Source organism: Cyanistes caeruleus, chromosome 1 (genome assembly GCF_971803275.1).
Source record: "Cyanistes caeruleus chromosome 1, bCyaCae1.hap1.1, whole genome shotgun sequence".
In the NCBI taxonomy this organism is placed as follows: Eukaryota; Metazoa; Chordata; class Aves; order Passeriformes; family Paridae; genus Cyanistes; species Cyanistes caeruleus.
Genome location: NC_141701.1, coordinates 71190946 through 71263034, shown reverse-complemented (window position 1 = coordinate 71263034; position 72089 = coordinate 71190946). Strand labels below are relative to the sequence as shown.

Here is a 72089-nt window from a genome sequence, read left to right as displayed (position 1 = left end):
AATTAATGGTGAGGGTTAGGTGTCCTCTTTTTAGTTTTGGCTCACCTGAGGAATTTTTACCCATTAGCTGCGGGGAAAACCTAACTGCGGTTATTTAGTGGGTGCCTGAGAAAATACGAAGAGTTTTGCTGGGCCCAGGGGGGGAAGGGGGGCAAAAAAAAAGGGAGGGCAGGGGCAGCTTGCTGGTTTCTTCAGCTTCAGAGAAAGACATTTGCTGGGAGCTGTAGTGGTAGAGAGAAGGAAATTTGCCATCACCCAGATGGAGCTGCTGCTTCTTCTTCTACTTCTTTTCTCTTCGTTGGTGGGCTCGCACCCCCTGTCCTGCTGGGACATGTAGCAGTGCCAGCCACTGCCGTGGAGCTGCTGATCCACCTCAGCCACCAGCCTGGGATCTCAGCTCATCCCTGCTGTTCCAGCTGAGTGTTCCTCAGAGCCCGGCAGGAGCACCGGGACTGCCCGCCCCAGGGGGTTTGTGAAACAAAGCCTCTCCTCCATCCCTTCCCGTCTCAGCCGAGAAGGCTGTCATGGGCTCCCTGGTTCTGTTTTCTTGCTGATGCTGTAGTTATTGTTGTTTGTTTGCCTTGTTATAAATACTAGTAAAGAACGGTTATTCCTATCCCCAGATCACTGTCTGTAAGCCCCTTGATTTCAGAATTATAATAATTCGGAGAGAGGGGGTCTACATTTTCATTCCTGGAGAGGCTTCTGCCCTCCCTAGCAGACACCTGTCTTCCAAAACTGAGACAATTTAGCAGAAGAAATTCTGTGTCAAGGACACATGAGGGATAAGGAGAATGGAGGCTCCCTTTCACAAACTCTCTTGGAACTAACCTCCCAGGAATTAAGTGCAGTTGAAGATAAAGAGTGCATGATACCAACTCGCATTTTGCTGGATATTTTTTTTTTTATGTCGTTGGTTATATGCTTTTTACTCATTGTACAGCTTGGGAGCTTGAACGATAATGCTAATGTACAGAGGAAACAAAGCTATTGATTCTGACAAGAAGAAATATGCTTTTTCAATATCTAAGCAGCCATATTATTGCAAGGTGCAAATATTGATTTGGTATATTGCTATCATTCTTTACTTGAGTGTTCGCTGAGATGGTGATGTCAGTGGACAGTGGTGTTACAATGGTTATTGCTGTAGCATGGACTGTAGCTGATCTGACACTGAGACAGCCATTAACATGCTTTGAAAAAAAAAATCATTAGATATAAGTCCAGAGGTAAAATCAGACAATAATGTTTATCAGCAAGCTTGAGTGTGGTAGAAGTGTGGTAGACGAACAGTTAAGTAGACTTTTCCCTGTGGTACAATGAACTGCTATTGCATTTTGCCAAAGAATGATATCTTGGAGCACAGTTATGTAAGTGAAGAAACCCTCACATATGTCAGGATCCAGTAGGTCTTTACCTCTTCTGATTTAGGTTTTACTTCTATTTTTTTCCATTTTTTCACCATGAAATGGGGAGTATGTTTATACTAGAAAATTAAGAACCCAATACTTGGATTCTTAATCCTCCAGCAGGAGGGAAGAATGTGGTTGTTCAGAAATATAACAGAGATAAGAGCTATATTTTTATGCTGGGGACATGGATGTTTAAGTTAGACTTATACTCTTCAATTTTCTTTACCATGTGGCACATTGTACCCAGTTACTTTTGAGATACCCTCATTTTTCCAGCGGTAAAATCTGCAATCATTGGAAATACATAAAGTGGGCTGCACAAATGAGCACAAAATTTTGTTCCACAAAATAGGTTCACTCCAGCATATCACAGGTAAATATTGTAACACTCAACACAGTTACCCCATGTTCACTTTAAAGTTTCTGATCATGGACTAAGGAACAGGTGAACGTGCAAGTAGATTTTAAACAATGAATATGACAAGATGGTGTCACGATCCACAAGGTGGGATTCGTGATGTGGTTCTTTTAGCCGGTCTTAGAGTACAAAAGATTATCAGCAAACCAAGGACTTAAACAAGAAAACACACTTTATTGAGTGCTCATCAGCACTAATATGCAATAGAGGGAAAGAAAAGAGAAAGCAAAGCATAAGGAAAAGAGAGTAAGGGGATTATAGCTACCAACGTCGAAGTCCACTCAGCCATCCAACGACGCAGAGTCTTCTGTCCGTTGGGGAGATCTCAAAGGAAGGTAAGTTTGGGGTATAATTTTATAGTCTTTTGCAAAACGAGGGGCGCAGGGCCAAAACCAGATGAGATTGATGATCATTGTGATGAATTCCATTGCGCAGGGAGCAGGTGTAGGGTACAGAGCGATCCATGTCTTGCAAGTCTTTGCTCACCAGCAGGAACAAGGACAAGGTGTTGTGGAAAACCTATTGCACAGGGTACCACACACAAGCCTCTGCTCACCAGCAGGAATGAAAGCCATGAGTCATGGAAAACCCGTTGTGCAGGTTACCAAGCCTCTGCTCACCAGCAGGAAGGAGAGCAGTGTACCGTGCAACCACCTGCAAACAATCACTGAGCAAACATCCATCTCAGCTAGGCTCAAACCCCCAAACCAAGTCCCTTGTGATATTCAGGGTCTCAGTCTCTGTCCTTGAGACGGTTGTGAGACAGATGAGGGAATCTTCAGACCGTCTCTTACAGATGGTATACTTTCAAAATACCTGCAAACACTCTGCTGGGAGAAACATAAACAAGCAACGCAAGTGATAACTTTATAGGATTGCTCATAACTAAATGTTCCCATGTGGTTTTACATCTCTACAATTAATTAACCACCTTTCCACAGTATTTAATGGTTAACAAAGAGCTCTTTGAGGTGCTTGACAATAGCTCCTGTCCTGGGGTGACTTTATGATACTGGTATCCCCAAATGCCTGGTTTATGTTATATATTAAGTTCTGCACCTTTAAGGCTGGCTTTGGGAGCTAGGGAAGTTGAAAGTGCTGGAGGCTGATGGGAGTTTTTTCTCCTAGCAATAACTAACCATTTCTGAGATGAATCTGACAGTGATTTTGACCACTGAAAAGTGAGATCAACCTGTGAACACCTACCTTAAGACGTAAGCCCAGGAATTTTTTGTTCTCTTTGGTTTCCGGCTTCTGAAGAGGTAAGAGGCCCCAGCTCAGCCTCCTCTGCTGCCCCCAACAAGGGCGGACAAGGATGCGGAGAGGTATGGGGGGGAGAAAAGCGGAGCCGGCCAGCCTGACTCGGTTTGCAGTTTCTGCCGCTGAACTGAAAACTGACACCATGAACATCTGCAGCTTGAGCAAGACTTCAACTCTTTTACTACCTGGATGAGGCTCACAGATTAGTCCTTTTTTCCCAGAGAGAGGGGAAGAGAGAGAGGGAGTGATCAACTCCCAGAGAGAGGGAGTGATAAGGAGACACCAGAAGCTATCAAAGACAGTGAAGAAAGGAATTAAGTTTTAGAGGGGGAAGAGAAAATAAAGAGATGCTTTAATAAGCTGAAATATTTTTCTGTTAAAGCTATGGAGATGGACAGTAGTGTTCTGGAAAAAAACTCCTTTAATTCATGACAGACTATATTGGGAGCAATGGAGTGTTTCAAAGTGTGGATTTTGAGCAAATGGTGAAGTGGAATGCTGGAATGTGGAATGCTGGAACAGTGGAGGGGAGAAGTAATAGTTGAAGGTTTGTGGCTTTTCAGAGGCAAAGAGAAGACTTCTGTTTCCAGATGGGGTCACAAAAACAGATGAAGAGAACTTTTGCCTTAGAATAACTCAGCCTTAAAAATGACATCCCTAGACTCATTGACCTATAACACACCTCAGAGTGATGTGAAATGGGAGGAGACAACTGATGGCAAATTTTTTCAGGCAGCTGGCATCAGAGAAATAGAAAGCTATGAAAAAAAAAGTTTTCTTGTGAGAAACTCTATAGGTTAGCAGAAGACTTCTTTTTCTCTACGAAGACTGATGAAAAGACTCTAGCAAGAATTGGGACTGTTTTAAACACCGAAGTTTTTTTTCTCTCTATGTTGTCATGTGAACAAGGGAATAGTTGGGTAGTTGGGGGAAAAAGGGTTTCTGGAGGTTTTATTTTGGTTTCTTATTCTTGTAGTTTTTGTCAATAAACCTTATTCCTTTTAAGTTTTAAGCCTGCTATGCTCTTGTTCTAACCCATATCTCACAGCAATAAATAAGTTTTCTAGTGATATTTTAGTTACTGCTTTAAAACCACAGCTCCCACTAGGTAAAACAGGGATAACCATTCAGTCTTTTTAAACCTCTGCTTTTCTAGACAAGCACACTGTAACAAAAGGGGGGAGTAAAGGTTGTCAGAAAGAGTTAGAAAGTGTCAGAAAGCTTCCATCAGCCTAATGGAACCCATAAGTTATAGCAAAACACAAGATAATGGTGTACTTGCAAGCCTCCTGCTTTAATGCTGAAATTTGAGATAATTTTGTTTGTATATTTGGAAACATGGTATAAGAATCCTCAGAGGCAGTACTGTCAATATGCTCTTCTTTAAACTAAAGGATTTTCTTCTTTGTTACACAGTTGTTACACAGTTGTTACACGGTGCTAAGCTGAATGAAAGGCATTTTTAAAGCAATTCATACAGGAACAAAGCAGGCAACTGTGCCATGGGGAGGACTCTCACTGCAGAGGCGTGAAGACTACAGGGCTGAGTTTCCATGAAGAGACTGGGACCTTCTGAGCAACCTGGAGGTGGATTTGTAAATCAGTGTGTAGACAGAGGAGATGTGTGGAAGGCAGTCAGCAAGAGAAGGCTGACTATGAAAGTGACTCATAGAGTGAAGGACATGGAATCAGAGAGAAACTATGGCTGAGCTCTGAATTGGGAAGGTTTGGAGAGGAAGAAAAGAATTAGGATCTCTCGAGAAGGACAAAAGAGGATGAGAGCATTTTTTAAGGATGTGAGCTGGGTGCATAATATAAAGTACTCTGGTATTTGGCCACAAAACCTCAGCTGGATGTGCAACACTGCTGAATACTTTCAAAAAGCAGAGTTTGTAACATTTGTACCTTTTCAACAATAGAAGAAAGGAAGGAAATATTTATTGTCTCATTTTCTTTCATCTTTGTGAAGTGTGCTGGTTTGGACTGGGATAGACTTGATTTTTTTCACAGCATCTAGTATGAGGCCACAGTTTGAATTTGTGCTGGAAATAGCACAAATTTTACCATGGGAATATTTTCATTATCACTGAGCAGCCCTTACACAGAGCCAAGGTCTTTTCTGCTCCTTATCCCTCTCCAACAAGTGAGGAAACTAGGGGTGCACAAGGAATTAGGAGGGGTCACAGTGGGACAGATGACCCTGACTGACCAAAGGGACATCTTATACCATTTGCTCAGCATTTAAACCTGTGAGAAGAAGAAGAAAGGGAGGGACATGCTTGGAGTAATGGCATTTGTCTTCCCAAGTCATGGTTACCTGTGATGGAGCCTTGTTTTCCTGGGAATGGCTGAGCACCTGTCTGCCCATGGGAAGTGGGGAATTAATTCCTTGTTCTGCTTTGTTTTCATGCACAGCTTTTGCTTTCCCTATTGAATTTCTGTCTTTATCTCAAACCACAAGTTCTCTCACTTTTACCCTTCTCATTCTCTCTCCCATCCCACTGTTGTAGGATAATGAGTGAATGGCTGTGGGGTGTTTAGCTGCCTGCCAGCTTAAAACAGGACATGCAGTATTATGTAAAAAGCTGAATAGAAGCATTTAGTTATGGCCTGTATACAGCTGGTAGAGGTATTCCTCTCCATCTAATACTCAAGGAGGGCTTAGGCAAAAATTGAATATGGGATTCATACTGTACTTACTGAGGACATAATTCTGTCCTTGAGAGGATAGGTGACCTTGTAACCTGCCTCCTTGATCTCTTCTCTGTCTCATTTAGGCAATATTAATGAATAACTGGAGGATCTTGTGCATGGAGTCCTCATATTCAATGCACATAGACACCATCACAAGTGGCTAGGTAGAAGTGGATGGGTAGGGGATGACTCTCTCAGGGGACAAGAGGTCTTGTAGAGAGATATTTGTAAATGAGCATTTGAAGAAAAAGACCTCCCTGAAGAGGTTGATTTTAATATCTAGAGTAAAAGTATTTTAAGTATTGGTTCAATAAAAATTCCCTTTCTTTCTCTTATGTCAGTTTTGAAGGCAAGTTATTTGGTTTCATGTAATCTTTACTTTTTATCCTTGCTCATATATATTTCCATTATGGTATAATTCTATCAGATTAAAAAAAAACCAAACATGTAGCATTCCACAGCTGCAGGATCATGTCCAGGGAGGCTACAGTTACTGGTGACTCAACAAGATGGGCTTCTGTGTGGTTAAGCTCAGGAAACCAATTATTCATCAACGGAACAAATTCAGTTTAATTAAATCCAGAGTAATCCAAACATAGGCAGGGTAGTGGGTTTTGTGGGACAGAACCAGCGTGGAGTTTAAGGTTGGGGTCTAATAGGGACATAGCAAGGAAGAAACCCCAGGGACACAGAACCAAGCAGAACACCCTGGACTACCACCCTATGAGGGTCTGGGGTGGGGCAACTCTTTCCAAGCTCACAGGGCTCATCCCCCAAGGCAGAGGGTGGAATTTACTCTTCCCAGGCTTTAAAGCCATGCCTCTCAATTTAGCAATGCTTATCTGAAACTAAATCTTTTCCTCCCCAGGCAGAGGCATCTCACACAATCAAACAAAAAAAACCCATGAAAAACTCCCAAGCCATCCCACATTACCACACACATGCACTTTGCCAGATTCTTGTGCTGCTGTTTTCAATGAAAGTCCCATTTATTTTTCAGTGACTCTAGTCTACTGTGGACAAATATGGAAGAAAATAAATGCCCTGGCTGAAGACAGATTGAAAAGGACTAGATGAGTGTGGCCACTCATCTGAGTGCAGTATATTCCTGAAAACATACTTATCCTTGGTACGAAAAGCTGCTAGTGAGAAGTCATTAAAAAAACTCATAAATATATAGGTGAGGAAAAGCAGCAGCAAGGGGATTAGGAGACTGGATTTAAAGCATAAGCTTGCAGCATGTAGACAATTACAATTCACACAGCTGTGCTGAGCTCAATGAATTTAGCACTGTAATCAACAGTATATACATTTGTCTCCTTTCCATCAGGTAAACTAGAAAAGGTTTAGTCAGATTTTCCATTCATCCTTCCAATTTTGTAAGATCAGTGTGACTCACACTTATTTTAGATGTAGCAATCCTGCCCTTCTGTCATTTTAAAGTAAGTTCCCAGTGACTGCATTCTGGGAACAGATTTTCTGCCTTGCTTGGGTTTCTGTGTGTAATTTTTAATTAAAATACAGTGTAGTCAGATAAAATCCTATACTCTCTCTATATCACTGTGTTGTTATTAATAGAAAAAATACAAATAATAGTACTGTGTGTTTTAATTCTAATTTCCTAAGGAATTTATTTAAGTGAACTGTCAGTTCTCCATTCGATCCTTCAAGCTTTTGATGCCTTTCTAAATTTGGCTTGACAGGATGATAGAGCTACCAAAGATAGACAGCTGCTTCAAGTGTTCTGAAACTTGAGGGCTGAGCAGAGAGGCACCAGTAGCAGATCTCGAGCATACCCCTCATGGCACAGGCATTGGGCACCTGTGTTTGCTGCTGAGTCTGAAGGGCACAGGAAGGACCAACAGCCACCTGTCAGGCTTTTCTGATGGCCAAGGTGGACAGAAGGGGCTGAGAGCACTGCCAGGGCAATGGGTGAGGTGAAGCAAGTAGAAACGGTGGGAATGTGATGATGAGGATGCCATCTGATGGGACATGGGAAGAACACAGCAATATTGTGGGGGATGTGATGCCTTTCCTCAGGAAAACAGGCTTCAGTTGATTTGCCAATTAAGGGACATATATGTTTGAAAACTTCTGTTGGAAAGGAAATAGGAAATTACATATTTTTAAATTAAATAATGGAAAAGTTATGCAACTCTATTTTATTTTTCTTTGTTTATATTGATTAGGGTTCTTCCTCTAGTCAAATCAAAACCTAACTAGGAGTTTGAATTTCTGTAAGTTAATTAATTTAGCATTTTTCCTGGAAAATTATTTCTAACCCTTTACATTTTCTTTTTTTTTATTTTCTTTATTTCTCCCCCCACTGTTTAGTTTATTGTCATGTCATTCATGGTATACTGGTGAAAAATTGCTACAGAATGCCTGCCTGCTTTATCAGTTATGACCAGGTAGCAGGGGCTAAATTCTAATTCCAAATTTGTTTCTAAATGTGAACATTAATAAAACATTTATATATGCAAATTGATCCACCACTCAGTATTAAACTTCATGCAGAGGCTCCTTACAAACAGTGTAAACATTTTAATATTGTAAACGTTACCTCTGATTTTTACTTGTTGCCTGTACGGGAATAGAGTCAGGAGGATTATTTGGATTCAGGTCAGTGCTTGCTAAGATGCATTAGATTTCAAATTAAATCACATTACGAACACAAATAACATATTTTTATGCTACAAGGCCTGAAGTAGGAACCAAATAGTACTTTGTGACCTCAGGTCACAAATACTTCACTATTTTGTGGTAATAGTTTAAATAAATAATTTTCAAACAATGAACACTCAAAATTAAGGCTCTAGGATGGTATTTAGAAGACTTGTTTCTGCTCTTGAATTTGCTATAGCTTCTGCATTTGACCCTTGGCCAAGATAATTAAGGCTTTGCTTTGTATGTTTAATTCACTGTCTGGGAAGTCATGATAATACTATATTTGGCTAGTAATAGGTAAAAGCATTCATGTTTGTAATGAATTGAAATACCATGGCAATAAAAGACCGTGGAGGATAAGCAGATGTGTAGAGCTGCTTTGCCCCTGTGAAAAATGATATTCACTGTTCTGGTAAATTTTCAAAGTTATTAAAATTAATAAAAAAGAGATTAGGAGAAAAAGACAAAGCAAAGGGTTAAAACAGCTGGTTGCTTGGCACTCTGCCAAGAGTACACCTGGTGTTTTGGAAACACCCTTTATATACCATTTCCATTGCATCAACTTGATGCATATTCATAGACTTTATGCATATTCAAACTTTTCTATTGACTAGTTTATATTTTCCAGGAACTATTTAGCATGGCCACTCCTTGGGCCCATCTTTTTAGAGCATGTGTGTTTCTTGGCTTGTGGTTTTAATTCTCTTCTTATCACCTTTTAATTTGGGCCTTGGCTCGCTCTTTCCACAGACGGTGAGTGTTGATAATTAGTAGGGCCCCCATCATCTGTTCATTGAATGTTATCCTAACTACACAGACAGCTCAAACATACTATATTGACTATTACACCAAAGCCATTTTAACATTATACATATAACATTCATCTTAATATGTGTGAAAAGCCAATATTATACTATGTATCTGTAACACCCCCAAAAGCACCTGTGTTTTCCCCAGGTTTTGCTGGAAATACAGCTATTTTTCTTCCCTACTTAGAGTTTAAGGTATTGGTGTGAACATTTTTCTGGCCAAAATCCCACAGTAAATAAACCCCACAGTAAACAAATAAAACTGGACTCTAGTTCTAGCTTCAGGCAGGATGGACTTCAAAGCTAGGTCTTGCTCAGGAATTTATTTAGGCATGTTTTGAAAAATCCTTAGGATGGAGATTGCCCTTTCTCTCTGGGCAGCCTGTGACTGTGCTCAGACACTCTTGTGGAGTTGAATTTTTCCTTCTGTCTGCTTGGAATTTCTCTTCTGAGTATTGTCTCCATGCATCTCTAAGAAAAGTCTGACTCTGTTGTCTCTTTAGCATCCATTTGGGTGGAAAAACACAGCAATTACATCATCACAAGGCTTTTCTTCTTGTCTAAAAGCTGTTTAGGCTTTTAGAGAAATTTGGGTGTGAAGGTGGTTTTAGATTTAGCATTTTTTTAGCTCTGATGAAACAGACTGCTTTGAAACTGAGAGGAATGATGGGTTTGTCTTTACAAACAAGTTGTGAGTCTGCTGATAAGATGCAGCTATCAGTGAGAGATGACAGAAACAATGGGATAGATTCCACTAAAAGATGAAAGAGGCACTGAAAGAGCACCATGAATTCCACAAAAGTTAAGAATTAAGAAGGGATTATGCACTGGTGGGGAGGAAAGGTATTGCAGGTATCAGGCGTTCCGGGAAGCCTGTATCTCTCAAGTACCTCAGCCTATGGGGAAAGAGAGAAGGGACTAGCAGCCGGGAATTAGGATAAAAGGAGGCTGTGCCCTCCAAAAATTTGAGAGACCCCAGGGGAATGCCCCATGGCCTCTCCCTTTATTCAAATAAAGAAAAAGGACTCCTCTGTCTCCTTTTTAGACATAAACCTCTGGTGTTCGTGGATTAATTTTCCTGACAAAACCGAACAGCAATTTAAAATTATCTGCAAACATGATTTTTTTTCCCCCTGAATTTTGAAAAGAAGTAACCCCATTGTGAATCTTTATTTTTAGAAAGTGATATGTCTTAATTTCACTCACAGGAGAATCACATAATTTTCTCAGAACCCAATTTAGTACTTGAGGTGGTTACATTAGAATTAGATTTTACATCCAAGAATGAAATAAGTAAGAAGGCAGTAAGGAGTGGTAGGACAGGCACCGTTTTGCATAAGAAAATTTAACTTTTTTTTCTTTAATTTCTTCAGGTGTGGCATTGTGCAATTACTTGAAATAAATCCTTTCAACCCCTTGTCTTGGTTTAGAAGACAGGTGTCTGCTAGGGAGGGAAGGACCCTCCCTTGGAATGAAAAATGTAAACCCCCTTCCTCCAAATTACTACAGTTTTGAACGCAAGGGCCTCTCAGGCAGAGATATGGGGATAGGAATAACAGTTCTTTATTAGTATGTATAACAAGGGAAACAAACAACAATAACTACGGCATTAACAACAAAACAGAAGCAGGAACCCTGTGACAGCCTTCTCAGCTGAGACAGGAAGGGATAGAGGAGAGGCTTTGCTTCACAAACCCCCTGTGGGCACTTGTTGAGGGTTAGGTGTCCTTTTTTTTTGTTTTGTTTTGTTTTGTTTTGTGTTCTGGCCTGCCCATGGAATTTTTACCCAATATGTGCTGGGACAACCTAACTACCGGTACTTAGGGGTGCTCGAAAAGAACAAAGAGTGGCCGGGCCCAGGAGGGGGAAGGGGGCAGAAACGGAGGGTGGGCACAGTTTTTGGGCTGTCTTTTTTTCAGCTTCGGGGAAGGACGTTCGTTTGCTGGGTCGCAGAGCTGCTGCGGTAGAGAGAAGAGAATTTCGCCATCACCCAGACAGAGCTGCTGCTTCTTCTCCTTCTCCCCTCTTTGTTGGTGGCCTCTCACCCCCTGCCCTGCCGGGACGTGTGGCAGTGCCAGGCACCGCCGCGGAGATGCTGATACATCTCTGCCACCAGCCCAGGATCTCAGCTCGTCCCTGCTGTTCCCAGCCGACTGTTCCTCGGAGCCCTGCAGGAGCACCGAGACTGACTGCCCGAGGGGGTTTGTGAAAACAAAGCCCCTCCTCCATCCCATCTCAGCCGAGAACGCCGTCCCGGGGTCCCTGGTTCTGTGTTCTTGTTATTGCTGTAGTTATTGTTTGTTTGTTTGCCTGGTTATACTAGTAAAGAACTGTTATTCCTGTAATAAAGAACTGAATGAATAAAAATTCGAAGAAAAAGTTTAAATAAAGTATATGTAATTGTAAATGATGAAAAATATGAAATGAGAAATCCTCCTCTGGGTCGAGGCAGGATTTCTCTACAAAAGTTACAGATTGCAAAATCCACCCAGATAACGAACCCCAGCAGGCACATCAACTTGGAGGAAAAGACAGGACAAAGGCCATCATAAGGACAAAGAGCTAGCCTGAAAGTCTACCTCCGGACCTGGGCAACGCCCGGCCGACTTCTGCCGGAGACAATCAAGTTAAACAAAAGAGACAAGTCCCAGGAAGATAGTCGTTGCTAAAATTGAACACCCCGCCCGCCAAACCTATGCTGGAGTAACTCAATCAAGAAAGACAAAAGGGGAACAACCCCGCCGAGATATCCATCGGCACCAGCCCGGATCCCCCGATTCTGCCGTGATGAAATATGTTAAAATACATACAGAATCACTTTGCATTTGAGGAGACTCTGCCCGGACACTTACTAACTCTATTTTCCAAGCCAGGAAATCCATTCACCTGACAATCAGAGACACTTGGTGAATGGAAACTGATTGGAATTGTAGCCTGGGGACACAAAATCTCTATAAAACCCCAGGTCGAAAAACCCTCGGACGTGGATTTGGGAGCACCTATACCTTGAGTATAGACCCCGTCCACCCAGCACTGCACTGTTCATTTATTGTGGTTTTTCCTCGCTGTTTTGCTGTTTATTAATTTATAATAAATTTCTCTTTTTTATCCTTAATCTGCTGTTGCATTTATAACAGATTGGTGCCGTGACTCGGATCGGAAGAAACTGGGAGAATCTCGCTGTCCAGGGGGGTACCCCCACTGATTTCGGCGGCCTGGGGAGCAGAGACCCTCCGCAGTTCGCTCCGATTTCCGAACCAAATTTAGGCTGAGGAAAAAACCATAATAAAAGAGAAACGGATCCAGAGAGCTCGGGAAGGCACGGAGCCTTTAGGAAAAAAAAAAGCCGCGGCTTGGTAGCTCATAAAAAGTCATACGTGCACGAAGACATCCTTGCAGGAAATAGCTGTAAGTACTGTGAGGTTGAGCGGGTGATCGGGCGAGTTTGTGAGAGACGTGACCTGGTCACGGAGCGAGTGTGGACTTCAAGGCCGCGTTTCCATCCTCCCGCGAGGGAATTGGCCGGCCGCGAAGGAAGCGATTCTGTGTAAAGGGTCTCTCTTTCCTTACTTGTAAAGCCTGAGACTAAAGGGAGTCTCAGGGGACCGATCAAAAAGGGGGCTGAGAGAGGAAGGAACGTCCATTCGAGCTCTGGAACTGGTAAACTCTCTCAGCCAAAAGATCTAGAAAGCCGGAGCACTGAGAAAACCCCGGTACAGCTGACCGAGAGGTAAGTATTAGCGCGACCTTGGACTTTCAAAAACAAGAAGAAAACGAACACAACGCAGAGCAGGTAAGAATCTTACAAAACATGGGGCAGAGAAAAAGTAGAATGCAAAAACTGAATAACGAAAAAGGCCCCTCGGAAGAACCAAAACAATTGTTAGACATCCCACCGGAGAGTCCTTTAGGGTGGATGTTAAGAAATTGGGAAAGCTGTCCCGAAAGACGAGAGAAATCCAAAACAAAGACGATTTATTACTGTGCCGAGGTTTGGGGAGGACAGGAATTAAGAAACTGTCTCACTTGGCCAGTATTGGGGACATTTGATAGATGGACGTGCAGAGAATTACTCGCACATGTAGAGAAAAAGGTCTCCTCAGACGCTGAGGAGGAGGAATATGCCAAACTCTGGTTAAATACCAGAGTGCGGCTGTTTCCAATGAAACAGAAAAACGAACCTAAGACAGAGGCCTGGGAACCCCTGGATCATTTACCCCCTCCATACCGCGGGCCAGTAGAGCCTTCGGTAATGGATCAAGTAGTACCGTCAGCCCCCGCGGGTTCCCTAGGGCAACCGGCAGGAGCACTCTCTCCTCAAATACCTGGAGTGGTGCCGGAAACCCTCACTACCCCCCCTCCACCTGCAGAAACCCAAGCCACCGCACCCTCTCCAGAGTCTGTGTTAGTACAAGGATGGGGCTCACCCCCTCCACAAATCCCGGTCCGGCCATCACAGCTGGGACCACCGAAGGTATCAGAAGAAAACCCTCTCAGTCACCTAGCAGCGGCAGACTTTCCGCAAGCAATGAGGGGGAAAACTCCCGTGAACCCCAGTTCCCCTCCTGCAAGCAGGACTCGGTACAAATCAAAAATAGGGAATGGAGAATGGGGAGAGACAGAAAATGTGCATCGAATGTTCCGTCTCAGGGAAGTGCCAACCGCCCCCGGAATAATTGGATTTGTGAACGTACCCCTTAACTCAGGGGATGTACGAGCATTCAAGAAAGAAATGGGGCGGTTGCTGGATGACCCATTTGGGGTGGCCGAAAGGTTAGACAATTTTCTAGGGAGTAGCATCTACACCTATGAAGATCTCATGGCCATCCTGAGATCCCTGTTTAGCCAGGAGGAGAGAGAGATGATTAAGCAGGCAGGCATCAGAGATTGGGAAAGGCACCACCCGCAGGGAACACCAGGCGACCAAAAGTGGCCGAGTGTGAGTCCGAGTTGGAATGCCCAGACCGAGGAAGGAAGAAGAAGCATGATAGACTTAAGGAATATTATTGTGCAAGGAATAAGAGAGGCGGTCCCCAGAGGACAAAACATAAGCAAAGTATTTGGGGAATGCCAAAGAAAGGAAGAATCCCCCACCGAATGGTTAGAAAGGCTGCGGAGAAGTCTGCAGATTTACTCCGGGACTGATCCCAGCTCTCCGATGGGGGAAGTCCTGCTTAAAACTCAATTTGTGGCTAAATCGTGGGAGGATATTCGGAAAAAGCTTGAAAAAATTGATGGGTGGCAGGAGAAGAATCTCCAAGAGCTTCTAAGGGAAGCTCAAAAGGTTTATATGAGAAGAGAAGATGAAAAACAGAAACTTCAAGCCAAAATATTAGTGGCTGCAGTAAAGGAAGTTCAAAAACAAGAACAGAAACAAGGTAAACCAATACCTAAGAAACAAAAAGGGTCTCAGAAGGAGGAAACTCCTTCTTGAAAGGATCCTCCAGAGTGTTTCTACTGTAAGAAAGTAGGACACATAAAAAGGGACTGCAGGAAACGAATGAAAGATGAACAAATATTTAAGGAAGATTAGGGAAGTCTTGGGCTCTTTCAAATGGGGACAGTAACAGCAAAAGAGCCCTTGATAAAACTGAAGGTAGGTCCCCACCGCCAGGAAATGAGTCTCCTGGTTGATACAGGGGCTGAAAGAAGCACCCTGCAGAAGTTACCTATGGGGTGTGAGACAAGTAAAGAAAAAGTAGTTGTAATTGGCGCAAAGGGAGATCCATTTAAGGTCTCTGTAATCAAGGATGTGGAAATCGAGTCAGAAAATAAGATATGTTTAGGGAATTTGTTGCTTGTGGAAGAAGCGGATTACAATTTATTAGGAAGAGATATGATTATAGCTTTAGGAATAAATATTGTTGTGAAAAATTCAGAATTGGTAGTAAAAATATTACATTTAACTTCAAAGGATGAAAAGGAAATCGATCCCCGAGTATGGCACTCAAAAGGGGAAGTGGGAAAATTAGATATTGCTCCCATCAAAATTGAAATTGAAAACCCAGAGAATCCGATAAGGATCCGACAATACCCCATCCCAGCAGAAGGGAGAAAGGGTTTGAAATTAATAATTGACGACCTTCTCAAAGGAGGTAGCCTCGAACCCTGCATGTCCCAACATAACACCCCCATCTTGGCGGTAAAGAAAGCCGATGGGAATTTCCGATTGGTTCAGGATCTGAGAGCGGTAAATGCTAGAACCCGAACCAGGTTTCCGGTGGTAGCAAATCCTTACACTCTATTAAACAGACTCTCACCAGAGGATGTATGGTATAGTGTAATAGATTTAAAGGATGCATTCTGGACATGTCCTTTGGATGAAGGGAGTAGGAACTTTTTCGCTTTCCAGTGGGAGGACCCAGATACCAATCGAAATCAGCAATTACGGTGGACCGTCCTCCCACAAGGATTTGTCAAATCTCCGAACTTGTTCGGACAAGCCTTAGAACAATTACTCAATTCACTCCAGAGGAAGGGACAAAACTACTACAATATGTAGACGATTTGCTAATCGCCGGAATCACGGAAGAACAGGTGAAAAAATGTACCATTTCCCTGTTGAATTTTCTGGGACAAAAAGGGTTGAAAGTATCTAAATCCAAGCTGCAATTCACAGAGCCCGAAGTAAAATATCTTGGACATTGGATATCGCAAGGGAAAAAGAAATTAGATCCCGAAAGGGTAGCGGGGATTCTTGAACTTCCTGCTCCACAAACCAAGAGACAAATTAGGCAATTTTTAGGGCTCATGGGATATTGCAGACAGTGGATTGAAGGATACAGCGAGAAGGTGAAATTCCTGTATGAGAGACTAAATACAGATCAATTGAAATGGACAGGGCAAGACGAAACTAAATTTCAGGAACTAAAGAATGCCCTCATCACTGCTCCAGTTCTGACATTACCCGACACAAATAAAGAATTTCAACTGTTTGTCGATGTGAGTGGACAAACAGCACAGGGAGTTCTAACCCAGGAATGGGCAGAAAAGAAAAAACCCATAGGGTTTTTGTCCAAAATACTAGATCCAGTCAGTCGGAGCTGGCCTACTTGCTTGCAAGCAATTGTGGCAGTAGCACTGTTGGTTGGGGAAGCAAAAAAGGTGACTTTTGGAGCTCCCCTGATAGTTTTCACCCCACATGATGTAAGAAACATCTTACAACAGAAAGCAGAGAAATGGTTGACTGATTCGAGGCTTCTGAAATATGAAGCCATGTTAATCAGCTCGCCAGGACTGGAATTAAAAACCACTGCTGCACAAAACCCGGCACAACTTTTGTATGGGGAACCGACAGGTAAGCTACTTCATAATTGCATTGAAGCAGTAGAATTACAGACTAAAGTAAGACCCGATCTGGAGGATCAGGAATTGGAAGGAGGAGAAAAATGGTTCATCGATGGCTCCTCAAGGATGGTAGAAGGAAAACGTAAATCAGGATATGCCATCATAAATGGCATGACAGGACGGACTATAGAATCGGGTCCCCTAAAGGCAAATTGGTCAGCACAGGCGTGTGAACTCTTTGCTCTCCTAAGAGCCCTCAAGGGCTTGAAGGGAAAAAGGGGAACCATCTATACAGATTCGAGGTATGCATTTGGGATAGTGCATACTTTTGGGAAAATTTGGGAAGAAAGGGGTCTGATCAACACCAAAGGAAAAGGATTGATACACGAAGAAATAATCAAACAAATTTTAGAAGCAGTCAGAGAGCCACAGGAGATATCTGTGGTTCATGTAAAAGGACACCAGACCGGACGACAATTCCATACAAGGGGAAACAATTTAGCGGATAAAGAGGCGAAAAGAGCGGCATTGTTAACCGTGAGTATTTCTGAGTTAGCCCCAAGGGAACCTCCAGAGGTTTCGGTGCTTCCTTCGGAAAAGGAGCAGGAAGACTTCAAAAAGGTAGGTGGCCACTTCAAAGAGGGTAAATGGTGGTTACCTGACGGGAGGGAGCTGGTCCCAAAAGGAATAGCAAAAGGAATACTCAAAAGACTACATGCACAAACCCATTGGGGGACCAGGGCATTGGCTGAACAATTTCTAAAGTTTTTTGGGTGTAAAGGAATCTTCGAGCTTGCAAAGCAAGAGGTACAAGGGTGTGTGATATGCCAAAAGGTAAATAGATCAAATTTGAGGCAAACTAATTGGGGAGGTTGGCCATTCTCATACCGACCATTTGAAAGAATTCAAGTGGATTTCACTGAATTACCAAAAATTGGTAGAAACAAATATTTGTTAGTCATAGTAGATAAATTGACACATTGGGTAGAGGCCTTTCCCAGAGCTAAGGCTACAGCCCAAACGGTGTCTAAAATTCTACTGGAAGAAATCATTCCTAGATATGGTATTGTAGACCATATTGACTCGGACCAGGGCACACATTTTACCTCAAAAATTATCAAACAATTATCAGATGCATTAGGAATCAGGTGGCAATATCATACTCCCTGGCACCCTCAGAGCTCGGGGCAAGTAGAAAGGATGAATCAGACATTAAAGTCGCAAATATCCAAATTGACAATCGAAACAAAAATGTCCTGGATCAAATGTCTTCCCTTGGCATTGCTGAATATCAGAACCATGCCGAACTCGGAAACAGGACTGTCCCCGTTTGAAATGCTGTATGGAATGCCATACAAGCATGGTATGCCGGTTGAACATCCTCAAACAGAGGATGTGCAACTCCAACCTTATCTCATTTCTATAAATAAAAACTTACAGGAGTTAAGGAGAAGAGGATTGATTCCTCAGAGCAGCACGTTGGGATTTCCGATCCACCAAATTCAACCAGGGGACAAAGTATTGATCAAAGTGTGGAAAGAGCAACCCCTCAGTCCTCACTGGGATGGTCCATTCCTCGTCCTCCTGACCACAGACACCGCGGTTCGTACGGCTGAAAAGGGCTGGACACACTCTTCTAGAGTAAAGAAAGTTTCGGTTTGCGACCCCCCCGAGTGGAAAATCACTACCCCTCCGGGAGAATTGAAAATCAGGCTTCAACGGAACAACAAATGAACAGCAAAGAAAGGATAAGTTGTATCAATTTTGACTGTTATTGTTTTCCTTTTGTACATTTTAAGTGCGCATATTGTAAACAAACTTGGGTGACTCATTGTTTAGGGGGACAAAAACCAAGGGGTTTATGTACCGTGTGCTACAAAAAAGAATTAGAACAGACCAACCTCTTTCTAGCACTAGCTACCCGGGTGGGCCTCTTGGAACTCGACTCTCCGGAGTGGTTCCGATTTTTCCAGAAGGGATTACGAGGTCAATTGGACTGTAAGGCGGAACCTCTACTAATTGAGTGCCGCCGAAACGTAAAGGTACCGTGCAGGAGCGGCACGATCAAGGCATCTCGGTGGGCAACCTTTAAAAGGAGGTTTGCCATCAGGACGTCAAGGGCCCCTGAAGACAGTCCTTGCTGCCGAGAAGATGGCTATCCCCGCCGTATGTTCTTGTACGGGCGGAGGGAATGGCAGAGGGATGCGATTGTGGGGAATCCTGACGATCCTGAACCTAGCCATGTGCTGGGCCGAGGGGATGGGCCCCGAGGCGCCTCCGGGGATGACCTCCCTGGGGAAGTGTGAGCAGTGTCAAACTGCCACAGGAACTGAGCGATTGATCGATTGCCCTCCAGAATTGCACGCAGGGGAATGCTGGGCAAATGATACCCAAATGGATCTGTGTAAATTAAAAGAGAAAATTTGGTGCTCCACCCCAGGGATAAGTACTAGAGAAAGGCAATTTCCTATCTCAGAGGGAAGAAAGGTCCAAGCGACCCACTTACGAAATAAAAGAGAAGTAGGAGGGGTTTCCTCAGTCTCGGTCTGCGGGCAGTGGAACAAAACTGTCTGGATTGGGGGAAAGAAACAATCAACGTTCATTGCGTATCACAGAGTCAACCCTTTGTGTTACAATAAAGCAAACTTAAAATATTGTACCATGGGAGGGAAATTGTACTGGGAAGGGAGGAACTTGAAACACGAAACGAAAGTATCATTCAGTAATGAACCTATAGTTTTAGATTTACTGAAAAATGACGATGACAGAGTGTGTCTACAGTTTGATCAGGTGATCTGTTTTGCAAAGGATGAGGATGGTTCAGATCCTGAAAATAAAATAAAACAATTGACTCTAGAACTAAAAAGACAGGAAATGGAAAATAAAAGAAAAAGGCTAGAGCAAGAGAGGTTAAACTCTCTCAGTGAACAATATGAACAATTAGAAAAACAATACGATAACTGGAAGTTACCTAGCCCCAACCAAAATCTATTTATAGATCTGATGCAAGAAATAGCCACCGAATTAGGATTATCCAATTGTTGGATATGTGGTGGCCTGAAATCAGCCGAAAGATGGCCATGGAAGGGAGAAGGATTAACTCCGGAACAATTACTTAAATGGACAGGATTGAAATTATCCAAAACAACCCGGAGACCAGAGGGGTGGGTGATTGACAAAATAATCATTGGAACATTTTGCATTAGTCGGGAAGGAAGAGAATTTACCGAGCTAGTTGGCTACACCCCGTGTGTAAAAACTCTCTCGGTAAATTCAGATAAAAAGACAAAAATCTGGCAACCAGAATCACCCGAGGGCTATTGGAGCCAATCTCGGGAAAATAATTGCGAATGGGTAGATTTAATTGGTTTATGCTGGAACAAACAGGACGGGGCGAATCCCTTCCATGCCTTTCTCGGCCTGAGGGAATATTGGGAGGACCCGGCAAAATTTAACAGAGATTGGAAGGCACCGGATGGGATTTACTGGATATGTGGAAAGAAAGCATACAGTGAATTACCCAAAAATTGGAAAGGATCATGCACACTCGGGATAATTCGGCCTTTTTTCTTTACATTACCTAAAGATGAAAGTAGGTCTTTAGGTGCTCCCCTCTTTGAAACTCTAGCCCGACAAAAGAGGGAATTGAAACGAGAGCTACCAATAGCCGGAGGTAACCACAAATGGAAGGGGGAGGAATGGCCCGCTGAAAGAATCATACAATATTATGGACCGGCAACATGGGCAAATGATGGCAGTTGGGGTTATAGGACCCCAATCTACCTCCTCAATCGGCTTATTAGGTTACAGGCTGTGGTAGAAGTTGTTTCAAATCACACTTCAGAAGCCCTAGAACTCCTAGCAAAGCAGCATTCCCAGATGAGAGCTTTTGTATACCAAAATAGATTAGCTCTCGATTATTTGCTAGCTGAGGAGGGAGGAGTGTGTGGTAGATATAACGAATCAGAGTGTTGCATGGAAATAGATGACTTCGGAGAAACTATAAAGGGTCTAGCTGCTGAAATAAAGAAAGTAGCCCATGTACCGGTCCAAAAATGGAATTCAATTTTACAAGCTTCCTGGTGGGATCAAATTTTTGGACAAGGAGCATGGTGGAAAAAGCTAGTGTTCTTTATAGGATGTTCAATTGCCGGAGTCATCTTCCTACCCTGCCTAATTCCTTGTCTGATCAGACTAATACATTCTGTCGTTCAAGGAATGCAGATTGCCTCTCTCCCAATAGACCCAGAAAAGGCACAAGGAAAGACTGCCCTTCTTTCTAAAATCATGAAGTTAGAAGAAGAGAAAGAGAATAGAAATGCAATCAAAGCATTGAGGGAATTCGAGAACAAACATATGTTGTCACAAGAAAATATAGAAGGGTCAGACAGAGAGGAAAACGAAATCATCTAACAATAAGTCCGTATTCCTCTGAAAATTTACACAAACACGAATTTTTAATGTGATGAAATTATTAGGTGGGGGACTGTAATAAAGAATTGAATGAATAAAAATTCGAAGAAAAAGTTTAAATAAATTATATGTAATTGTAAATGATGAAAAATATGAAATGAGAAATCCTCCTCCGGGTCGAGGCAGGATTTCTCTACAAAAGTTACAGATTGCAAAATCCACCCAGATAACGAACCCCGGCAGGCACATCAACTTGGAGGAAAAGACAGGACAAAGGCCATCATAAGGACAAAGAGCTAGCCTGAAAGTCTACCTCCGGACCTGGGCAACGCCCAGCTGACTTCTGCCGGAGACAATCAAGTGAAACAAAAGAGACAAGTCCCAGGAAGATAGTCGTCGCTAGAACTGAACACCCCACCCGCCAAACCTATGCTGGAGTAACTCAATCAAGAAAGACAAAAGGGGAACAACCCCGCCGAGATATCCATCAGCACCAGCCCGGATCCCTCGATTCTGCCATGATGAAATATGTTAAAATACATACAGAATCACTTTGCATTTGAGGAGACACTGCCCGGACACTTACTAACTCTATTTTCCAAGCCAGGAAATCCATTCACCTGACAATCAGAGACACTTGGTGAATGGAAACTGATTGGAATTCTAGCCTGGGGACACAAAATCTCTATAAAACCCCAGGTCGAAAAACCCTCGGACGTGGATTTGGGAGCACCTATACCTTGAGTATAGACCCCGTCCACCCAGCACTGCACTGTTCATTTTATTGTGGTTTTTCCTCGCTGTTTTGCTGTTTATTAATTTATAATAAATTTCTCTTTTTTATCCTTAATCTGCTGTTGCATTTATAACATTCCTATCCCCAGATCTCTGCCTAAAAGCCCCTTGATTTCAAATTTATAATAATTCGGAGGGAGGGGGTCTACATTCTTTCATCCCAAGGGAGGCTCCTGCTCTCCCTAGCGGACACCTGTCTTCTAGAACCAAGACAGCACTGGATGCTATTGCTGCTGCCAGACTATGCAGAAACACCCAGCTGTAATGGCAGAAATGTGTAGAAATCCTGGGCTGGTGGATGAGGCGTATCAAGCTCTGAGGTGGTGACTGGCACCGCAGCAAGTCCCGGTGGGACAGGGGGGATGCAGGGGGTCCACAGATGAAGAACATGTTGTGAATTCATGTTGTAAATATTGGCTTTTCACAATTATTCTGATAAATGTTATATGCTATATGCTTTTGCTATATTCTTTTCTCTCTTAGCAAGTTATAGGCTTAGATAGGAATTCTGAATGGTAAGGATATGTTTCATCCGGACAAGGCAAGATAACTTCAACAGGCAAGACAATGGGAGGACCAAGCTGTTTCCAACAGAAGGACAGTGGAAAACAGGCTATTACCAGCAGCAGGAAATGGAGAGCAAACTGTTATCAAAAAGCCGGTACCAGGATGTTGGCAGGGGGGAAAGATATGAAGCCCAGCTGCCCTCAAAGGAAGGATGAGGGGCCTGGACTGTTATCAACACTGACCATTTGCAGAAGAAAGGAAACCAAACTCCAAAATAATGCTGAGCAGCTAGAATAATGATGACCAGCAAAAAAAATGCTGACCAGCAGAAAACAAAACTGTACAAGAGCATGTTCTAAGAAGGCGGAACCAGGGAGGGGACATGCTTTGAATATGCATTAAACCCTCACAGCAGGATGGGATAAAAAGAGTGTTCCCAAGATACCAGGTGTGCTCTTGGCAGCGTGCCAAGGCACCTGGCAGTAACTCTTTGCTTTATTTTATGTCTTTTATTGTCTTTATTAAACCTTTTAAAAATTTTACAGGAGTGAACTTTGTTTTTCAGAAACAGAAGAAAAAGAAGCAGCTCTGCCTGGGTCACAGCTAACTCGCTTCTCCCAGTAACTGCAGCTCCGAGTGTGTCCTGCTCTGAAGCCCCAAGAAAAAAACAGCTAGCCCCCAGCTGCCCCCACCCTCATTTTTTCCTGCCCTCCCCTTCCCCCCTGGGCCCAGCTGAACTCTTTGTGTTTCTCAAGCACCCAATAAGTACCAGCAATCAGGTTTCCCTACAACTAATGGGTAAAAATTCTATAGGTGAGAAGGAACAAAAGGAAAGACATCTAACCTTCCTACTCTTCCCCTTCCTTTTAATGTTAATGTAGTTTGAACTGAACGGCCTTACAAGGTCAGTGGCTAACTTCGAACTATCCCCCATATAGGAATGATGGAGCTGACAGCTGCAGTTCCAGACAAGGAATGCTCAGAGGGCAGTAAGTGTGGACCAAACTTTTTGAGATGGTTGTGGATAGTATTTGCATATGGGAATAATATGCACTGCAATGACAAGAATCTTTATTGATAAAAGTATGATATAATTAGTGCAGTTACTGACTCACACATAGCACAACCAGAGAAATTGTTCTGTGCTTCTGTACAATAAATGTATATGTGTAACAAATAATGTCACTCTTTCTTTACAGACAAAGAGTTCCTAAACACAGAAAGCATCATAGTGGAAAAGCTGATGTGGTATTTTGTCATTCTGGTTTCATGTGTGCCTCAGTCACTTTTTATGGCTGTCAATAACAAAGCTGACACTCAGAGGAGCTTATTTGGACATTATACCTGTTGAAATCAGGAACTGAGACCAAGCATTCAATTCAAATGCTTAATTATGCTAATTGTGATGACATTAGACTTCTGTAATTGAAGAAAGAACCCTTGAAGCCTTTTGTCATAAATACATATTATAATATTGGCTTTTTGCAAGTATTAAGATGAATATTATATGTATAATGTTAAAATGGCTTTACTGTGTGAATGCAGGTTTTCTTCTCTTCCTATTAGCAAAAATTTAGACATAATTGGTAATAGTCAATTTAGTATATTTGGACTGCCTGCCCGGTTAGGATAACATCCAGTGAACAGATGATGAGGACATGGCTGCTATCAAAACTCACCACCTGCAGAAAGAAGGAGCCAAAGCCCAAATTGAATGATGATAAGAAGAGGATTAAAATCCCAAGCCAAGAAACACGCATGCCCTTAGAAGGCAGATCCAAGGAGTGGTCATGCTAAACAGTAAACCTGGAAAATGTAAACTAGTCAATAGAAAAGTTAGAATATGCATAAAGCCTATGAATATACATCAAGTTGATGCAATGGAAATGGTATATAAAGGGTGTTTCCAAAACACCAGGTGTACTCTTGGCAGAGTGCCAAGCACCCAGCTGTTTTAACCCTTTGCTTTATTGCCTTTGTCTCCTTTTGTCTTTTTATTTTATTAAACTGTTGGGAAAGATGAAAGTTTGGCAAGAAAGTTTCAGATACGTATGCTTGGCAGAAAGCTCTCTGCATAGAGAACCTGAAAGCAGAATAGAGATGGAAACAAGTTTTGATGTAGAAGAATAATAGATGTCTAAAGAATTGCTGAGCCAGTCATTACTGAACAACTAAGAAAGCAAAGGTTAAGTTGAGCTGGAAGGAGGTTTTACGGCTAGAGCAAAGGATATGTTGACCACAAACAAGAAGATGTTTTTACCAAGCAGAAATAGGTCTTAGGAAAAGCAGAAGATACCATAGGCAAAGAAACATGCTGACGTAGCAAGTAAAAAAAGGATCTAAGAATTTTCCACTGCAAGAAAACAGAAAAACAACTTTTAGCTTAAACTGTAACATACTAACTCATGTGATTGGATAGACCATAATACGGTAATGATGGTAGTTATCATAGGCTATAGGTAATAGTAAAGGTATCGTGTATGATGCTGATTGGTTATCATGTATTAAGATGCTCAGCAAAGAAATACATATAATGCATTGTAACCAGAACTAAAGGGGCTTCAGGTTTGCCTATAAACTGGAGCTGGCAGCTTTAGGTGTGGCTCTCTTACCCACAACCCATGATGTTGCGGCATGTGTTTATTTTAATGGTTTGTTAATTTACAATTGTATAGCTAATGGTTTGTTCCTATGTACCCCCCATGTTTCCCCAGAATTGGTGAGCCCCTAAATTGTATTCTCCCCTATGCTGCCTGTGAGGAAAAAGACACAACTTCAGGATTCAAATAAACTAGGGTGTTTATTAAGGGAAAAAAACAAAGGGGAGGAAGGGATAATGGGTGAGGGAGTAAAAAGAAAGGAAATAAAAAAAAGTCCCGGCTCTGAGGATTGAAGAATCCTCTGGCTGAACCAGCATTTTGGTCCCAATGCAAGAACTCAGTGGCACTGCAGTGAATGCAGCTAATCTGCACTCAGATTTTTATTAAAAAAAATCTCTGAAAGACATGTAGACTGTAGTCTGCAGTGTTGGGTCCTCTGCTGCAGCTAATCCACAGTTAAACGGCAGTTCTTATAGTCTCATACCTCCTTTTACAATCTCTGTCCCCTCAGCTTGTTGCTGGCAGTCCCACCCCTATAGTTTCTGTTGATTGTTGCTGGCAAAACCTTCTCCTCCAACAGTCTGCTGTTGTTGGGGTAACTGAGGTTTTTGGTGGGAAAGTTCCTCATTAGTATGCAGTGTTGCCCTGGTGTCAAGCTACAAGTCCTCTGGAGGAGGCTAAAAATTCTTTGTAAGATGCTGCATGCTGCTGGTGAGGGGATTTGCTTTGAAGCCCTCAAAAGTGACAAATGTAAAAGGGATTATTAAACTTACAAATAATGGATCAATAGCAACAAATAAATGAGTAAGGGACCACAAAAATAGGGATAACGCTTATGACAATCAAGCATTCAGTTGGAACACACAAAAAACAACCAGTACAATTCCACAATGACCAACTTCTAAACAACAACAACAACAAACAATCCTACATGCAAAAGCCCATCGAAGTGTTTTATAGATGACACTGCCCATCATTTTAACCCAACCCCTTGTTCTAGTGCCTTCCCTGTCAATCATTGTGAGCCCTGCCCCTTGTTCTCAACCCTTCCCTGTCAATCCTCAGCTGGGCCAATCCCACCCCTTTGGAAATCCCCTAAATCTCTAGGCCCCACTTTCTCATGTGACCTGTCCTCTCCTCCCCCTTTTCCTCACTGGTTCCCATGCTGTAAACCCTGCCTCATGCTCCTCCCCTGGTTGTCCTTGATTGGTTAAGAGTTTGTACCCACCCCTTGAAACCTCCCTGTATTTAATCCCCAGCACAGAGGAGCGAGGGGCTCTTTATCCCTGACCCCTTCAGCTTTAATAAACTGCACCTTGCTGGAACCTCATACAAAGAGCCTCCTCCTCTTCCTTCGCCTGATCCCCGATATCTGATCCCATAGAGCAAGCGGCTCTCAAGGTTCAGCCTCAGGAGTTGAATCTCTGAGGCTGTTCTGCACACCTAGCACAGTGTTGGTGTGTGCCAAGATCTAGCCAAGGCTCCAGTGACCATGTCACCATGAATGTTGTAAAATCATCTATACAATAAACAGCATTTTGAAGAGCCACATGGTGTCCCACATCTCTCATCTCAGGCTCTTACATTAAACCTTTTAAAATTTACCAGGGAAGTGAATGTAGGTTTTCACACTACCATAAAAGGTGTGTAATTAAAGAGTAACTTCTGAAATGATAGCCAAGTTCTAGATGGTACATTCAACATTATGTGATACGTGATTGCAATCCCATTGGAAGTCTGGAATTCTGGAAAACTCTATTCAAAATAGACTTCCATATCCAGTTGGAGAGATGATAAAGGAAGACTAGGTTTTGAGGTAGCAATTTAGTCACCTGGACTTTTGGTGTATTTGAAGCCTCAAAACTTTGTTCAAAACACATAATGCACAAAAGAAGGAACATTTCCTTCTTTTTTAGAGCTCTAGGCAGGCACTTCCAGATAACCAGCTATTTTGTTCAGGGAAATTATGATTGCTTTTATTTATCTACAGCAAGGGAGTGTGCATTACAGCCACTTGAGAATTGCATAGCACTACTCAGTGATTATCAAGTAATGGCTGATTCCTTTTGTTGATTGGTTCACTTTTGATGTTGCTTGTGTCATGTCAGCTCACATGCAGGATTCTGAAGTATTCTGCTGAACGGGAGAACAGTGTTAAAAAAACCTGTCCTAGAATTCCATTGTTTGTGAATATAGGGGTTGTAAGCTACAGGAGGGACACAGGCACTACATCTCTACCATCATCATCACATATAGAATGACAGAAAAATTATAAAAACATATACAGAGCTTAGAATGATACAGTTTTTCAAAGAACAAATAACTGCTCTCCTCTTCCCATCTTTTTCTTGCTATTTGATATCAAGTTATCAGTACTTCATTAGTTAGTTTTCATTTTTGAATGTTATCTTCCTGTACAAGTAATTTTCCAGTGAATACTCACAGTTATTGCTCATGTACTGAGGGTGGATTTTTATTTATGTAAAATACATAGTTTCCATCTGCTTTAAGGAATGATCTCTGAAACTGATTTAAGTATAGATTGTTTTACTTTCCTTTGTGTATTATGGCAAGTATTTTGCATAGAGTTTCTGAAAATGTTTATGTATTAAACTTTTATTTTTCTTTCTTAAAATCTTTGTTCTGTTTCAACATGATTGAAATTATTTCTGTCTGGACAGTTTCTTCACAGAAATCATCCCTGTTCTGGAACATTTTGGAAGATTTTTCATTAAAATAGCTAGTCACATGTGTTGGCCTATTCAGAACTGTTGGAGTTCATTGCACGTTTGAAGGCTCTGAGCAATGCTTCCACAGCATTGAGGCTTCCTCTGTTTCTTAGACTGTGAGTAGACTGGGATGCTAGGGTAGGGAAGAGCTTGGGAGGGGACACAGGCAGGACACCTGACCCTGACTGACCATATTCAACACATAACATTGTGCTCAAACTTTTTGTGTGTGAGAGTTTTTTCTGAACTAGCCACTGATCAGAGTATGACTGAGCATTGATGTGATACTGCTGAGATGCTGAGTGATTGACTGTGCAACACTTGTTTTCTTCTTTTTAATTCACTTACTAAACTGTCTTTATTTAAACTCACAAGTTTTTTCTTGCTTTTGCCCTTAAGATTTTCTCCCTGATCCCACTGGTGCAGTGTGAGCAAGCAACAGGATGGTGGCTTAGTTGCTGGTGGGAGTTAATCCACCATGTGCTTATATTTCTAACTGTTCTGAGAGACTGTGATCCCTCACTTGTGCAGACTTTCTATTGTTTTCAAAGAGAGACAAAGATTTGAGTATGAGGTAATATACTGTAAAAGAACTAGGATTTTAATGGAAGGTATTAAAATATGGGATTTTACTGAAATGTATTTGTGTTTTAGAATAAAGGTGAATAAAGTTATATTGACAAATCAAAGATCTGCCTTAGAAACTTGGGTATTTTTGTCCAGTCTCCTTTGTTTCAAGTTAGTTTTCCTGAACTCAGGCTTTAGAAATTAGCTTGAGTTTATTTGTACATTTTTATTTTCTTTTTCTATGTTGGGATTGCATTGGTGCTTAGAAATAATGGTTAAAATAAGTTCCAGAGATAAATTACTTGGGATGGAATTTAAAAAGTCTGAGACATCTAGTAAGAAAAATAATAAGTGGAGCAAAAAAGCAGCGCAAACGAAGAGCTGGTGTCTGCTGTCAGGTCAAGAATCAAAGCATTCACTAGAAGACCCATCTTCCAGTTTCATTATTTTAATGACATCCTTCTACTTCTGCAATGTCCCTAAAATATGTTTTAATGGCCTACATTTTATTCTGGGGAAGAATGGTGCTACCCATTTCTTTCAATGAACCTGATCCACCTTCTATAAAGTAACATTTCTGGAATAAGTACTGGCATCTGTATGTACACACTTATAAATGAATATCATAACTAATACGTTTGTAATATTTTCTCTTTAGTGCATGTATTTAATTAATGAACACTCAAGTTTGACATTTCAAGTAGAATTGCCTAGTATGAGACTTCAAGTTTTGCCTTCTTCTCCCAGTGTAGTTATAGGATCTTGGTAGGAAATGTTTTTTAGAGAGACATATATATGTGTTAAAATCCTCTCAAAAAACCCCCCAAAAACCTAAAAACCTAATCAAACAAACAAGCACAGAAATCCCAAAAACCAACTTTGCTGTTCCATCATTAAACATTAGATGTTGAACTGAATTTTATTTCCACCAGAATGCCTGTAAACACAAAACCAATTTTCCTTCTCTGCCGAATGTAATTAAAAATTGTGGACCATTCTTGGAGAACAGAAGCTACAGTATTTTGTAAAAATAGATTCACAGGAATTAATTGTAATAGCTTTTGTAATGCTGTTACTAAATGCGCATGGAGAAAGTAGTGAATATAGTTTGTTTTATATGGACCAAGTGTTACAAAGTTTCTGAAGCTAATTATACGGGGAAAAATTTTGTGCAAAAGGAAATTACTCATTTGCATAGTGTTAATAGCCATATTTAGAACAGTGCTAATATTGGAAAAAATACTTATTTGCACTTCTGCAAATTCAGTAAGGTTTCTAGGTTGATCATAGAACGATTGAAAAATTCTGGTCAAGAATCATCTCAGGTGATCCAGTCTTACCTATTATTTGAAAAAGCATCATTGTGTGGTCAAACCAGGTTGTCTACAACCTTTCCTAGACTAACCTTGAAAATATCTAAGAATGAAGACTATATAACCTTTCTAGGCAACTTGTTCTACTGCTTGACTGTCTTCATGCTGGAAAAGTATCTCCTTCTATCCAGTCTGAATCTCTGTTCTTTCAGCTTACACACCTTGTCTCAACCCACTGGCACACACAGGCGGAAAGCCTTCTTCCATCTTCCATTTTTTTGATGACATCTTTCCAGATTTTAGAAGGCTGCTTTAGGGCATGTGGCCCACCTCAAGCCTTCTTTTCTCCAGGCTGACAGGCTCTGTTCCCTCAGTCTCTCCTTCCAGAGCAGATGCTCAAGTCCCTTGACTGATCAGGTGGCCTTTGCACAGTGTTCCAGCTTGTCGAGTTTAACAAGCAGAAGTGGGGCCCAAGGCTGAGTGCAGGTTTTGAGATGCAGTCTGATGAAGGCTGAGCAGCAAGGAGCAGCAATTTTCCTCAATATGACAGCTACAATACTATTTATGCACTCCTTGGTAGAGTTGACCTGTTTGGCTGACAGAGCACACTGCTGGCTCATGTTCATCTTGCTGCTACCATGACTCCCATTCCAGCAAAGCTGTTCCCCCACCTGGAACATCACCAGCCTGTGCTGTGCTGTTGTGCTTCTTCCTCAGTACAGGACTTGTTGAATCTTTTAAGTTTCCTTCTAGACCCTCCCTGAACCCTGTCAAGTTCTACTGAATGGTAACTCCACCCTTAAGCATGTCCAGGAGGCTGGATTCTGCTACCCTTCTCACATACAGATCCATAGGCATTCAAGCTATTTCCCATCAATGTTATTTGTGGTAGAAGTGTGTAAAAATGGAAAAGAAGCAATATAACTTAAAAATAAACAAACAAACAAACAAAAAAAAAACAAAACGGAAAATGGTACATCTAAAATAACAAATGTGAAACCAACACGTGCTTAGCTAAAGTGAGCTTTCAGACCATCTCTTGGAACAACAAATGTGACAAGTGAATGCAAAACGAAGAATATAAAACTGTTCAGTTAAAAGCATATCTAAATACCCCATGCTTTTTCTGTGAAATAACTGCCCTTTTTATAAACTATTTTCATACTTCACACCTGAGTAGACAGGCTGTGAGATACCCTCATTTCTGTGACACACAAAAAAAAAAAGAATTCTAGGATATTTCTTATCCTGAAGCCATGCAGTACTAAAAAAAGAAGGTGAAAGAATCATAAAAATTACTATTTATGAAACTTAATAACTCAGGTTGTAATGTCTTCTGATAAATGTCATTAATGTTTTCATCAACATGGAAGTTTACAACCAATTTAACCTGAAGATAATTTTCTCCATGGAAAAGTCCTGGCAGTCTGATACAGAAGCTAAAAATGGATAAGAGGGGAACAAGTGGCAGGAAACTTACAAAATGAATGGTATATTGGATTGAGCTGGTTGAACAGGATTAATAAATTACAAATTCCTATTGGTATCTACCAGCCAGTCTGGTTGACTTCTTTTGCCAAAGTGTATAGATAATTGTACAGATAAGTGGACATAAATCAGCATCCAGTATTTTTAGTTCAATGTAGGCTTTCATTTTATGATAGGCTTTGCTCAAAATAATTTCAGTTTTAAAAAAAAAATTGTACATTGTGGCCCTCACCTGGTTGCTGGTTAAGTCTGACGTCCAAGAGAATTTTCAGACCTGCAGATGCTGAGTTGAGACTAAATACAATAAAATATCCATAGCAGGTAAGCTATCAAACAGTGCCTTGATAGTGTAGATCATTTCTCCTGGAAAAAAGAATCAACAGAAAATAGAAAATTTCTGGTCTGTAAGACAAAAGGAAACCTTGCTAAGGTACTTCCCATTCATGAAGAAAACATACCAATTGTGCTGATAATAGCGTCACTTTATCTTTTTCTTTATACTCAGCCATTCAGACTTACATTTCAGTCCTTTGGAATGAACCAGGAACTTTGGACTCAACTCCTTCCCATCCATACAACCACACACAGGACATGTTTTTGTTCTGTTCTTTTCTCATGCTCATTCACAAAGGGAATCACCAGCTACCTGGCAAAAGTCATGAGCAAGATTTGTTTATTATTATTTTCTTGAATGATTAAATCATGTATATTTCTACTTTGCAAGTAAATGCAAGTTTCCAGCACTGGTCAACTTAACACCCTTTTTGTTTCTTCCTATTCTCATTACACTTCTGGAATATTATTAAACCATAAATTGTAGTCTCTTTCACTCAATGAGTGCTAAATACTGTACAAAATTTGGAACCTGGTACTGTCTGAGGAACTTAGGAGTGCTGTTTCCATACGGTACTGGAACCAAAGTGCACCTGTTGCATCTGAACATCACTCTGCCTCCCCATCCTACCTTCATGTAATGTATCACCTCACACGATACACATAGAAGCCGAAATCAATTTGATGTTTTATATTTTAATTTATTTTATTCACTCTAGTTCAATGGTATAGAAAATTTATATTGTATAACACTCATTGGTATGGTTCATTTGAAATAACATAATTAAAAGTTTAAATTTCACCAGATGAACCATCATAAAAGGTAAACATGAAAAAGTACCATGGAATAGAAGATAGAAATTACATAATATGGTGCAAAATCCTTTCAGAAAATATGTCTGAGAAAATCTGAAGTTTATGAAGACTACAGGTAGACCGCATATGATGTGATCTACTGAGCTTTTAAAAATAAATTTATATTATAAAACACTGTTTGTATTTTTCTTATGAAGAAACCAGAGAGCATCCTTTTTGACTCCCTATTATTGGAATAATATTTAAATAAATATTTTATGCCTTCCACAGCTGTAAATATTGCTGTGTTAAAATGATTTAATAGCCTTTTCTGCTTGGAAGTGAGCCTGTCTCCATGTGGACATTACACACTCTGCATTCACCGTTTTGCAATCCACTCCTTAACCTTCTTATGACAGAAATTCTGGCTTCTGTACCATTCAAATTGTTAAGAATAATATGTTACAGTTGTTGTTTGTAAACTCCTTACTTACCTTGTACCCCTGTCCCAGGTTTACTTACCCTTGTACCCCTGTCGCAAATTGCTGTACCCCATATTTTTTGTTCCTTGTTCAGCCAGGCCCTGCCCCCTCTCCCAAGTTGCTGTACCCTGTGTTTCTTGTTCTGTGTTCAGCCAGGCACTGCCCCCACTGCTCCTAGACTCCCACATGGCAACATTGTATCCCTTTCCCAAGTTGCTGTACCGCTCTGAGGAGGAAGATGACATACTGACCTTTATGCAAACGAGAGAGACCAGAGACTTATGGGATGCACCCAGACTGGAAAAAACCCCAAAACAACGAGCCACGCAAAAGGGAAGGAATAGAACCAGCACCATCTAACAAGGAAGACCCAGAGGAGTCCCCTGACTTCTTTCCAGAGGCCGACATAACCTAGAGGAGGCTCGACTGGGATGACAGCCTAGACTACGAGTCTGAAAGAACAAGTCTTCCCGGGGACTCCCGTGAGGAAGGAAGGCCCAGCTCTGCCCTAGTGACAGAGCTGCACGGATCCTCCTCTTCTGCGGTGTCCAGTGGGAGCAGTGGCGGTGTGCGCGACCCCTTGGGCCCCCACCCCAGAGCTGTGCTGCTTAGTAAAGGCCTTTTTAAAAGGAGCTGGTCTCCTGGCCTGTTTATCACAAAATGAATTCTCAAATCTGAATTAGATAAGAGCTTAGCTATGTAATGTGTGGGCAGCATTGTGCACCTGAGAAGTGTTAACAGAAGCCGTAACACTAAGCCAGAAGTAACTTTCATGAGCTGGCAAGAAATGCCAAGAAGAGTGATGAGACCTTGGAGCCTAAATTGTGTGGTTTAATTTATGGTTTTTTTTCAGGAAGATGAGGAATGTTGTGTTTGACAAGTAGACTTGCAGAGGTGACTCCCAACCAGTATTATTCTATGAATCCGTGATTCTGTGACTCCAGGTGGAGGAAGTGACTATTACTTCAGTCTTTGTGTCACATTAATGACAAAAATCTGAATGCCAGGTTGTACCCATGGTGCTGGCCTGGGGTGATCAGCTATAGCTGTTACTCTGGCCAGGCCCCACGGAAGGCTGACTGAATTTCTGCTTGGCATGTGGAATATACACAGTGGTACCAGCACTTCTGAGAGCTCTTCATCAATCCGTAAAGACCAGTTTGAGCTTGGAAAGACCACTGTTAAGAATAATTAGAAGATTGTTAACATGTCACTGTTTGTAAACCCCTTACTTACCTTGTACCCCTGTCCCAGGTTTACTTACCTTGTACCCCTGTCCCAAATGGCTGTACTCTGTGTTTCTTGTTCTGTGTTCAGCCAGGCACTGCCCCCACTGCTCCTAGACTCCAACATGGCAACATTGTATCCATGCCCCGAGTTGCTGTACCTTGTTCAGTTGGGCCCTGAGGAGGAGAAGGACATAGGGACTTTTATGTAAACGAGAGAAACCAGAGACTCATGGGATGCACACAGACTGGAAAAAACCCCGAGACAATGAGCCACACAAAAAGGAAGGAATAAAAACAGTACCATCAAACGAGGAAGACCCAGAGGAGTCTCCTGACTTCCCTCCAGAGGCCGACATACTGGGAGGGCACTTGACTAGGATGACAACCTAGACTATGAGGCCAAGAAAACGAGTCTTCCTGGGGACTCTTGTGAGGAAGGAAGGCGTAGCTCTACCCTACTGACAAAGCTGCATGGATCGTCTTCTTCTGCAGTGTCCAGTGGGAGCAGTGGCGGTGTGCGTGACCCCTCAGACCCCCACCCCAGAGCTGTCCTGTTTAATAAAGGCCTTTTTTAAAAGGAGCTGGTCTCTTGGCCTGTTCATCACACCGCACAAAACGGGCATGATTACAATAAATGTCCTCCCTTCCCTTCACCCTTGCCTTTGCTTTCTTCCCAATGGCACCTGCAGTATCTGTAGTATCCTACTAAGGTGCTTCTAAGGCTCAGCTGCCCTGCTAAGACTGACAGCACAGACAGACAGACAGACAGCAGGGTCTTTTGGGGCAGCTGGCTTCTAAACAACACTTAGAGCAAGAGGATGAATTAGAGCTGCATAAATTCAGTGTGAAGAGAGACTGCATGGCTGGTACAAATCCATTAATAAAATGCGGAATACAGGGAAAGTCAAAATGTAATGAACTTGGCCAGGGCTAAAGGTTTGCCTTGGCAGTGGCTGGTAGAAGGCAGAGAAAGCCTGTTGCAGCATGTGTTTGTTTTAATAGCTTGTTAACTTATGCTTGTATAGTTAATGGTTTGTTCCTATGTTCCCCCCCATATTTTCCTCCAGAGTTGGTTTGATCCTAAGTTTTATCCTCCCCTATGCTGCCTATCATTGTGACCCAACCCCTTATTCCTGAACCTTCCCTGCCTGTCACTGCAACCCTGCCCATTCTTCCAGGTCCTTCCAAGTCAATCCCCAGTTGGGCCAATCCCTGATTGTACCACTCTGGAAATCCCCTAACCCTCAATGTCCCATTGGCCTGTGTGACTTGTCCTCTCCTCCCCCTTATCCTTATTGGTTCTATTGTAAATCCCACCTCATATTCCTCCCCTGTATGTTCCTGATTGGGTAAAATTTTGTACCCACCGCCTGAAATCTCCCTGTAGTTAATCCTGAGGTGCTCAGGGCTCTTTATCCGTGACCCCTTCAGATAATAAATGTGTTCCCATAATTCCTTACAGAGAGCCTCCTCCTTGTCCTTGGCCTCTTCCATGTGCTGAGAGCTTAACATGCTGTAAAGCAGCAGCTTTAAGGTTCAGCTCCTGCTGCTTAATTCAGCAGCTGTGCCCCACACTTGGCATGGTGCCCTGAACTGAGGGCTAGCTGAAACTCTGGCACTTTGTCAAAAACCCACAGATATGAGGAAAGACTGGAGATCATGGGTGCTTATGCAGGAAGTGGAGTTCTTTGGCCACTGCTACACAGGCATAGATGGCCTCATACCTCTGCCTTCCCTATCAGCAGCTCAGACACTTGGGGAAAGCATATACAAATATAGAAAACATAATGATAAATGCCTCAAACACTTTTCTAGTGTGAAGGAATTACAGCTTGGAAACTTGCCAATGCAGAAGTGAATTCTCTATATTTGCCACTCTGTGGATGTATCTCTTACACTATTCCTTCTCCCTTCAAAGCCAGGCAAACAATCAGTCCTCACCAGCATCTGGCAAGAGAATTCTGTAGTTTAACATCTGGTGAAGAACCTCTTCTGTTGATTATTTTGAAACTGCTACTAACTAGTCTTATTTGATGGCTCTTAGGATTTTTTGAAAGAAGCAATGTCCTGTATCCTCTCTCTCTCTCTGGGCAATTTTGATGTTGTAGGCTTTTTTTGGTACGTTTTCCATTGCCTTAGTCATCTTCAACCTAAATTGAAGAGTTACTGTCAAGTTGTTTTGATACAGATGCTTCCCATACCCTTTATCTTCATTGCTGACCATATCCATATGTTTTCCAATCCTGCTATAGCCTTATTTGCAGTTAAGTTGTATAGAGGAGGAAGTTGGCAAGGATCAGTGTGAGAAATGCATGGCAATAGTGCAGCAGTATCTTTTATTCTTTATTCTGTGTCTAGTAATTTAGCAGCACTTACCATGGATTTTGGCCCTCACTGAGCACTGATTTGACGTTTCCATGGAGCTATTCATTTCATGAAACAGGCAACTCTATCATATGCATACCAAAGAAGCATTAAAAGTTGCTAGTTTAAGAGAGACTGTGGTATGTTAATAGATTTTTTTAGAGCAATCTTGATAATTCCAAGGGAAAAAAATGATGTATGATTTTATTTATTTGTGGAAAGAAAAGCTGCAGACAATATCCAGACAATATCTTATGCAGACAGTAAAGAAAATTCTGTAAACAAAATTTTCAGATTACGAAAGTTAGGATTCCTGTAGCTTTTTGTAGCTCAAGAAACACAGTGAGGAATACAGTTGACCCAGAAACTCCACAGGTGATTTTTACCCTATTACGTGGAACCTTATAATCTAAAATATGCAAGCGCTGAATTGCATTTTCTGAGTTCAACCAAGAGAATCTCAACAGCAAATGAATTGGGAGGGGATTTTCTGTTTGGGTTTTATGTCTGTTTGGTTTTAGCAATTTGATCTTCAGTTTTGTTCTGGACAATTCCATTATTTTTTTCATGTATTCTAATCTACTGGTTTAAATATGTGTTAGCTTTATGAGAAAAAGTAAGACCTTGGGCTTTGAATTCCAACATGGAGAAATGAGTATTTTATTACCTGTATGACTTTATTCATTGAGACTGTCCAAACCTTTTATTTATGAAGCAGGAAAAAATGAAAGTGAACAAGCCTTTTTCTGCCAATTTAACGGTCTATTCCTGTGCATTTCCACTAAAGATTCTGCAACATTTTCTTTCCATTTTAACTCTGAAAAAATGAGAAATAAACAGCAGAATATGCTTCCAAAACTTCATTTAGAAACTGGAAATGAGAAAGTTTCCTTTAATACCTTTCAGAAAAAGAAAATTTTGGTAAAAAAGAATTGGGAGAAAAAGTTTGGCAACACCTAGCAATATTCTTTCGCTGTGCTTTGATTATGTACACTCAGAAATTGAGAAATTGAGAAATTGATTACTTCACTCAGAAATTTGAAATAAATATGCTTATAAAAATTCTAAATGACTAGAAAGGTAGGTAAAGTTGCACTTAGTAATAAAAGTTTGTTTACCCTTGAACGATACAGTGAGGAACATTAACCTCCACTTAATGGAACATTATATTCATTAGCTGGCCACCTGTTTACGTGAATGGTATTATCAATATCACTTGTGTAACAGCATGAATAATTACCCAGATATGCTGCCTGGACTTGAGAAACATTGGGTTTACTCTGCATTCAGTGAGTCAGCTGAAAAAAAGGAGAGGCCCTATTTTTCATAATGAGATTAAAAAAATCTGGCATCCCAGGAACCTTCTGAAAGACGCTTCATATCTATGGACTGATTTTGTCTTCAGCCATTATATTTACAACACAACACCAAAATTTCAGGTAAGATTGATTGTCGTAAAACCTGAGAGAGACTCTGGTGAAACATGTCCTGCAAAGAGCGCTCCAGGGTAAAGGAACTGGGAGATGTGATTCCCAAGATGTACATCTTTGTCCAGTGGCTGTGGAAGGTACAATGATGGCAGCTTCAAGCAGTGAAGCAAAAATGGGTGACTTTTCCAACTTCTATGGACTTCTGCTTTTGCTCTGTGAAATAACCATCTGAGCTCAATATAATATGATCATTCCTCATTTCTTACTTTGGCTTTTATTTATGGTTGAGTCATTTTCATTTTGGCTTATTGCAATATCTTACACCTTTGTGCTTACTGTGGATAAGTATTACTGCTTTTTCTTTTGTAGCAATGCCCAGAAGCCAACAGAGAACAGAATCCTGGTATATTTGGAACACATTTGGTACATACAAGTGGTAGGAGCAATTCCTACTTATAAACATTCACATCTCAAAAGGACATAGTGGCAAGAGACAAAGAAAAATTGTTGTGGTTTGGTCTTCTCAGAGTTCCACACCTGGATAGTGGATGAGGCATGAATAAATCCAAAGGCAATGGCTGCTATAGACTTTGCAGCACTACAGAACTGCAGTTAATCTAGCAGAGGGCCAGAATGAGATGTCTGAGGGGCTGGAGCACATGATATAAAGTGAGAAGCCAGGAATTTGAATTGTTTAGCTTAAAGAGAGGCTCGGGGAATCCAACTGTTGTGTTATTCTGCCCAGAGGGGTACAAAGAAAGGAGTCAAGACAATACTCAGGCTGGAAGAAGGAAAATTCCAAATGGATGGAAGGAAAAGTTTCTCTTCCGTTATGATTCTGTGTATTCACTAGAGAATTTCGTCCCCAAGCTCTTTCACAAAACACAAGATTGTCTGGTGGGGTAAGAAGTCTTCTGTGTTTCAAGCAGGGAAACAAGTGAGAAGAATAGATGGTTTTGAAGAAAAACATTTGTATATATTTGCTGGCTGTCCAGTAGTTCTTCTGAGATTTCATATTCATAGTGAGGTATTTTTACAGCCAGACCCAGATCCTTTTCTAATGTCCCACAAGAATATGATTCTGTGCTATCACATTGTCTTACTGGTTATAAAAAATTTACCTGACTTTGTATCCTTGAACTGAGTCTGGTTACATAAATAAGACAAATCATGGGCACTGCTGATAACTAAGGCAAGCACTGCAACAATTTGCTGGTGTCACCCTCTACTACAAAAAAAACATTTTTCTAAGATAGCAGTGGTTGTCTTTCTGTTGTGTTTTATGTGAAATTTACTATTTTTTTTCTCACAGCATTTCATAGAAGCTCTATCTGTAAACACTATTATGTTGCAGAACCGGCAAAATCTGATAGTGAATACTTGGGAGCTGAAGGTGAAGGATAATAAAAACAGAATCTTCTTGATTAAAGGAGAGAAAAACTTAAATATAAATTCTGTACTGAGTAAAAAAAAATCTCACTTTGATGTCTTTATTCTTCAGTGTTAGTCAGTTTGTTTTTGGAGAACACTGAGAAGCCCTTGAGGAAGTGTTGGTTTTCTCACTACAGCATCCATTTTATTTACAGCTTGCACTGAATAAGTAATGCATACTAATGTGGTATATTTGTACTGCTTTGAATAGGTATCCATTTATACATTAAGGTAATTATCAGCTTTTATCCCAACAAGCATGCCACAAGAAGTCTGTTGGTTTTGGGGAGTTTTTTGTTGGTACTGTGAGGGTTCTTTTGTTGTTTGTTTTAGTATATTCCTTTGAATATATTTGTTAATTTCCTTTAAATATACTTGTTCGTTTTTTGGATGTCTGAGTGAAGGTCTGTACACCTTAGATTTCAATAATTTAAGTCCACAATTAGTCTGAGAAATCAGCAACAGTAACCAAAATGTCTTTTAAAAAGGTCAGCTGTTCATTAGTTTCTTTAACTGAGAAGTTTGCCACAAAACAGCTTAGTTAATGTAAAATATGTAGCAGTTCTACTTGCTCTATTATGATGTGGATTATTCACTTTTAAATTGCTGATGTGGATTTCAGTAAATTTTACAACCCATCCGAGATCTCTTTAGGAAGAATCTATTTTAAATATATGTGACAGAGCAGGCTGTATATTCATGTCTATTAACTTCTGCTTTACTTTTAATCACCAGATAAAAGGGGGAAGGGGTGATACTTGAAGCTATCTGGAAAGCTCTTGCATTTCAGATTGTGGTTGCCTACTTCATATATTTGTATATAAATTGTACCTCAGAAAATTTTCTATAGAATTACAAAATGAACTTCAAGTAATTAGTGCAAATAAAACAGAATATTATCTGTCTGTATGTGTTTATTTCTGCACTGGGAACAAAGTGTCTTAATATATTTTTTCCCAAAGTAAAATGTTTCTTGGAGAATTTCTTTCTGCCTTTTGTCTGTGAAACACAATAAAATTTATTGATCTGAGAACTTCCATCAGGTGCTATAATTGCATCAAGTGAAACATCTGGTCCATAATATTGTTTAGTAGACCTAAGTCCTTAGCCAATATTTTGTGCTCTACACACTGTTTATGTTGGTTTAGACAGAGAAAATAATGATGGAAGGCAGCTTATCCATTTTAAAAAAAACAACCTTTCAGAATGGCACATAATTTTGTTTTCTTGTACTACAAAAGCTCTAATTTAACTTATTTTCTCTGGAGAGGCAGCTCTGGAGCTTCAGAGACAGTTGTATCTTAGAACCACACAGTTTCTGTGTTCCTAAGGCCATGGCTATTTTTTTGTTCTTCTCTAATGGTTCTTTCCATTGCCTTTTTTCTTTGGTTAATGGGAAATTTGGCTCTGGAAATGTCTGCCATAAGCAGTTAAAGCCCAGTTCTGACAGACTTTTCAGGAAGCCCTGCTATATACAGGACAGGAGGCTGAACTGCTGAGATACCTGAACTTCTTTATCAGCTTCATCCTAACTTTCTACAATATTTTGACAGTTACAGGAAGCATAAGTAGGAATCAGCACCCTTCCTGAGCAGATTTTCTCCTGTGCCACCTGGTAGGCATCAGGAATTGGTATAATCTAAGGGCTTATACCTTAGATTGGTATCATCTAAGGGCTGGAAAATTCTGTCTGAGCAAACTTGCGGTTTTTTATGAGGGAGTGACTGCACTAGTGAACAAGAGAAGTGCTACAGAAGTAATTTCTCTGGTCTTCTGTAAAGTTCCTGACATGATCCCTCACAAAATCCTTCTCTCCAGATCGGAGAGTCACATCCAGAAGGTAGTGGTCAATGGCTCAGAGTCCCAATGGTCATCATTGATAAGGGACATCCCTCAAGGGGGTCATACTGGGACAGACTTCCCAAGTCAATGGTTATGTCTGCCTTTTTCATTGTAATAACCTGTGATGGATGACTTTACCTGGATTTGTTTAATTGCTTTTATGAATTATATGTATTTTGGGTAAGTATGGCTTTCTGGGGGAAATAATTCTGTTGTTTAATTTTTAATTTTAATTATAGTTTTTGTGGAAGTAGTCCTTTGCTTGCTTCTGATCTACAGCTTGGTAATTTCTTTTCATGTTTACTATAGTTCTTGTCAAAAATAGTGAATTATTCCCTATTCACCATGTTTAGGGCATCATGGCTTTATAAACTTCTTCATAATGTCTCATGCAATTATTGATTTTCTATACTGAATTATTCTAAATTCACTTAATCTCTACTTGTGTAAAAATTCTTAGATGCATTTGCTTTTTTGTCCTGAGCCCAGCACTTCCATAAAATAGATCCTGGATAGGAAGCTGTACATACTGAAAACTAGAAAAGCATTTGTCAAAAATTTACCCTAAGTAGGCAGTGTGTTGAGGTCAGTGAGACAACCATGGATAACGTCTAGTTCTCCAGGCCTCAATGAAACTTCTTTTCTTACTACAAAGCTTTCTTTGCTGACTTGAGTAGCTGCAATGAATCAGAACACAGTCTTGACAATGCTGCCTTTTCTGCTGCACAGCCCTAAGTCAGCCCAATACCTAAATAAAACAGAAATCATGTGGCTGAAGTGTAAGGCTGCAACTGAAAAGGGTCTAAAAGAATTCTTGCTAGAAGCTATCAAACCAAGGTTGTGAAGATAAGAAATGCCAGGACTAAGACTTCTGTCTGCTTGATTGTGGTGCACGCAAGTTTTAGATTTTCTTCACTTCCAACAGAAACTCCCCGAAAAGCTCCCCAGAAAATGCATATTGCATTCATAGAATGATACAGATTGGAAGAGGCCCCTGCTGGTCTTCTGTTGCCTTAGCAAGGCAGACACCCTGGTTCAGGAACAGCACGGTGGCCTTCCCTGACCACTCAGTCCAAACTGCACACAAACATCAATGTGATGGATGGCAGAAATGGCGTTTATTGCTGGAGAATTTGACACTTTATAACCTAGGTTCACAGTGTTACTCCCATCTGCTTTCATCACAGCTAGGTGCTATTGGCTAATTGCAAGAGACATTACCATACTAAAGAGGGAGGTGGGGGGTTACTATCTTTCCATTACATTCCGATATCTTCCGACCGCTGGGCCCTAGCTTCCACAGTCTTCCATCAAGCCTTCTGCTTCATATAAGAGCACTGTTGAAGATGAAGCAGGTAGCTCACAACCATGTCCAAACAAGGACATCTTTGACATCTTTAGTGATGGAAATTTCACAGTCTCCTTTGGCAAGCTGCTCTGCTGCAAAAACAACTTCACTGTGAAATTTCTTTTCTAGTATCAGAACTGTGATATCTCTTTAGTAACTTGTGCGGTAACAAAATTAGATTTTTTTCAGAGGTCCCTTTTAATTGTCACAAAAGAGTGACTGGCAAGAAAAAAAGTTTTCCTCTTTTTTTAACTTAACCATTGAAAAGACAGGCTCAATCAGTGGACTTTACACCTATTTTGATAGAGTCAAGTTATACTTGTTAGACATCTTAAGTCTTGTTCAGTCTTCCACTTTTCTGTACCTTTGTCCTTTGGCATTATCATTCTCTGGGCCATGACCTCATCTTACTTAAGGCCCTCTTCTCATCTCTACCTGACTCTTTTTCATTTTATTCCCATTTCCCCACACCCTTTGGGTTTTTCCCAGGTTCAGTCTCCCTGATGAAGCAATTATTTCCAGTCTTCTCATGAAATTTGGCCACTGCACCATCATTCTGGCCCAGTCTGTGCCTAGGACTGTGTTCTGCTCAAGTGGTTTCTCACCAGCCGGAGGAGTGCTGTGATCGCAAGAGAGGCATCACCTTTTTTCACATCCAGGTGCTGCAGCACTGGAGCAGAAACCACAGGTGCATTTCCACTCACTTGCTCAACTTCAAACTCGCTTCAGGTGGACTACTGAAAAAATTACCTGTCCTGGCATTTCAAGAGGAAAACAAAAGATTTTCGTCTGAAAAACAAACAAAAAGATGTGTATAACTCATATTTGTATGGTTTGATTTAACTAGAAATTCCTCAAAAAACTGTTACACCGCTTTCTTGTATTCACATATAATATTTATGTATTTATGTCCTAATATTATACTTAGACATTTTTTCTTACTTCAATAGTAATTTTGAAACCTATCATGTCTTAAAATGGCATCAGGATTTTCCAGAATAACTAGAGGGCAGGGGATGTGTGAACCATACATCAGATACTTTATTTCTACCAAGGTCGTCATCCTAGAGAACATAAGTACTAAAGCATTAGCTTTGTAATATGCATAGTATTTTGTATTATAAAATGACATCACACTAAAACAAATACTGTGTGAAAATAACAATCTCTAACTGGTTTCTAAGAACCTGTTGTGTATCAATTTGATACATGAAAATCTATTAATTCGATAGCATTATTATGCAACTTACCCTGTGTGTTGAAAAGGAGCAGATCTCTGTTAGATAATGCAGGTGTGTGGACTCCTTCCTGCCCATGAGTCTGTTTGAACCACCCAAATCCTAACAACAGCACAAGATTTCAGAGAACAAATTGTTTAGTGCACTTATGAAGAACCTAAAGGAAAACTGTCCTGGCTGGTGGTACCTGGGAGACTAGCTGTAGTGCACCCCTGCAGCAGCTTGTTTCACCCACTACCCTTCTAGGTTATATGAAGCTTGTTCTAAACTGTTTCAACATTTAGTTCTCCCTGACCAGCTTTCTTACACAGTTATGGAAATGACTGTTTTGTCACCAGCAGTCACTAGTAATGGAACTTAACTCTTCGTTTTTGATAATTTTCCATTTTCTTATGTATTTGAAAATCAATAGCTGAATTAGAAGTTCTAGTCAATTTTAACTTCCTATAGTAGAATTTCAGAATAGTTTTCAAAGCTCTGAATTAAAATTTATATGTTGATGAAAGCAGTTGATCAAGGAGTGTTGCTAAATTTAGACTGGCAGGATTTCCCTTTATTTTTTTTTTTTTTTTATTATTTATTTCTGTCTCCTATTTTGGCCTGAAAACCTCAAAGTAGTTTTTGTAGCATATTTCAACCTGAAGAGTTACCCAGAGAACAACAAACATAAAGCTCTTTTTCAGCTAGCATTGAAATTTAATCAGCAATATACTAATTGAAATAGAGGTACCATAACATAAAGTCTTAAAGTAATTTACAGAAGAAAATATTCCAAACAGAAGTGTCCTGGGGTGACTTTACCTTTAAGACAGATTTGAGAGCTAGGGAAGTTGAAACTGCTGGAGGCTGAGGGGAGTTTTTTCTCTTGACGAATGACTGGCTATTTCTGAGAATTGGCGATGGTTTTAACCATTGAGAAGTGAGATTAACCTGATCAACCTATGAACACCACCTTAAGATGTAAAGCCGGGAGTTTTTTGTTCTCTTTGGTTTACGGCTTTTGAACAGGTAACAAGGTTCCGGCTCAGCCAGCCTCCCCCCCCGCCCCCCACCCCCGACAAGGCCAGGGGTGGGGGGTGGAAGGAAGGTGAGGGAGCCCAGGCCGTGTCAGGCCATTTCCCCCAGCTCGGCTGCAGTTTCTGCCACTACTGAGTTTTATCAGAGACTGCCAAGTAAGGAGAGGCCATCACAGCTCCAGCCGCCACACTGGCAGAGATCACAGAACCATCTACAAAGCTTGGGCAAAATTTTAACCCTTTCATTACCCAGATGAGACCTGCAGATTAATCCTTCTTTCCAGAGAGAGAAAGAGAGAGTAATCAACATGTAAAGAGACCTTATAAACTATCAGAGACAGTAAAGAAAGGAATTAAGCCTCAGAAGAGGCAGAGAATAAGAAGATGCTTTAATAAGCTGAAATATTTTTCTGTTAAAGCTATGGAGATGGACAATAGTGTTCTGAAAAAAACTCTTTTAATTCATGACAGACTATATTGGGAGCAATGGAGTGTTTCAAAGTGTGGATTTTGAGCAAATGGTGAAGTGGTTATGGTATTGTGAAATGCTGGAACAGAGGGAGAGAAGTAATAGCTTAAGATTTGTAGCTTTGTAGAGGCAAAGAGAAAACTTATGTTTCCAGATAGGCTCACAAAAACAGATGAAGAGAACTTTTGCCTTAGAATAACTCATCCTTAAAAATGACATCCCTAGACTCATTGACCCATAACACACCTCAGAGTGATGTGAAATGGGAGGAGTGAACTGATGGCAGATTTTTTCGGGCAGCTGGCATCAGAGAAATAGAAAGCTATGAAGAAAATTAGTTTTCTTGTGAGAAACTCCATAGATTAGCAGAAGAAGACTTCTGTTTCTCTACAAAGACTGATGAAAAGACTCTAGCAAGAATTGGGACTGTTTTAAACACCAAAGTTCCAAAGATTTTTTGTCTCTATGTTGTCATGTAAACAAGGGAATGGTTGGGTAGTGCGGGAGAAAAAGGTTGTTCTGGAGGTTTTATTCCAGTGTTCTTATTCTTGTAGTTTTTGTTAATTAACTTTCTTTATTCCTTTTAAGTTTTAAGCCTGCTTTGCTCTTGTTCTAATCCATATCTCACAGCAAGAAGTAAGTAAGTTTTCTAGTGATTTTTTTTTTTAGTTGCTGCTTTAAAACCACAACAAGAAGATACTATTAGAGTGTGTTTATCATTAAATCATTGTGATTTGCTCGCACTTTGCCTTCAGAGTCATAGTCATAAAATTATGAAATCATTGAGTGGTTTATGTTGGAAGAGACCTTAAAGATCATATAGTTGCAACCTCTCTGCCATGGGAAGGGAAACCTTTCACTAGAACAGGCTGATCAAAGACCCATCCACAGCCTGACCCCAAACACTTCCAGGAACAGGACATCCACAACTTGTCTGGGCATTTGTTCCAGTGCCTCACCACACTCAGAGTGAAGAATTTCTTTTAATATCCAATCCAAACCTACTCTCATTTTGTTTGAAACCATTTCCCCTTACTTCCCATAACTCCATGCCCTTGTAAAATTCCCTCTTTCTTTTAAGATCCCTTCAGGTACTGTAAGGCTGCTATAAGGTCTCCCTGAAGCCTTTTCTTTTCTAGGTTAAACAGCCTCAACTCTCTCAGCCTGTGTACATAGGAGGAGGTGCTTCAGGCCTCTGATCATCTTTGTGGCCCTGATCTTGACTCAATCCAGCAGGTCCATGTACTTATGTTGGGGTCCCCAGAGCTGGACACAGGACTCCAGGTGGGGTCTCCAAAGAGCAGAGGGCTGGAATCACTTTTGCTGATTATGCTTTTTTTTTTATGCAGCCCAGAATAGGGTTGTCAGCAAACCAAAATGCAGTTGGCATACTTAATGCTATGGCGTAAGTCCACATAATAGTATATCACTCCTGAGGTGTTTCCTTTAGTGAACCAATTGGTTCCTTTGGTGTATAGCCACAGGTGTAGTAGACTGTAAATCATCTTTCTTAATACCCAACTCATCTGTCACTTTATGGAAAAAAATAGTACAGGGCCCCAGGGGCTGCCTGGGACATGAACAAATCAGTGAGGGGCCTTATGTATGTCCATATTGTTTTCTTGTGGCTCCCCTGCAAGCAGCCTCTCCAGGCACAACCAGAAAAGAATGCACAGAATTCTGGTTCTGCCAAGAAAAACCCCTCTCAGTGATACAGTTTAATAAGAAAAGCTGGAAGCTGCTTATGCAAAAGATTGGGATACATACCACAGTTCAGTGTGCTGAGCTGCATTGGCTCTCTGACTGCTGTGTTGGATTAACCGTGGCCAGCAGCTGAACACCCACCCAGTCCCTCACCCACTCCCCGCTCGCATGAGGCAGAAAGCAAGGAAGGAAGGAAGGAATGAAGACTCATAGATCAAGACACTATAATTTAATTGCTGAAGCAAAAGCTACATACATGAGCAGAATAGAATGAGGAATTAATTCTCTATTTTTTTTTTTCTTCATATCACTAGTAATGTACTTGTTTCTAACCAGAAAACTTGCAGAACATTTCTGTTTTGAAGGGTTTGGGTTTACAGATGCATACACTGATACGTTCAATTTCATCCAAAATGCATGAATTGACAAAGACAGTTGCTATACTCATAACTGTTTTCTCAAGTGAATACTAAGCTTAAGAGATCAAATAGCTCATATGAGAAACATACCAGCTTTGTGATTCCTGCTTTGGGCATGGAACTGCTTTTCATTACTTTCAACATTGAAAGATTTATCTAAAATTTTCTATGTTGAACATAATGATTGAGTTTGAAATGTTGCAATGCAGAAGAATTTTTGAATGATAAAATTTTTACTTGTTAATAGGCATAACTGGTGTTTTTCAACGTAATTAGTGTTACATGAGGGCATGAAGGTTAGCTTTATTTTTATAATTCCTTCCTTGACTATTCCAGATTAGATTTTTATACTAAATTAATCAGTACATTGGAATACTTCCAGATGAGAGGAAATACATGCATGCAAATAAAGCAACTTAAAATCCTAATTATTACCAGAATTGGCTTTTGCAGCATGTGAATGAATTTCATCTGACTTCTCTGCTCATTAAAAGTTAAAAAAAGATAATTTATTTTTATTTTAAAAAGTCACATGATCTTTTAATAATTCTGACAGTGATGTTTGTCATGGCTGGTTTGCTGTGACAATAATCTAATTAAGCATATTTTATGTTTATGTATATATTTTAAGAATGCATAGAAATAATATAAGGGATGAAGAAGCTAGGTGAGAGGGATGAAATATCAAAAAGCAATTATGAAAATCTACCTGTCTTTGGCTAGGATTAAAAGAAAGTCCTCTTAAGTGTCCATAACATTCTCCAGTTCTTGAAGTAAGGGTAATCCATAAGGTGCTGGATTTCTCAAACATTTTACTCTTGTTAATGTGTTTTTCATCTTCTTTCATGGGTGATTTTATACTTAAAGGTATGATGTCTTATAACAATAGTTTAACAAGTGCAACTCACAGTTCTCTCCAAGAAAGAATTTTCTTTTTGCATGAGTCAATTTTTAAATTTTTTTTTTCTCTCTCTCTTCAGTATCATGACTCTTATAGACATATCTGTGGACGGGGAGTACTTCCAGATCCTTGAAATGAAGAAATTAGTTTCCTGGAATCTAAAGAGTGTGGTTCAACCCTCTTCAATCTAGAAAAGCACAGAAACCTTATGTTCCTCCTTAAATGACAAGTGATAATTATACCAAAATGCCACTTGCAGCGTCAAAAGCTAGTTGTGAGTTAAAAACCTGAGTATGTAGGGCCTAGGTCTTGAGCATGTGCAATTTTCTGTGTCCATGGAGACTTGAGCAGTACTGACCTTGGTTTAGAATCATATCAGGTGCACAAGCCTTCCCCTCTCTCTCCAGACAGAGGTACACTCAGGAGCCCAAGCTTACATAGCCTGGGAATGTTAACATTCACAATTAAGATGATTTGTATATTTGTTCAAATCTGTTTGCCAAGTTAATTCATTCCCTGTTTGGACACTTAATCTTCTGGTTATCCAGACAGCTCTGACTTGGACCAAGCCAGATAATTCTTTCTGTGGGGAAACATGGGTGTTTTCTGCCCAGATGCTGTCTGCCACGGTCCTTGTTTAGCAGTTTGGTCCCAAATTGTCCTCTTCTTTGTTATGCAGTCTTATAAGATATCAGTGATGTCTTCTGTGCTCAGAGCTTATGACACGCCCTTATAAACATGCCGTGTGTCTGTCACTGGGCTGTAAAACATCACGTCTGGCACTCCTGTTATATACTGCTATACTTTTAAATGGTTATAGCTTAGGACCAGGGCAAAAAATCTTGTAGTCCAGAGGGCAAGGGAGTCAGGGTATGCATTTGCAAAGGACTTGCTCTCAGTTGGAACTCTACTATGTCATGAGGCTATTCTGGCAGCCCCATGAAAACCCTGCTGGGCAGTTCAGAACTGCTAGCTCCCAGCGTGGCACCAGGCAATGCTACTTTAAATTTCAGAATTTGAAATGGCCTATTTGAAGGTGCAGAACCACTGAACAGGAAAAACCTGGAACTTTGCCATGCCTTCACTTTCAGCAAGCTGCATCAGCCCTTTTCTAAAATAGTTTCAAATACAAGCATGTATTTGTGAGATTCTCTACTGTAAAGGCTCAAAGGATTCTTTAGTCCTGGTCAGGACTCTACATGATAAAAAGGAAAAAGGATAGTTATGAGAAATTCTATCCCATTTGATCCAAGAATCAGGTTGTGTACACAGTGCAAATAGTATAAATGTAGACTGAATGCTTGAATTTAGCTGCAGACAATGGAGCAGTGTAAACTGCAGGTACACTACACATGTACCTTATTATTTTTCAGTATCAAAATGTTAGACATTGTTTAAACTGTTCAGAGAAAACTAGGATATTTATCATTACTTATCCTTGTAATCTACAGTATGGATTGCATTTTCCCATTGGCCAGATTTAGTCCAATTTATACAACGCGTCTATTCTGTGAGACACACTTCCCTGTAATTTTTTTTGTTGTTGTTTTTTTGGTTTTTGGTTTTTGGTTTTTAAAGTATTAAGAAAGCCTGTCAGTTTCCTGGAAGGACTGTTTTCTCTACAAACTGGAAATAATATTTAACATTCCTCAATTTAATTTTTAAAATAGTTTTAAACATTTCCTTTTTATAGTTCCAAGTTTCTTTGATTTTTTTATCAATTTACAGCCATGACATAAAACACGTTTGAAATACTGTATTAACATGATATTTAAAATTTAACCAAATGCTTTAATTTAAATAAATTTTGAAGGAATGGTATTTATCACTGGAACTATAGGCACAAATATTTCAAGTGTGAAAGGACCCCAAGGTCAAATCAAATATTTTGAAGAAGTTAAAAGGTGAATGAATCATAGCCCCAGAGTTACATGCAACTGTCTCCGAGGATGCTCCCATTATTATATACATTTTCTTAAGACTGATACATCATTTTAGTAACTGAATTCCCACAGTGATTTAAGATAGTTTCTTTTGTCATTCCTCAGAGTTAATTTAATCTATCAGGTTACAAATTGTCTAGAATAGGAAAGAATCCAAAATATATGCTAAGCTCTTTGTACCTAACTCAATTTCTCTATTAATAAATTCCTCAGCTTTCAGTGCAATTACAGTTTATGAAGATGTTCTTCCATAAAGGATAAAAATGTTCTCAAAAGATCATGAGAATGTTTTGGTTTTAAGATTTAAAGAATTTTTTTATTTTATTTTTGCCTAACACTTCACCATGGGCATGTCACCTACCAGGAAGTGATCAAGTTCACTTGATCAGAAATGCATCACTTGTTATTTAACTTTTCATAAAAGACCAGAAATACATTTTTAGCTTATTACAGTTTTGATGCTCAACATATTGGCTTAAATCTCTCTGGATGCCTAAGGTTATGAACTGAATATGTTATGAACAGTCAGTTACTGCCTCCCAGATGATGTGTTGTGACTGCTGAACTGCAGGAACCTGTTTTTACATGATTCTACTCTGGGTTGCATTGCCTCATATTATAAGTGTGTTTGTCATTTTAGTATCCATATGAGGCTTTCCACAGGTATGTTTTCTTCCTTCTGCTGCCTGTGGACATCTCTTCTTACAGCTTGGTTATATTCTCACTAAGTTCAGGTGCTATGTATATACACATATACTACATTTTACTCTTTTTTTGGCTTTTACTTTCCTGTAGCAGTCTCAGTAGTTCCTGTAAACCCATGCTGAAACTGCAAAGTATCTGTGCTCCCCTATGATCCATGACATCTCATCTCAAAAAGGTCAGCTTTGAAGCAAGCCTTTCACCTTGTTCTGAAATTGGCTCTTCAGCAAGCTGATAAAAATAGATTTTTCAAAAAGGTTTTGTCCTCAGCCTCTACTCTTTTCCTTCCACCAAGCAAAACCCCTTCCAGAGGCCTACCAAGGGCCATAACGCTCAACTGTATTGCAATTATTTCATTTGGAAAATGTACAGCTACAGTGTGTAGTTGGGAAAGTCAGGAATTTTACTAATTTGGGAGGCAGCTATTGAAAGGTATTCTGCTAGAGATGGTGCTGGATGAACTTGGCAATTGTAATTACTTCATAATTAACACTGTTGATATTTTACACTGGTATATTAGTCACTACGTTATGTGAGAAAAGGCCCAGTCGCATCTCTGAGATAGCATCTCAGACTGCTTCTTAAAAAGAGCTTTCAAAATTGAATGGGTATTGCCACAGATTCCCATGGTGCTTACTCAAAGAGTAAAGGATTTAATTAAGTGGTATTTTAGCAGTTAAGTAGACTGGGGATTATAAAAATCTGAAGCATTTTTCTAGCATTAGCACTAGCAAGGTACATTGTTGTGGCTGGGTCTGGGGGTCTCTCTGACCCCCAGTTCTGCTGGCAACAAACCCAGATAGACGTCCTGGAAGAGCCTCTGTCCAGGGGGTTCCAGGCAGTTTCCAGCCAGGGGTAACCCTTAGGAGCGTGGGCAGAAGCTTAAGTGAACAGCTCTTTTAGAAAGTGATTTCTGATCTTGCAGTGACCAGCTCAGATCAGCCCAGCCAGCTCCATTCAGGGGTTACCCCAGCCGATGCATAGACAAGAGACATGAGATCATGTGGTGTTCCACAGGAGTTCTTTAATGCAGGCTTCCATAAAGGGGGCCAGTGACAATCTACCACTGATCTGAGCTAAGACTGGGGTTTTTATAGGGGAGGGGAGAATTGGGAAGGGGACCAATGGTCTGAGACTGGGATAAGATGACCAATAGTTAGCAGGGAGCAGGTCCCGAAGCAGGAAGGGGTCCACAGCTTAGACACGATGACTAGGCAGTTTTGTCTTATCTTAGGTAGCGTATCTTCAGGGAGGAGGCCTGCCAGAGGACTGGGCTTCCTCCAGAGTACATGGTAGAAAATTAGGCATCGTAAATGTTTTATCTTAGGAATCTGAAAAAGCTGATTTTACAGGAAGATGATCTCAGAGAGGAGTCTAAAAGTCAGTTTTGCTCTTCATTGATATGAAAAGTTCAGGAAATTTTTAGACTTTCCTCTAAGAAAATGCTACTTTGCGAAGATAATTCAATACATGGGTGGTGATGATCCATAGAAATGACTGCACAAATCAATAAAAAAGCTTTAAGGGAAATGGTTCAATACTTAAGGAAACCACGAAAAATTAATGAAAAAAATGAATTCATTTTCTCCCTTATTACCATTTTGATGAGCTTAAAGTGAGCAGTTAGTACAATAAAATATGATTACTTTTTAAACTATTCAAAAATATCTGAATAAAAGGCAGTTAGTATCACATATCAAAGTATTTAGAATGCAGTTTTTGCTGTGAACTCATTAAATATTATGTCTGAATTACAGATGTTTTAATGATGAGATTATAAACGTGCTAAAGATTAATTTCCACTTTGGGGGAATGAGTAGTCTTATATTTGACTTGTGAAGCTGTAGCAATGTCAGAACTCAAGTTTTCATCAAACTGTCATGATACATGACACAGAGATTAAAATTCCCTTTGCTTGATTGCATACAGTTCTGAGGTTATTTTAGATTTCATTTCTTTAAAAACAATACATTTCCAGGTCTTGCAACTACATAAAAAAGTATTGAAAATACTGTCTAAAATCAAAGAGCAAATAACAGAGAGAGAAAAGCTAGAACCTATATAGCACAGGACAGCTCTCCCCTATTACGACATACTTCTGGCTTGGACCGAGACAGCTAATTCTTTCTGAATTACGTCAGCTGACAGCTGATGTTACGATGATGTTATGATATTCAGACTAACAGCAGACGTTATCATAATACCACACTATGAGGCCACTCTCAATTCCTTTTGAAAGGCTGTGATGATTAGAGGAGCTTCTTGAGATGCAGACAGCAAATCACTCCAGTCATCAAGAAGGGCAACAAGAAGGGCCCAGGGAGATACAGATGGGTCAGTCTCACTGAGAAAGTGATGGAGCAACTAATTCCGGAAACCATTTCCACACAGGTGAAAAAGAAGGTGATTGGGAGCATTCAGCTCCCAATTAATAAGAGGATTAATAAGAGGAAAATCATGCATAATCAACCTCTTCCAATGAGATGACAAGTTTGGTGGGTATGGGGAGTTCAGTGGATGTTGTTTACCTTGCCTTTAGCAAAGCACTGCCTCCCAAAATATCCTGCACTGGGTTTCTGTGGCCAGGTTTTAGTATCGGGGGGGCTACAGGAGTGGCTTCTGTAAGAAGCAGCCAGAAGTTTCCCCCCATGTCCAACAAACAATGCTAGCCAGCTCCAGGACAGACTTCCCTGCCACTGGCCCAGGCCAAGCCAATCAGAGCAGCACCTCTGGGATAATGTATTTAAGAAGGAGGAACAAGACCTGTGCAACTACAGTCAGAGAGAGGAGTGTGAATATATGAGAGAAACTTTCCTGTAAACACCAAAATCAGTGGGGAAGAATGGGTGAGCAGGTGCCCCGGATTCCTCTGCAGCCCACAGTGTAGACCATGGAGGCCTATTGTGGAGACTAACTCGATCTTCTCGAGTGTGGCCCGGCTAGCTCAGTAATGAGGTTTCTCTTCACTCAAGTTTCGAGCCAGCATATGTTTGTGGGGTTCACTGATTTGCTTCAAGAATTCAAGTCTATAGAGCGAGTAAAGAAATCAGGGGGGGACTCTCTGGTTTGCATTCCACAGTTTATTTCTGTGAAGGGGAATCCAAAGGACGAGAGACAAAGGATTTGGGGTCTGGGGGTCTCTTTTAACAGGGTTTCTAGGAGGGAGGGAACATCAGAGAGAGAACCAGTTATTTTTCTCAGTTAGTACATCTTACAAACTTTCTACAAATCAAGGTTACACACACCAAGATAAGAAATAACAGACACTAACTTCTTCAAATGCCCACAAAGGTGTAGGAGTATTCTCCACAGAGGGGCGGAGGGGGAGAGAGGGTGTAAGAGACGGTCCGAAGATTCCCTCATCTGTCTCACAACCGTCTCAAGGACAGAGACTGAGACCCTGAATATCACAAGGGACTTGGTTTGGGGGTTTGGGCCTAGCTGAGATGGATGTTTGCTCAGTGATTGTTTGCAGGTGGTTGCACGGTACACTGCTCTCGTTCCTGCTGGTGAGCAGAGGCTTGGTAACCTGCGTAACGGGTTTTCCACGACTCATGGCTCTCACTTCCTCAGGTGAACAGAGGCTTGTGCCTGGTACCCTGTGCAATGGGTTTTCCACAACACCTTGTCCTTGTTCCTGCTGGTGAGCAAAGACTTGCAAGACATGGATCGCTCTGTACCCTACACCTGCTCCCTGCGCAATGGAATTTCATTACAATGATCATCAATCTCATCTGGTTTTGGCCCTGCGCCCCTCGCTTTGCAAAAGACTATAAAATTATACCCCAAACTCACCTTCCTTTGAGATCTCCCCAACGGACAGAAGACTCTGCGTCGTTGGACGGCTGAGTGGACTTCGACGTTGGTAGCTATAATCCCCTTACTCTCTTTTCCTTATGCTTTGCTTTCTCTTCTCTTTCCCTCTATCGCATATTAGTGCTGATGAGCACTCAATAAACTGTGTTTTCTTGTTTAAGTCCTTGGTTTGCTGATAATCTTTTGTACTCTAAGACCGGCTAAAAGAACCACATCACGAATCCCACCTTGCGGATCGTGACATAAATTGGCGTCACGGACAAGATTCTGAGAGACAGAAGGGGTTGCAGGTTGTTGTGCAGTCTGTATCAGGGGAAGGACGTTTCGCTTCAGCCGCCCCTAGCCTGCCACGCTGGTGAGCAGTGTCTAGAAAGCAAGGGAGGCGATTCGAATTTCTCGCAAACTGCACACGCCCAGGTGAAAAGCACCCCTACACTCATTTGAGGGCTCTGTCTTCAGAATTTTACACGGGATCTTTGAGTACAAAAGGTGGGACTTACTGGTTTTTTATATTTTGACTGCTTGGTGTAGCGGAGAGTCTGAATTTTAACATAAAGGTGTGCCTCCCAAGCAGATTTGGTCTCTCCACCCACGACAGGGGGGAACGCAGCGTTGGCTGCGTCTGATGTAGTGTGACTGAGTTTTACCTCCCTGTAGTGGTTCTGTGTACTGTTATGTGTTTTTGATTAATTTTGACTGCTTGGTGTAGCGGAGAGTCTGAATTTTAACATAAAGGTGTGCCTCCCAAGCAGATTTGGTCTCTCCACCCACGGCAGGGGGGAACGCAGCGTTGGCTGCGTCTGATGTAGTGTGAGTTTTACCTCCCTGTAGTGGTTCTGTGTACTGTTATGTGTTTTTGATGAATTTTGACTGCTTGGTGTAGTAAAGAGACAACTTGAATTTTAACATAAAGGGGTGCCTCCCAAGCAGATTTTGTCTCTTCATCCATACAGGGACGCGAAGGGTGACGTGGCAAAGGCTGCGTCTGTGCGTAACTTAAGTCTTACCTCCCTGTAGTGGTACTGAACCCTTCACACACACAAACATGAGTGAACACTCTGAAAACTCTAGTATAAAAGATAAAGCTGCATTCATTGCTTTGTTAGCAAAACACAATGCTAAGCCCTCCCCAGCTGGGGAAGAATGGGCTCAAAATAATTGGTTTAACCTGGAAAATGTAACTGATAGAATTTGCTCCCTGCAACATGAGGCAAAGTTCAAACTTGGCCGTAATAAAACCATAATTTGTTCTGTATTGGGAGCTTGCCTTACGTCGGCTGTAGAGGCTCGCACGAGACGAAGGCAGGAAGAGAATGTAATTATACAATCCCTACAAAATTTAGTTGAAAGTTTGCAAAATGAAATTCATTTCTTACGAACTGCTCTGAGTGAGGAGTGTGCCAAAAATTCACAGTCTACTGATTCCTTTAAGGAGTCGTTGGAAAAAGAAACTCCTCAGATAAATCACATATATCCTCAAGCAGAATTACATTTGGTAAAAAATTGTGGTGAAAACTGTTGCTCCCAAATAAGACCTTTGATTAAAACAGAATATAACTATATCAATGATGAAGATCTTGATCCACATATAGCCACTAAAGAAATCCCATACACTGCTACTGAATTGGCTAAGTTAAAAAAGGAGTATGGGCGTCTCCCTCAGGAGTCAGAGACAGAATACGTATTTCGAGTGTCTCTCACAGGGGGAGATCAAATTCGATTATCTGAACAAGAAGCAAGTGGTTACTGGGGACATGGTGTTTTCTTAACAACAGGAGATAACCACAACCCATGGTCCCTAACACAGCGAGCTGCATATTGGGCAGGGGGACTTAACCCCCTGGAAAGGGGAGATCCTGTAGCTCTAACCGGCTCCCCAGACCAAATTCTCAAAAACATTCATAAGGCAGCTTGTCTACAACTGATTTATGAAAGAAAATTAATTGTTGGTTATGAATCACCAATTTTGTTACCTGTGAAAGCTGAAATTATGACCCCTTTAATTTGTGGTCTTCCAGAATCACTGAAACCTACAGCAATTCTCCTCCAAACAACCATAGATGATATCCTTGTGGGAGGAGATGAAAAAGAAGTAATAAAAAATAAAGATGCTGAAAAGAGGTGCACTACCTGGGAAAAGGGATTGTTGGTAGTTAATCCAACTCTCATAGAAGTAGAAAAAATTACACAACAACAACCAGTTGCATTAAAAGGCCCTTTTGAAATTACTAAGAAAGCCACTACTGGGACTCTCCACCCTGACGGGGTGGCCCAGAGGGCCTCAGTGAGAAAGTGGTATGCCCAGATTGAACATGACTCTAACATCTTCTCAATAACAGAAGAAGCTGTAAAAAATCAGGTGATACAAAAAACTGAGAGCTTAAGTAGCAGCCATGACAAACCTGACTTGATAATTAAAGAAACCCCTCCCAACATAAAAACAGAAAAGGGTAGGCTGATTTCTAGCCTACAGTATTGGTGGAACTTGGGGGTGAAGAAAGAGGTACCAAAGGGTTTAATGGTTAACCTGCCGCTTAAAAAATTAAGTAAATTGGTCTCTCAGTGGCAGGATTCCAGCCCCATTGTACCAAGCGCTCCACCTCACCCTCAACTGATTCTGGGCAGTGGGCCAAAGCAACACCACTCACAGGTTCTGGGCAGTGAGCAAAAACAATCAGCAAACTCTTGGTTCACTGATACCTCTGCCAAACGAGAGGGAGAGGTGTGGAGGTGTGGGGCAGTAGCCCTCCACCTTTCCTCTGCTGAACAAATCGTTACTGAGGAAGAAAGCAGCACTCAGGCTGCAGAGCTGATAGCTGTTTGGAGTGTTTTCCAACATGAGGTACAGAATACCTCTCCTGTCTGTATCTACACTAACTCCTCTGCTATGTTCAAGGGATATACTGAGTGGCTTCCTTTTTGGCAACAAAAGGACTGGGAAGTAAACAGAATTTCAGTATGGCAAAAGGAAAAGTGGCAAGAAATTCTACGCTTTCTGCTGGTAAGAGTGGGGATTATATCTTGGTTAGTCCAAACTGAAACTTTTAAAAGAACTACAGGAGAATATTCATGGGTAACCTCCAATGCCCTGGGGATAGAGCATTGGATAAACACCCACTGGATAATTCCATCATTTTAATCTCCTGCCCCTATGTGGCAGACTCTGTTTTGTTTATTTTCTACAGAAGAACACCGAGGGACATGAAGATCAGATAAACCATGAACTTATAGATTTAAAATAAATGCTGTAACAAAGCCTATATTTAGTGTAATAATCACATACCATGGTGTGAATACCCCTTTTTGTGCTAAATGACAAAGCTAATATTTTCCCTTTCTTTTCTGTTAACTCAAGGTGATGACGTTTCAATACGCTGCAGACTGAGTACTGGATCCCATACTGAGCCTGTACACAGTCAAGTTGCCGGATCTCGTGGCCAGGTTATATCTTGTGACACTCGGAATCAAGATTGTTGGCTGAATTTAACGGCTGTACAATTGTCCTCCAAAGTCGTGTGTGGTAAAAACAATACCAAATATTGGGGAGAGCTTAATGTTCAGGCTGTAGTACCTATCACACAGCCACCAATTAGATTGACTCCAAAAATTTCTGAAATTGGACCCTATGTAATCAGGAAAACTGGCCAACAACAAATGCTATTTAATCCAGCATGGTCTATCAAACAAGTTAAATTACTAATGCAAAACAATGTCTCAGAGATTCAGCCAGCTTGTTCACCTTTTTTGCAAACTTCCTTTGAGGGGTGGACAACCTGGCTGCGAAAGCGAAATTCTTTTCACAAACGGATGACAAGAGATATAACCGGTGTCGTGGGATCAGGACTAGGAATTTTGAATAGTATTGATTCAGAAGTATTGATGAATAAATTGGCTGTTGCAACTAAAGATTTGACCAAAATACAACAACCACTGAGGTCATCTTTAACTGCTTTGGGAACCCAACAGTGGTTGCTATCAAACATATTACCAAATTGGGAAAGGGTAAATGTAGATGATCACAAATTAATAATTGATGCACTCAGTGCTACCCAAAACAATGTTTCTCTGGCTCTTAGCTGTATTCAAGCCCAGTTGTGGATGCAGTCAGTTGCTGCATCAATTATCAGAGAGGGTGAAGAAGGCACCTTTCCCACTGAGATTCGGAAAATAGTCTGGGACAATGCCAATAATTTTGAAAAGGAATTTCAATCTTGGTGGAATTTGGTAAATTTTACCTACGATCCCATCACAAACACAGCCACAGCTTTTGTGTTGACAATACGTAATGCTTCAGTACATTCAATCTTTCCTATCATTGCATTGGGGCTGAATCATGACGGAGCTGTTCTCTATCCTTTAGAGCATAGGGAATGGGCCCGTCAGATTGGTGGGAAATGGCAAACTGTTGGTTTGGAAAATTGTATTGTCCGGGAACAACAAGGGTTTATCTGTGAAAGTAATGCAATCAAAGCTCAAGACATTTGTTTAGACACAGAACAGAATATCTGTCATTTTGAAATCCATCCTAATGACACTTCTGAAACAGTGCTTGTGTATGTAGGCAATGGATGTGTATGCTTGAGAACTGCTTGTGATAGTATGCTTGTAGAAAACATAGTAGTGGATACTAAGAATCATTCAAATTTTTGTGTATGCAATTTTACTGAGATTATAGGTTGTGACTTTTCTTATTTAGCTCCAGTTACTTCATATTATCTTTTGCAGTATAATTACACTTTGATTCATCGTTTAGTGCCTGCTCCAATTGGAATGAACTTTACTCTGGTAAGGCAATTGTTGCTTCACCAGGATTTAATCGAAATTTTGGAAAAGATCAAAAAGGATGGACAAAAGACCTTAGTTACGGTTCACCACAATGTGAAAGGAATACACCGTGTTCTGGAAAGAGTAAGGAAAGATGCTGAACACAAGTGGTGGGACACTCTTTTTGGGTGGTCACCAACTGCTACAGGTGTTTTGAACAAATTGTGTCATCCCATCATCGTCCTCTTGATTTTAGTTTTACTTGGTTTTGTTCTATCAGCAATTTTGTACATCCTGAATTGGAGAATGATGAAGCGGTTGACACAATTGACTGCCATAATGGATGCACACAATATGATTAGTACTTTACATGTTGCTGATACCCCTAAGGTTATCGATACTCGATGAATTATGCAGGCACTACAATAAATAATTTGACATTGTAACTAGGAGGTTAATCATTTTATCATGGTGTATTTTAGAATATAATTTATTGTTTGTTTTAAGATAAGAAACCAATCTGTAAGTTTTAGTTGAAATTATATATATATGGAATGGTTTTTCTTTGAAATCAATATATTGATTTTCTTATTGTTTTTGTTTTTTCTTTTTCCTTTTTCTGTCCCTTATCTTTTCCCTACTACCTGTCTCTGTTTTTTTTTCTGGGATATACTACCAACTGTAACGAGTCCTGAAGACTTCAGAGAAGAATTCTGCAGCAGCACTACAACATCGTGCAGAAAGACCTCGACGATTGTGAGCCACGGGGTGGTGTAAGAGACGGTCCGAAGATTCCCTCATCTGTCTCACAACCGTCTCAAGGACAGAGACTGAGACCCTGAATATCACAAGGGACTTGGTTTGGGGGTTTGGGCCTAGCTGAGATGGATGTTTGCTCAGTGATTGTTTGCAGGTGGTTGCACGGTACACTGCTCTCGTTCCTGCTGGTGAGCAGAGGCTTGGTAACCTGCGTAACGGGTTTTCCACGACTCATGGCTCTCATTCCTGCTGGTGAGCAGAGGCTTGTGCCTGGTACCCTGTGCAATGGGTTTTCCACAACACCTTGTCCTTGTTCCTGCTGGTGAGCAAAGACTTGCAAGACATGGATCGCTCTGTACCCTACACCTGCTCCCTGCGCAATGGAATTTCATTACAATGATCATCAATCTCATCTGGTTTTGGCCCTGCGCCCCTCGCTTTGCAAAAGACTATAAAATTATACCCCAAACTCACCTTCCTTTGAGATCTCCCCAACGGACAGAAGACTCTGCGTCGTTGGACGGCTGAGTGGACTTCGACGTTGGTAGCTATAATCCCCTTACTCTCTTTTCCTTATGCTTTGCTTTCTCTTCTCTTTCCCTCTATCGCATATTAGTGCTGATGAGCACTCAATAAACTGTGTTTTCTTGTTTAAGTCCTTGGTTTGCTGATAATCTTTTGTACTCTAAGACCGGCTAAAAGAACCACATCACGAATCCCACCTTGCGGATCGTGACAGAGGGGAGGCTGGTTTCCTGGCAACACGGGGGGAAAGAAAGGGAAAGGGAGGTAAGCATACCCTCCCAGCTTCCATAGCTCAGAGGCATTCTGGGACAGGAAAAACAAAGTTACAAACTTCTGTGTTGGAAAGAAGGGTGTCTCTTCTCCCAGCCCCATGCTTTCCTGGGCTAAAGAAACTTCAAGCAGCTGGAAATGCCAGCAGGGTCCTCTCTTTACTCTATCCGGCCTCTCGCAGTGGAGATGAGGAGAGAAACTTCAGTAACCATGATAACTTGACGCCAGGTAAACAATTAGGAGAAAGAGAAGCTGGGGAGGAAATCACAACTAAAAGATGGGAAAAGATACATTTCAAGCTATCAACTATGAGAGGAATGATGAGCTTGTCTTTCCAAACAAGCTGTGGGTCGGTTGATAAGATGTAGCTATCAGTGAGAGACGACAGAAACAATGGGATGGATTCCAGTAGAAGATCAAACAGGCACTGAAAGAACACTATGAATTCCATAAAAGTTAAGAAGGGATTATGCATTGGGGGTGGGGGGGGGTGTGAAGGTACCCCAGGTGTCAGGCGTTCCGGGAAGCCTGTACCTCTCAAGTACCTCAGCCTATGGGGAAAGAGAGAAGGGACAAGAAGCGGCTGGGAATTAGGATAAAAAGGAGGCTGTGCCCTCCAAAAATTTGAGAGACCCAGGGGAATGCCCCGTGGCCTCTCTCTTTATTCGAATAAAGAAAAAGGACTCCTCTGTCTCCTTTTTGGACATAAACCTCTGGTGTTCGTGGATTAATTTTCCTGACATATTTTTGGGGGCTCGGTCTGGGATATTTCCACCGTCCGGGGCGGTGGGCAGCGAGCGGAGCTGAAGGCACGCCTCACCCAGTTTCGGTGATCAGCTCCCCTTGGTGGCGGCCTGCACCGGGCGATCGATTGGGTTCCCGCGACTGTCCAGGAGACAGACGAGTGGCAGACTGGGGGGTCCGTGAAGAGTCCACAGGGAAGGACCACTGAAAACCTCACTGGTGAGTAAAATGGGATCTTCGGGGAGAAAGCCTGGGAGGGCACCCATGGAGGGTAGCACAGGTCAAACAGGGCACCCATGGAGGGTTGCAAGGGTACAGCCGGGAAGGGGTCCTGGCAAAAGGGATGACGATCCCACAATACCCCCAGAGAGTCCCTTGGGGAGAATGCTGAGATCTTGGGACAGATTATGCATTCACCCAGAAGTCACTATGGAGAAGATGGTAAAATATTGTTATTATGTATGGCCAGAGTATAAGTTGCCGAATGGACTTATATGGCCATCTTATGGAACAGATAGAATTCATTTGTGCCGAATTCTGTGGAGGTATCTAGAGGAGAATTGGAAAGGATGGATTGAAAGAGAATGTGGATTGATATGGTTTAAACAAGCAACAGGAGAAATCTATGTGTTAAGAAAAAAAGGAGAAGAGGAAAAAGGGGGGGAAGAGGAAAATGGTGAAGACTGGGATGTTTTTCAGCACCTTCCCCCGTCTTGTCCTCCGGTGTTACCAGCTGACCCAGGGCCAGCTGAAGATGCCCTGTATCCTCACCTTCCAGGACAAAGGGATCAAGGAAATGCTGTTCCTACAGCTCCACCTGAAAATAACAATGGGGGAGGGGGGGGGGGAGCAGCATATCATATCACCCCCTAGGACTAGAAGGGGAACTCAATTTAGAGCATCAGAAGCCCCCCGGACCCAAGAGACAGGGGTCCATCAAATGCCACTCCGCCAAGTCCCTTTGGGAGGTCAAGGGGGAGGATTTGGGTTTGTAGTTATACCACTTACTACCCAGGATATAAGAGGATTGAAAAAAGAATTACCCACATACTTGGATGATCCCATAGGGGTGGGGGAAAAGATAGAAGAATATTTGGGAAATGCAGATTATACCTGGAAAGATTAGGATTTTCTTTTGGGGATTTTGTTTGGGCCATCAGAGAAACAAATGATTTTGCAAAAAACTCAGCAGCTGTGGGAGGATGAACATCCACAGGCAGTGGTGGGGGCTGGACCTAATGTACCTATAGTGGATGATGCCATCCCACAGGTGGACCCCCAGTGGGATCCAAATAACCAGGCCAGCCTGGCTCGCCTCCATGATTACCGTGCTTATTTGATTAGGGCAATCAAATCAGCAGCTCCTAGAACTAACAACATAGCTAAGGCTATGTCGATAGAACAGGAGAAACATGAAAGCCCCTCTCATTGGTTAGAGAGGATTAGGGATGCCTTGCGGAAGCATGGGGGGATGGACCCTGAAGGGCAAGCCTTTGACACATTGTTGAAAGTACAATTTGTTACTGTAATAAATGTAGTTATGAATAAAAATTCGTAATGACCTAAATAAATATATCTGTAGTTATAATAACATGAGAGAATATAAAATATAGTGTGGCCAAGGATTCCTCCCTAGGTCCAGCCGCAAACATCCATTTTAGAGATAACAATTCTAGCCGGCACCGGGATAACGATCCTAGCCGGCCCCCATCAACCTAAAAGAATAAGCAGGACACGGGCCATCAGGACAAATTAAAAAGCCCAGCCGAGATATTCTTTGGCTCCAACACCGGAGCCAACCACTCCGTCCTGATGGCCCAAACCAGGATGAAATCAAGGAACACCCAAGACCTTTTTACATATGAGGAGACTCTGCCCCACTGTCTATTGATTCAGTTCACCGGTTCCAGGAAATCCATTCCACCAACTATCAAGACGCTTTGTTAAACAGTGAATGCTTGGAGTTTAGCCCCAGAACACAAAATCCCTATAAAAACCCTGGACATTCTACCCTCCGTGTGGATTTGGGTAAATCTGTACCTCTGGGTATAGACCCCTGTCCACCCAGCGCTGCGCTGATCTATTTTATTGTGGTTTTTTCTTCTGTTTGTGATTGAAATTGTTTTATAATAAATCGCTGTCTATATTAATCATATTTTGCCGTTGCATTTATAACAGATTTGGTGCCGTGACTCGGATCGGAGAGCCTGCGGGGAATCTCACTGCCCAGGACGGGTACTCCCGCTGATTTCGGCGGCCTGGTGAGTTGAGAACCCCTGCAGCTCATTCCGACTTCCGAACTAAATTTAGACTGAGATAAAACCACAATAAAAAGGAGACGGATCCGGAACGGAGAGCTCGGGAAGGCACGGAGCCTTCAGGAAGTCGCGGCTTGCTTTGCTCGTAAAACGTCTGTGTGCACAAAGACATCCACGCAGGAAAATAGCTGTAAGTACTGCTGGTTGAGCGAGGTGATCGGGCGAGTGTGTGAGACGTGATCTGATCACGGAGCGAGTGCGGACTTCAAGGTCGCGTTTCCATCCTCCCGCGAGGGAATTGGCCGGCCGCGAAGGAAGCGATTTGTTGTGAGAAAGTTTTCTCTTACACACTTGTAAAAACCTGAGACGAAAGGGCGTCTCGGGGGACTGATCACAAGGGCTAAAGGGGAAGGATACGTCCTGTTGGGCTTGGGAATTGGTAAACCCTTTCAGCCAACGGACCTAGGAAAAGGTCCAAAGGAGGATCGGAGTGCTAAATACAAGAGACCCCGGCTCAGCTAGCTGAGAGGTGAGTATTAGCGAACTCTGATTTCTCGGGTAAAAGTGGAACGGATACAACGCAGAAATAAAAAGGACTCATAGAGAAGGTAAGACATTTTTAATAAACATGGGGCAGAGTACTAGAAACAGACTCGCAGAAGAGTCGAGGATAGGTAAGAAACTATATATTTGCGAAGTATAAGGCAGAGTACTAGAAACAGACTCGCAGAAGAGTCGAGGATAGAAAAGAAACTATATATTTGCGAAGTATGGAGCAGAGAAAAAGTAAGCTACAAAGAAAGAGCACAGGGAAAAATCCCTCCGATCCGGAGGAGAGATCACCAGACATCCCGCTGGAAAGTCCCTTGGGGTAGATGTTAAAACACTGGGAAGATTGTCCCCTGAGGAAAGGGAAATCGAAAGAAAAATTAATACATTATTGTATAGAAGTTTGTGGAGGACAGGAGTTGAGAAGTCACCTTACTTAGCCAGTGTTAGGCACATCTGAAAAATAGACATGTAATAAGTTGTTCTCCTATGTGGAGAACAAGGACCTCTCGGACCCCGAGGAGAGGGAATATGCTAAGCTCTGGTTAAACGCCAGGGTAGGGCTGTTCCCAATGAAACAAAAAAAAAAACGTGAGTTGAAAACTGAATCCTGGGAACCCCTTGACCACTTACCTCCCCCGTATCATGGACCGGCTGAGCCTTCCTCCCCAGACCAAGTGGTACCTTCAGCACCTTCGGGCCCCCGAGACCAACCCACTGAGATGCATGTGTCTCAAGCGGGAGACTCGGTGCCGGCAGCGATGCCGGCAGCCCTTCCCCTTTCCCCGCCTGCAAACACCGTAGCCACAGGAGTCTCTTCAGAGGTTTCTACTGCACAAGGCTGGGGATCGCTCTATCCGTCCTTGCCGGTCCAGCCACCACAACCAGGACCCTCCCATATACCGGGAGGGATCTCTCCCGGTAACCGGGTGGCGGCAGAGTTCCCACAATCAACAAAAGGGAAAACCCCCACAAACCTCAGTTCCCCTCCTCCAAAGTAGAACTCGTTTGAAAGCAAAAATGATGGGCGAGGAGGGGGGGGAGAGTAGTGAGAATGAGCACCGATTGTTCCCTCTCAGGGAAGTACCAACAGCCCCAGGAGTGATTGGATTTGTGAATGTTCCTCTTAACTCCGGGGATGCGTGAGTGTTTAAAAAGGAGATGGGACGATTGTTAGACGATCCTTTGGTGTGGCTGAAAGGCTGGATGACTTTTTAGGAAGTAGTATTTACACATACGATGATCTTATGGCCATCCTGAGATCGCTGTTTAATCAAGAGGAGAGAGAAATGATTAAGCAAGCTGGTATCAGGGACTGGGACCGATGCAATCCACAGGGGACACCAGGTGACCAGAAATGGCCTAGCGTGAGCCCGAGCTGGAATGCCCAGATGGAGGAGGGCAGGCGGAGCATGATGGATTCAAGAAACATGATTGTTCAGAGATTAAGGGAGGCAGTTCCCCAAGGTCAAAACATTAGTAAAGTGTTTGGGGAATGTCAAGGGAAGGAGGAATCGCCCACAGAATGGGTAGAGAGGTTGCGGCGAAGTTTTCAGATCTACTCTGGAACTGACCCGAACTCTCCCGTGGGGGAGGTCTTACTAAAAACACAATTTGTTGCCAAATCCTGGGAAGACATTAGGAGGAAATTAGAAAAGATTGACGGGTGGCAAGATAAAAGCCTGCAGGAGCTTCTGAGGGAAACTCAAAAGGTATATATGAGAAGGGAGGATGAAAAACAGAGACTGCAAGCTAAGGTTTTGGTAGCTGCGGTCAAAGAAGTCCAAAAGCAAGAACAAACACAAGGTAAGTTTAAAACACTACCTAGAAAACAGAAAGGCACTCACAAGGCAGCCCCTACCCTGCGGAGAGAGCTCCCCGAATGTTACTACTGTAAGAAGGTAGGACACATTCAGCGGGATTGCAGGCAAAGAATAAAAGATGAAAAGATTTTTCAAGAAGATTAGGGCTGTCGGGGGCTCTTTAATTTGGGGACAAGAACATCCAAGGAGCCCTTGATAAAATTAAAAGTGAGACCCCAGCGGCAGGAGGTAAGCTTTTTAGTGGACACTGGAGCAGAGAGAAGTACTCTGCAGAAATTGCCAGAGGGGTGTGTGACAAGCAGGGAAAAGGTTTTTGTAATTGGAGCCAAGGGGGATCCTTTCAAAGTATCTGTAATAGAGAATGTGGAAATAGAATAGGAAAATAAAATTTGTTTAGGAAATTTATTGCTTGTAGAAGAAGCAGATCATAATTTATTAGGAAGAGACATGATTGTTGCATTAGGAATGAATATCGTTGTTAAAAACTCTGAATTAGTAGTAAAAATACTCAAACTGACTCCCAAAGACGAAGAAGAAATTAACCCTAGAGTGTGGCACTCAAAAAGGGAAATAAGGAAATTAAATATCAAGCCTATTAAAATAGAAATCGAGGACCCTGAAGACCCTATAAGGATCAAACAATACCCCATCCCGATGGAAGGGAGAAGGGGATTGAAACAAGTAATTGACGACCTCCTTAAAGGGAGTACCCTGAAACCCTGTATGTCTCAGCATAACACCCCCATCCTAGCTGTAAAAAAAACCAGATAGCAGTTTACGATTGGTTCAGGACCTCAGAGCTGTAAATGTTAGAACCCGAACCAGGTTCCCGGTGGTGGCCAATCCTTACACTTTACTGAACAGGCTCTCACCTAAAGATGTATGGTATAGTGTAATCGATTTAAAAGATGCTTTTGGACTTGCCCTCTAGATGAAAAGAGTAGAAATTATTTCGCCTTTCAGTGGGAAGACCCAGACACAAACCGAAAACAACAACTAAGGTGGACAGTCCTCCCTCAGGGCTTTGTGGAATCCCCGAACCTTTTCGGGCAGGCTTTGGAACAATTGCTAACGCAATTTGTTCCTGAGGGCGGGACAAAGCTTCTGCAGTACGTTGATGACCTATTGATAGCTGGAACAACTGAAGAAAAAGTGAGGAAAGGCACGATTGCTTTGTTAAACTTCTTGGGACAAAAGGGGTTGAAAGTATCGAAATCCAAATTGCAATTCACAGAGCCTGAAATAAAATATCTTGGTCTTTTGATACCTCAGGGAAAAAAGAAATTAGACCCTGAGAGGGTAGCCGGGATTCTTGCACGCCCTGCACCTAAAACAAAAAGACAAATTAGGCAATTTTTAGGGCTCTTGGGATATTGCAGACAATGGATTGAAGGTTTCCGTGAAAGAGTAATATTTTTGTATGAAAGATTAAACACAGATAAGTTGAAATGGACTGAGCAAGATGAATTTAATTTTCAGAAATTAAAGGATGCCCTCGTAACTGCCCCTGTACTAACTTTACCGGATACCAATAAAGAATTTCAGTTATTCGTGGATGTGAATAGACAAGCAGCACAAGGAGTTCTGACGCAGGAGTGGGCAGAAAAAAAAGAAGCCCATAGGGTTTCTCTCAAAAATTTTAGATGCGGTTAGTTGGGGTTGGCCTACTTGTTTGTAAGCAATTGTGGCAGTGGCTTTATTAGTAGGAGAAGCAAAAAAGGTAACTTTCGGAGCCCCCTTGATAGTCTACACCCCACATGATGTAAGAAATATCTTACAACAAAAAGCAGAAAAGTGGTTGACTGATTCGAGGCTTCTGAAATATGAAGCCATCTTAATCAGCTCGCCTGGTTTAGAATTAAGAACCACTACTGCGCAGAATCCTGCGCAGTTCCTGTTTGGGGAACCAACAGAAAAACTATTACACGATTGCGTTGAAACTGTGGAATTGCAAACTAAAGTTAGACCAGATTTAGAAAATCAGGAGTTAGAAAGAGGAGAAAAGTAGTTTATAGATGGATCCTCGAAAGTTGTTGAGAGAAAAAGAAAGTCAGGATATGCTATAGTGAATGGCATATCAGGAGGCATTGTGGAATCAGGCCCCCTGAAGGCAAGCTGGTCTGCACAAGCTTGCGAACTTATTGCTTTCCTGAGAGCCCCCCAGGGGCTGAAAGGAAAGAGGGAGACCATCTATACAGATTCGCGGTATGCTTTTGGAGTAGTACATACTTTTGGGAAAATTTGGGAAGAAAGAGGTCTGATAAATACGAAAGGAAAAGAGTTAGTCCACGGGAAAATCATTCGACAAATTCTACAGGCTGTCAGAGAACCAAAAGAAATATCAGTTGTCCATGTAAAAGGACACCAAACGGGATGGCACTTCCACACCCGAGGTAACAACCTGGCAGACAAAGAGGCAAAACGAGCGGCTTTGTTAACCAATCTGCGGAAAAGAGGACTGATTCCCCAAAGCACAACACTGGGATTTGCCATACACCAAATACAGCCTGGGGATAAAATCCTGATCAAAGCTTAGAAAGAGCTCCCCCTCAACCCTCACTGGGAAGGACCGTTTCTCATCCTCCTGACCACAGATACTGCTGTCCGGACTGCAGAGAGGGGCTGGACACACTCATCTCGAGTGAAAAAAGTAACGGATTACAACTCCTCCGAGTGGAAAGTCACCACACCTCCGGGAGAACTGAAAATCAAACTCCGGCGTCATCACAAATGACAAGTGACGACCAGATAAGTTGTATTAATCCTGATTGTGATTGTTTTCCATTTATCCACTTCGAGTGTGCTTATTGTAAACAGATTTGGGTAGCCCACTGTTTAGGAGGGTACAAACCTAAAGGATTGCACACAAAGTGTCTAGAGAAAGAACAGGGGGAGACTAGCCGTTTCTTAACACTTGCCACCCGGGCGGGGTCCTTGGAGCTAGACTCTCCTGAGTGGTTCCTATTGTTCCAAAAGGAGTTAAGAGGCCAGTTAGATTCCAAAGCCAAGGCTTTAGAAATCGAGTGCCGAAAAACAATTAAAGTTTAAAGTACCATGTCGGACAGACCCAACTAAATTGTCTCGGTGAGCTACTTTCAAAAGAAGGTACGCCTTAAGGACTACAAGGGCCCCTGAAGAAAGTCCCTGCTGCTGAGAAGATGATAATCCCCACCGTATGTTCCTATACGGGCGAAGGGCAAGGCAGAGGGATGCAATGGTGGGGAATCCTGATGATCCTGAACCTAGCCATGTGCTTGGCTGAGGGAATGAGTCCTGAGGTACCTCCGGGGGAGAGTCCCCTGGGGAAGCGTGAGCAGTGTCAGACTGCCACAGAAACCGGACAAAAGATTGACTGTCCTCCAGAACTGCAAAAGGGGATGTGTTTTTCCAACGGCACTCAGTATAATATCTGTAAATTAAAGGGGGAGGTCTAGTGTTACCGCTCAGGGGCAAGTTTTAAGGACGGGCAGTTTCAAACTCCTGAAAGACAAAAGATCAAAACTACCCACTTCAGGTACAAGAGAGAAGTGGGAGGGATTCCTCCAATTTCAATTTGTAGTCAATGTAATAAAACCATCTGGATCGGAAGAAAAAGACAATCCACCTTTGTAGCATATTACAAAATCAATCCTATATGTTACAATAAAGCAAACTTAAAAACGTTCACTATAGGAGGAAAATTATATTGGGAAGGTAAAAATTTAAAACACGAAGAAAAGGCCTCCTTTAGTAATGAACCAATAATTTTGGATTTGTTAAAAAGTGATGATGACCGGGTATGTTTACAATTTGACCAAGTATTCTGTTTCTCCAGAGATGAAGATGAGTTAGATCCTGAAAGCAAAATATCAGACTGGGAGGAAGGTGAATGTGGTTAATCTCACACTCCTCCCTCTGTAGGATTGAATAAAATAATGCGAATTTTTAATGTGATGAAGTATTAGGCAGGGGACTGTAATAAATGTAGTTATGAATAAAAATTCATAAAGACCTAAATAAATATATCTGTAGTTATAATAACATGAGAGAATATAAAATACAGTGTGGCCAAGGATTCCTCCCTAGGTCCAGCCGCAAACATCCATTTTAGAGATAACAATTCTAGCCGGCACCGGGATAACGATCCTAGCCGGCCCCCATCAACCTAAAAGAATAAGCAGGACACGGGCCATCAGGCTGGACAAATTAAAAAGCCCAGCCGAGATATTCTTTGGCTCCAACACCGGAGCCAACCACTCCGTCCTGATGGCCCAAACCAGGATGAAATCAAGGAACACCCAAGACCTTTTTACATATGAGGAGACTCTGCCCCACTGTCTATTGATTCAGTTCACCGGTTCCAGGAAATCCATTCCACCAACTATCAAGACGCTTTGTTAAACAGTGAATGCTTGGAGTTTAGCCCCAGGACACAAAATCCCTATAAAAAACCCTGGACATTCTACCCTCCGTGTGGATTTGGGTAAATCTGTACCTCTGGGTATAGACCCCTGTCCACCCAGCACTGCGCTGAACTATTTTATTGTGGTTTTTTCTTCTGTTTGTGATTGAAATTGTTTTATAATAAATCGCTGTCTATATTAATCATATTTTGCCGTTGCATTTATAACATTACTAAGGCTTGGCCTGACATAAGGAAAGGAGTACAAAAAGATCAAGAGTGGCAGAATAAGCCTCTAGAAGAATTGGTGAGGAAAAACACAGCAAATATATGTAAGAAGGGATGAAGAAAAAGTAAGAGCTAAGGCAAAGATGATGGCAGAGTTTTTGCAGCCCCAAAAGAATAAACCACAAGGTCCAAGGGGTCCCCCAGGGCAGAGGGGATGAGGTCGGCCACAAAGAGGTGTCCAGGGCATTCCCCCCTCGACAGGGGAGAACCGACCCAAACAGCGGCTGGGGAGGAACCAATGTGCCATCTGCAGGAAAGAAGGGCATTGGAAAAGGGAATGCCCACAGAAAGAGCTGGACCCACAAGAGGAAGAAGTCCAGAGGATAATGGAAATGGATCGTTAGGGATGTCAGGGGCTTCCATTATACCAGGGACCCACCACTCAGGAGCCCTTGATAACTTTTAAGGTGGGTCCGGATCGAGAGGAGGCGTGTTTTCTAGTAGACACAGGTGCCTCTTGATCCACCTTAGATTTTATACCTAAAGGGGGGAAACTGTCAAAAAGGTCATTGGTTATTCAAGGAGTAAGCGGAAAAGATAAGCGAGTGCATTTTATTCAACCGCTGTTAATAGATATGGGGACAAGTTTGAAATGCATGAGTTCCTGTTTGTTCCTAATTGTGATTGTAATTTACTGGGAAGAGATCTGATGGCAAAAATGGGAATGCAAATCAGTATTATAAAAAATGACACTGAGTCCAGCACTGTAATATCTTTGTGTAAAATGTCTGAGATGGCTTATGCTGAAATAGATCCGGAAGTGTGGGCAGCCCCGGGGAAATATGGAAAATTAGACATAGAGCCTCTCCAAATTACTTTGAAGCAACCAGGACAAGTTGTGTCAAAAAAACAATACCCTCTTTCAAGGGAGGCAAGGAAGGGGTTACAGCCTATCATTGAGTCCCTGCTAAAGGCAGGTCTGTTAGAACCGTGCATGTCTCCTTATATCACTCCTTTCCTGCCAGTTAAGAAACCAGATGGAACCTACAGAATGGGGCAAGATTTAAGAATAATAAATAAAATTGTCAAATCAAGGCATCCCACAGTTCCGGATCCCTATACAATCCTGAACCAGGTCCCCTCCTCACATCAGTACTATTCAGTACTGGATTTAAAGGATGCTTTCTGGGGGTGTCTGATTACAGAAGAGAGTAAACAGTATTTTGCCTTTGAGTGGGAACAAGAGGAAGGAGGTAAAATGTAAAACAGCAATTGACTTGGACAGTCCTCCCACAGGGTTATACAGAGTCACCTGTTTTGTTTGGACAAGCTTTGCAAAAAATACTAAGAGAATTTACTCCACCCTC

The 72089-nt window shown here is 41.6% G+C and overlaps 2 protein-coding genes and 1 long non-coding RNA gene across 3 annotated transcripts; 2 read left to right on the top strand and 1 right to left on the bottom strand.

Moving 5' to 3' along the window:
- Positions 1–25043: 25043 nt before the first annotated feature.
- LOC111925395 (uncharacterized) lies at positions 25044–43664 on the bottom strand. Its single transcript, XR_002862220.2, has 6 exons — positions 43464–43664; positions 42857–43002; positions 33834–33972; positions 31479–31605; positions 31192–31322; positions 25044–26995 (listed from the first exon to the last, which is right to left on the bottom strand). It is a non-coding gene; the product is annotated as an uncharacterized LOC111925395 (long non-coding RNA).
- An 11802-nt stretch (positions 43665–55466) lies between these two features.
- On the top strand, positions 55467–61449 carry LOC147655583 (uncharacterized). Its single transcript, XM_086901838.1, has one exon. It carries the CDS (start codon positions 55467–55469, stop codon positions 57558–57560), a length of 2094 nt encoding a protein of 697 aa, XP_086757964.1. The 3' UTR covers positions 57561–61449.
- On the top strand, positions 57734–59593 carry LOC147655584 (uncharacterized). Its single transcript, XM_086902087.1, has one exon. The coding sequence runs from the start codon at positions 57734–57736 to the stop codon at positions 59591–59593; it is 1860 nt and encodes a 619-aa protein (XP_086758213.1).
- Positions 61450–72089: the final 10640 nt, after the last annotated feature.

Coding starts and splice junctions, on each gene's coding strand:
- LOC147655583 (XM_086901838.1), top strand. CDS start 55,467: ATGAGTGAACACTCTGAAAACTCTAGTATAAAAGATAAAGCTGCATTC.
- LOC147655584 (XM_086902087.1), top strand. CDS start 57,734: ATGACAAAGCTAATATTTTCCCTTTCTTTTCTGTTAACTCAAGGTGAT.